General features: G+C 42.1%; 2 protein-coding genes across 2 annotated transcripts; both read right to left on the bottom strand.

Annotated features, from left to right (window-relative positions):
* Window positions 1-2,317: 2,317 nt before the first annotated feature.
* LOC306644895 (sperm motility kinase 2B-like) lies at window positions 2,318-3,874 on the bottom strand (the record flags this gene model as incomplete). Its single annotated transcript, XM_079112153.1, has 1 exon — window positions 2,318-3,874. The coding sequence occupies one exon, from the start codon at window positions 3,872-3,874 to the stop codon at window positions 2,318-2,320; it is 1,557 nt and encodes a 518-aa protein (XP_078968279.1).
* Window positions 3,875-44,200: 40,326 nt separating this feature from the next.
* TLR4 (toll like receptor 4) lies at window positions 44,201-57,365 on the bottom strand. The gene is made up of 4 exons (XM_079112382.1): window positions 57,228-57,365; window positions 56,873-57,091; window positions 50,621-50,787; window positions 44,201-47,238 (listed from the first exon to the last, which is right to left on the bottom strand). The coding sequence occupies exons 2-4, from the start codon at window positions 56,963-56,965 to the stop codon at window positions 45,000-45,002; spliced, it is 2,499 nt and encodes an 832-aa protein (XP_078968508.1). The 5' UTR covers window positions 56,966-57,091; window positions 57,228-57,365; the 3' UTR covers window positions 44,201-44,999.
* Window positions 57,366-72,089: the final 14,724 nt, after the last annotated feature.

Here is a 72,089-nt window from a genome sequence, read left to right as displayed (position 1 = left end):
GGTGAAAGCCCATTGCTCACATCTCCTGGGATTGAGATCAGTCCTAAAGGAACCATTTATATTAAGGGAATTTGCAAACACTATTCATACAGGACTCCTAATTCCTCCGTCATTATTTACCAGCTCACTGCTGCAGAATACCTTATTTTAGAACAATGATTCTGTCAGGGAAGCACCTTGGAAGGAGAATCAATTGAATTGGATTAGAGAAGGCTTTTTAAAAGAGATGGAATTGGGGCTGATGATAACAATGAGCTAACGTCCAATTCAGCAGTTTGGAACATCGCATCCAGAAAGCAAGTCGATAGCCAAAAAGGTGGGAACACATGAAACTCAAACTCAGAGATGATGTGGAAAGAAGTATCTGCTTAGTTATTAGAAAAAGCACTAGGGTATTCAAAAAGCAGTCAGTATTAGGCAAACCTGGTAAGCAGTTCTAACTAACCAATCAGCAGTCTCATGTTCCAGAGAAGGAATGATTGACAAAAGGAGACAGACTCTGAGACACCAAGCAAGGCTCAGCCCTATGGTAATGTCAAGATGGAAAGAATATTTAGAACCCAGGGATGCTATCTCAGGCCCAGTGATGGTCTTTCTCTTAAAAAAAATGTGAGAGCCCCATCGCTAGATCATGAGGGAACAATGTATAAATTAAACGTTGAATGCCTCTACTCTTCTGCATCTCCTTACTTTGTGATGTATCAAGTAGGTTGGGGCTGAGGCTGTACAAGAGCCTCCACTTTCCCCAGGTGTGTGCAAAAGACTGGCCAAAGCAAGAGCAGGATGGGATAGAGAGTTGTGTGGCAAGGCATGACTGGGTGAGCATCTCCCTGAACTCAGGGATGGGTGAGGAAATAAACAGAGCAGTTCCACCTGAAGAAGAATTGTGGTTCGAGGAGATAACATTGGAAAGGCTAACTAGGGTCAAGATGCTAAGTACCTTAAATACTTGGCTAAGATGCTTTAACTTTATCCAGCAGGCAACACAGAGCCGTGCGGAGCATCTGAGCAGGGCTGGTAGTGATGTGTCTGGACCACACTGGAGACTAATCTGGTGCTGATTTGCATAACTGGGACTGTCAGGAGAGAAGCTGGGACCATGTAGTCCTACAGAACTCAAAGAGCAAACACTAACAGAGCACTCTTCCAAAACCAGTGGCGAGGACCTGGCACTGGAGTTTGGTGTACACTATTCCTACTTGGAACCCTTGTCCACTCTTCATGTACCTTTCCTCTTTCACAATCTGCCCTCACCATTTACTGAATTTCTTATCTCTTTCGAGAGAGATTGTCTAAGGAGAGACTAATGCCCCTGAAGTTTGACTGCCTTAAAGTTTTCCTTAAAATTTTCCATATGCCGTTTTCTGTTTCCCTGTCTTAAACTGAGACAAACTGGTAGAAATGAGATTCTGCACTTTCCTATTCCTTCTAAACTGCTGCATGGAATGTACTATTACAACTTTACTAAAGTAACCCGTAAGGAGCTTGATCTCAAAACCCCATCCCTGGCAAATTTATATGCCAATACTGTAAGTACTCATAAGATTTAGTGATGAGAATAGTTATGTTTCTGCTTTGAGTCAGAATTTCTGAACTTAAATTTTGGCCCTGTAACTTTGCAGTTGTATGATTTCAGACAAATTACTCACTTGGAGTCTGTTTCTCCCTCTGTAAAATGGGAATAATCATGTCTTGTCTTAGAGGATTAGTTTGAGGACCCAATAAGATAATGCACAAGAAAGCTTTTCCCTACCACCTTTTAATGTAAAACACTGTTCTAATGAAAAGGAGCAATTCCACCATTAGTGGATTTTTTGCTTTGGGGATCTGCATGTACTTCCAAACCCCAGTGGGAGCGAACCCCATTGGGAGCCCCACACCTCACAGGGCAGGTTTATGCTCTTTGGAATGGTCTGTGAACCTTCTCAATGACTACAGAAAACCATAATTGTTCCCTCCTTTTTTTTTTTTTTTCCTTTGGAACATCAATTTTATTATACAGTTTGTGAGGAAGAGAAATTCATTCAGAAGCATGTTTGCTATCCCAGAAGCCAGGGAGGAAGGCCAGGGAAGAGCAGGGCAGGGGGAAGTGTCCAAGGGCAGAGAGTCTCTAATGTGTGTGGCAGGTGGGGGCAGAGGAGAGTCCTGGTGGATCCAGATGTGCTGTGGGTTGGTATCCCAGAATGGGGAAGCCGGGGCCAGGTGGCACGCCTCACTGCTGAAGCTGTTTGAGTGAATCCCTGACAGGTGCCGGTCCACCATGTCAGGATGCTTAGAGCTGGGGGTCTTCTGGCCGGCCATCGGTCTGTCTGTCTGCTCAGGGCAGGTTCCCTGGAGCCACTGTGGTTTGGAGCCTAGGGCGCCTGCGGGCTCCTTGCATGGGTGCCACTCTTCTTCTGGAAGTGGGCTCCCCAAAGCAGGGCACACAGCAGCACAGCTGCCGGATGCAGGTGGCGATCCTCCTAGTGACCGCTCTCCAGCCCCTGTGGCCATCAACTGATTGGCCTGAGGAGGGACCCTGGGAGGATGAGCTGGGGCCTTGTGCTACCCTGCTGAGGAGCCTCCAGGGCCTGGGCCTGGGGTGGTCAGCCCTGCGGGGCACAGGGTCTGGCCTGGAGGCTGGGCTGGGAGGGGGTGTGTCCCCATGGAAGAAGCGCAGAGGAATCGCGGGCACACTGGCACTTGCGGTGCCCTTGTGCCCCGATGACTTGGCCTCCTCCGGCTGCTGCTGCTCACAGGGCCGGGGAAGGGCAGGTTCGCTAGCACACTTGTTAGGATGCATGCTGGGGGGATCCGCGGGGCCTGGGCGAGGCCCGACCACCGGACGGCGCACAGGCCTCGCCTGGAGCTCACAGCCCGCCCCCTGGCTTCGCTGGTGCAGGAGGATAAGATAGGTCCCCATGGCCTCATCGAACTTCCGCTGGTCCAGGGACACCCAGGCTTTGTAGGGGTCGAAGCCCATGTCAAACATGATGGTCATGATGGCGGGGTCGGGGCGTGTGGGCAGTGGCTGGCCACAAGGACCAGGCGGAGCTTCCTCGCCCTGGCTTAGCCACGGGTGCCCCATTACCTGCTCAAGGGTGGGCCTCTGGGCGGGATCCACCGTCAGCATCTGCTGGATGAGGCTGCGGGCCTCCTGGGACAGGTGCGCGGGGAGCTCGTAGCTGGCCTGCACGATGAGCCTCTGCAGGCCCTTGGCCGTGCTCGCCTTAAACGGGCGCCTCCCTGTGAGCATAAGAAAGAGGGTGACCCCCAGGCTCCACACGTCCGCCGGGGGACCCTCATATTCTTGCTTCAGTACGATTTCAGGGGCACGATACGGCAGAGTGCCCCAGAAGTTGTTGAGCTTCTGCCCAGGCCGGACCCTGGCGCTCAAGCCAAAGTCTATGAGTTTGACCTTGCCGCCCCTGTTGTCCACCACGAAGTTCTCGGACTTGAGGTCGAGGTGCGCGATGCCCTGGTCGTGGCAGTGGCGCACCGCACACACCATCTGCCTGAAGGTCCTGCGGGCCGTGTCCTCCTTCAGCCCACCTGCCGCCGGGATGCAGCACCGGAGCTCTCCCCCACCTGCGTGCTCCATGACCATGTAGATGTTGCTCTGGGTCTCAATGACCTGGAACAGCTGGATCACGTATGGGTGCTCCAGGGCCTTCAACCACTGCGGTTCCAGTAGGACGGGCTGGGTCCCCTCTGTCTTGGGCACGACTTTCACCACCACCTCTGCCCCGGTGAGGAGATGGCGGACTAGAAGCACCTGGCTGAATCCCCCCTGGCCAAGCTCCCTCACGACCTGGTAGTGGTCCGTGAGGGCCGCCTCGTAGCAGGAGCTGGGCCCCTGTGGCCCTACACTAGTCTGACTGCACTGACTGCACATCCTAAAGCCGGAACGACAACTAAGGATGCTAGCTTAAAAAAAAATAACAAACTCAAACAAAAGACCCAAACCAACAACCAAAAGACAAAACAAACAAAAGCCCAAATCAAAAAAACAACGGCAAAACACCACCACCCCCAACCACCAACCACCAGCCACCAACCACCAGCCACCAGCCACCAACCACCAACCACCAGCCACCAACCACCAAAAACGCTCACTATCTGGGAGTCCGACAGGTCACCACCAAGAGCTTCCTGTACTTATGGACAAAAAACCCAGCCGCAGCCACCCTCTTATATGGCCAGTGGCTGGACTCCCATCACAGTGGCTCCCTTGTGAGGTCACAGCAAGCAATGACCCGGTCACGCCCGGCCAGAACCCCCAGTGGTCATCTCACTTTGGGGTCTCCAGGACCTGTCCAACTCTCATAAGAAGAATAAGAAAGGACCCACACGCTTTTTGTTGCAGGGGGTGTGGACACTGAGAGTTACACATTCAGAGATTCAAATTTGTCAGATCCTTCAGGGCTCTTCTCACTTGGAGTCTGATGAAAATCCCTACTCACTTTGGACTTTACAGGCCTCATCATATCTACACTCCAAGAATTCAATTCCTACTTCTTCTCTCAGAATGATTGGTGTCAAAGGGAGGAAGCACTTCACTCACACGGTGATGCTCCCACCAAATGCGCTGCCCCTAGGATGCTCTAGAGCTTGGCACAAACACCTATGGCGCTGAGAGGGAGGGAGCATTCCTCAGCCTTTCCCCACAAAGTTCTCATCAGATTTTGCTCTAGAAACCCTGGATGGCCAAAGGCCCAGGGTTGATACTTTCAAAGTGATAAAGGATAAAATACGGAAGCCAAGATCCTAGAACCAGCAAAGGTGTCGTAACAGATGCCTGGGTCCCTTCCTGCCCCTGTAACCTCAGTACCTTAGACTGGGTAACTTATTAACGATAGCAGTCCACTTCCCACAGTTCTGGAAAGTGGCAAGTTCTAGGTCAAAGCACCTTGTTGCTGTCTCCTCCCATGATCCCATGATGGAGTGTCAGAAGAGTTGAACTCATTTTCTCAAGCACTTCCTCTTTGTTTGGTTATTTTGTTTCTTCTTTTTTTTTTTTTTTTTTTTTTTTCCTTTCTACTTACAGGCCATTGAAGCCAGGGCCTGGGGCATGAGGCAAGTGCTCTCTACAACTCGTGTACTTCCACAGAATTTTTTTTTTTTTTTTTTTTTTTTTTTTGAGACAGAGTGCGAGTCGCTCAGGTCGGACTTGCATGTGTGATCCTCCTGCCTCCATGTCCCGAGTAGAGAGGATTAGAGCCTGTCATCCTTTGGATGTGGGATGCCCCCCGACCCCACAGGCTCCTCTGCTAGTGCAAGGTAGTCAGAGGTGACATGATTGGATTGGGGGAGCCGTAACCTTCAGTCCATCCTAGGTTGAATGGACTGACTTGCTGGTTACCATAGGCAGGTGGAATGTGGCTGGTTAATCTAGGCAGCGGGTCACTGGGGTCATGTCCTGAAAGGGATTTTCATCCCTGTAACCATTGCCCCACGTTCCTTCTCTCCCTGCTTCTTGGCTGCCCTGAGAAAGAAGCTTTCCTCTGCTGGGCCCTTCCCCATGATGGGCTGCCTCACCTTGGCCCAGAGCAATAGAGTCAGAGAGTCAGTAATTGATGGAAGGAGACCATGAAACCTTGAGCCCTCTGTGAATAGTTCCTCCTCCAAGTTTTGCTTACTGGGTGAATGGGCCACAGCACTGATAAATTTAATTAATATACAGCCATAGGCCATTGTTCCCAACTTGAAAAATGTACTCCTGTGTGTGTGTGTGTGTGTGCCTGTGTGTGCATGGGTGTGCACATTGCTGGGAAGTGAACCACTTCCTTGGGCAGCTGGAGAAGCATTTTTTTTTAAATTTATTTTTATTGTAAACAAATGGGATACATGTTGTTTCTGTTGGTACATGGAGTAACAGCATACCATTTGCGTAATCATACATTTACATTGGGTAATGATGTTTGATTCATTCTGTTATTTTTTTCTCCCCCCCACCCCTCCCACCCCTTTTCCCTCTATACAGTCCCTCCTTCCTCCATTCTTACCCCCCTCCCACCTCCCATTATGTGTCATCATCCACTTGTCAGTGAGATCATTCACCCTTTGGATTTTTGAGATTGGCTTATCTCACTTAGCATGATATTCTCCAATTTCATCCATTTGCCTGCAAATGCCATACTTTTATTATTCTTTAGAGCTGAGTAATATTCCATTGTGCATATATATATATATATATATATATATATATATATCACAGTTTCTTTATCCATTCATCAATTGAAAGACATATAGGTTGGTTCCACAATCTGGCTATTGTGAATTGAGCAGTTATGAACATTGATGTGGCTGTATCTCTGTAGTATGCTGATTTTAAGTCCTTTGGGTATAGGCCAAGGAGTCGGGGATAGCTGGGTCAAATGGTGGGTCCATTCCAAGGTTTCTAAGGAATCTCCACACTGCTTTCCAGAGTGACTGCACTAATTTGCAGCCCCACCAGCAATGTATGAGTGTACCTTGTTCCCTACATCCTCGCCGACACCTATTGTTGCTTGTATTCTTGATAATCACCATTCTAATTGGGGTGAGATGGAATCTTAGTGTAGTTTTGATTTGCATTTCTCTTATTACTAAAGATGGTGAACATTTTCTCATATGTTTGTTGATTGCTTGTAGATCTTTTTCTGTGAAGCATCTATTCATATCCTTAGCTCATTTGTTGATTGGATTATTTGTATTCTTGGGGTAGAGTTTTTTGAGTTCTTTACATATTCTGGAAATTAGTGCTCTATCTGAAGTATGAGTGGCAAAGGTTTTTTTCCCACTCTGTAGGCTCTCTCTTCGCATTGCTGATAGTTTCCTTTGCTGAGAGAAAGCTTTTTAGTTTGAATCTATACCAGTTATTATTCTTGCTTTTATTTCTTGGGCTATGGGAGTCCTGTTAAGGAAGTCGGATCCTAAGCCAACAAGTTGAAGATTTGGACCTACTTTTTCTTCTTTAAGATGCAGGGTCTCTGGTCTGCTTTCAAGGTCCTTGGTCCATTGTGAGTTGATTTTTGTGCATGGTGAGAGATAGGGGTTTAATTTCTTTCTGTTGCACATGGATTTCCAGTTTTCCCAGCACCATTTGTTGAAGAGGCTATCTTTTCTCGATTGCATATTTTTGGCCCCTTTGTCTAGTATGAAAAAATTGTATTTATTTGGGTTTGTGTCCATGTCCTCTATTCTGTACCATTGATCTACCTGTCTATTTTGATGCCAATACCATGCCATTTTGTTACTATTGCTTTGTAATATAGTTGAAGTTCTAGTATTGTGATACCCCCTGTTTCATTCTTCCTGCTAAGGATTGCTTTAGCTATTCTGTGTTTCTTATTCTTCCAGATGAATTTCATGATTGCTTGCTCTATTTCTGTAAGATACATCATTGGGATTTTAATTGGACTTGCATTGAATCTGTATAGCACTTTTGGTAGTATGACCATTTTGACAATATTGATTCTGCCTATCCAAGAACATGGGAGATTGTTCCATCTTCTAAGGTCTTCCTCGATTTCTTTCTTCAATGTTTTGTAGTTTTCATTGTAGAGATTGTTTACCTCTTTGGTTAGATTGATTCCCAAGTATTTTATTTATTTTTTTTTTGAGGCTATTGCAAATGGAGTTGTTTTCCTCATTTCCCTTTCAGCTGTTTCGTCACTTGTGTATAAAAATGCTTTAGATTTATGAGTGTTGATTTTATAGCCTGCTATTTTGCTGAATTCATTGATGAGGTCTAGAAGTTTTATGGAAGAGGTTTTTGCATCCTTTAAATATAGAATCAGGTCATCAGCAAATAGTGACAGCTTAAGTTCCTCTTTTCTTATTCATATCCCTTTAATTTCTTTGGTCTGCCTAATTGCTCTGGCTAGAGTGTCAAGGACAATGTTGAATAGAAGTGGTGAAAGAGGACATCCCTGTCTTGTTCCCATTTTTAAAGTGAATGGTTTCAGATTTTCTCCATTAAGAATGATGTTGGCCATGGGCTTAGCATAAATAGCCTTTACAACATTCAGGTATGTTTCTACTATTCCTATTTTTTCTAATGTTTTGAGCATGAAGGGGTGTTGTATTTTGTCGAACGCTTTTTTTTTTTTTTGCATCAATTGAAATAACCATATGATTCTTATCCTTAAGTCTATTGACATGACGGATTATGTTTATTGATTTACAGATGCTAAACCATCCTTGCATTCCAGGGATGAACCCCACTTGATCGTGGTGCATAATTTTCTTAATATGTTTTTGGATACGGTTTGCCAATATTTTGTTAAGGATCTTTGCATCTATATTCATCAAGGATATTGGTCTAAAATTCTCTTTCCTTGAAGTGTCTTTGCCTGATGTGTTGTTCCCTCCTTCTGCATAGACACTTTTCTTCTTTGAAACACAGGTGACAAAGATGAGATTGGGAAAGTTCATCAGATAAGGCCTTGCTTCCCTTATCCCCCGGTTGAGTGACTAAGAGGGAGATTGCTTCTGTTCTAGAATTTCCTGCACAGCCTTATCCTTGAAGTCTGGGGGAGAGAAAAAGATACAGCCCCCAGATTCTGCTTTCCTGTTGAATCTAGGAGGGATATTGTAATCTATTCTTCCAAGGTGACGCAGCTGTACCAGAAGATCTGAGGGGGACTTTATCTTACAGACACAAGTACAAATCTGTTTGCCCTGGGTGAAGATTATGGGATAATAAGCAGGAAGAAAAAGGGAACTAGTCATTTTAACAGGCAGGAATCATATGCTTGGGGTCATGCCCCACTCATGTTTGAAGAAGACAACTGATACAATGTCTTTTTAAGTGCAGGAGACACATAAAGGAAGGAGAATTCAAAGACCTGAATTCAAGTTTCAGTTTGTTCCCTTCTCAGCTGGATGCTGAAATCACATTCCTGTGCCTCAGTTTCCTTATCCATAAAACGGGAATGCTAATGCAGTGATGGTAGTGTCCTGATGTCATGGGACTGTCTGACAATTCAGTAAGATAAGAGGTAAGACAGTGTGCACCCAGATGCCTTCCCTAAGCCCCCTTCATCCCATACCCCTGATTGTACCCCTCTCCCTCTATCAAAACTAACTCCTATGTGCCAATCCTTACTGGCAAGTATGTTGGCACAATTTGTTCATACTTTAACCTTCTGATGAAACAGGGTGGCCTTCATTGTCGGCAGCCTTCTAATGTCTTTTGGTTCTTTAATTCCTATACTGAAGAGATGCTTCAGAATCCCTGCAAAGCTATATAGGATGAGAGGGCAGGTTTGGGGAGACTGAATGAGCAAGATTCATGAGCACAGCCTCAACTCCACCCCAAACAGGCTGCTCGTCCCTTTTATGTATTGTGTTTCTTAACAGAATGTCTCCTGAACAGAGAACCGTTGCTATGGGGAAGAAAAGGTAATAAAGAGGTTATAATATTTTTCAAATTATCTTAGAAATGCAATGTAGAAAAGGAACAACTTAAGGTAAGCCTCTCTCCAGGCCTCCAGTAGCTTGTCCTAAACTTGGAAGATCAAACATAAATATAGTACAATAGATGTTTGTATAGATGTCATATTTTTAACAAGAGTCTAATAACTTATTACACATTTCATCCCCTCTGACCCAATCAATTAAAGACTGAAAATGGGGCAAATGAATGAGTGAATGATTGGAGAAATGCATGGAGAAATGAATGAAGGATAAATTAATTGAATGAATGCTTGCATGAATGCAAGAGGCATACTGCCAAACGCCAAAATCCTGCTCAGTGAATCAGTCAAAATGGGGTCCAGGGCAGGTCCACGAGAATTATACAAGCGGGGGAGGGCAGTGCTAAAAAAAAAAAAAAAGAAAAAGAAAAAGAAAAGAAAAAGGAGACACTCTCACCAAGTATTTGAAGGCTGAGGACACAGACCTGAATTATAGGACAGGGAGACGAATGCAGAGATCAGGACTGGGCTGCTTCACATACGTCCCAGAGATAAACATACGCAGGCAGAACTTTCAGTCCTGGTGACGAGGAAGGGAGGGTGGCAGCTACAGCATCCTGCTTGGAGCCTTTGGCAGAGGTCTCACTGTGGGCTTTGCTCCAAACCGTGTCATCAGGAACAGGATGCAGGTGATGAGAGAACCACAGGGCCCAGGAAGATCAAGGCACACGCTTTTATGCCTCAATTAAAGTTCTGCTTGTAAGGCTTTCAAACACAATTTAGCCTTTCTCTGCTGGGCTGGGCCAGACACAAAGACACGCACTGGGTCTGTTGGAACACGGAGCCCATGAGTGTCTATAATTAACAGTTCCCTCCTGCTGGAGGGAATAGGATTTTGGTATACAACATGGCGTGTGTGTGAGAATGGAAACTGTACTATTCACAGGGTACCAAGTGGGCTGCCTGCCCAAGACTGCCTGTCACAGCCTGATAAGGCTTCAGGACACAAAAGTTTGAGGTACAGAATTAAGAGATAGAGTTCTAACCAGAAGAGAGAGGAAAGAGGACAGAAATGGAGGACAGTAATATCCATATGTGTGGTGTAGTGGAAAGAGCATCCCTTGAAGTCAGAAAATCTGCATTTTCTTGAATTCTGGTTTCCCCACATTCTATGTTGACTGTGAATTCATACAGATCTTTAAGTCTTATTTTCATATAAGAAGAAGCCAAAACATCCCTCGAGGCTGTTGTATTGACTCTATATTCCCTTTCTGGGAAGTTTTATTTCAATTTGTTCTTTTGGGCTCATATTGATTCATTGACAACCTTCCTAGGGAACCCTGAATAAGTAATGATCCTTCCAAACAAATCATCCTAGAACAGAGTACTTACATTTTCTTTCTAACTCAGTACCATCTTCTGAATGGCTTTGCATGCCCTATGGGTAGTACTATGCTTCTAAAATAGAAGCTGGGGGTACCCCGTAGGACAGGGATGACTTAGAAGAAGTTGGGTTTTAAAAAGTATAGGTAAGACTGCTCAGGCGATTATACCAAAAAAGGCCATCGCAGTTGGGATTCAGTGTTAAGGGAATCAGGGGAGATGTGTGTACTGTCAGACCCTCAAATTTGGTGCCAGGAAAGACTGACCCAAACAGAAGTCAGAGGTTTGGTTCCCTTAGCAAGATGCCCTCCAGGTTCCTCACTGAGGATATTGTACACTTGAAATATGTCAAGACAGTAAAATCAATGTTAAATGTTCTTGCCACAAATAATAGTAATATTCATAAAGTAGGTGGGAGGAGAAGACTTTGGGAGGTGATAAACAGGTGTATGGCCTTGAAGGTGGTGATGATTTTGTGGGTGTTTATCTATCCCCAAACTCACCACGGTGTATATATGAAACACTAGTAGCCTTTTTATGCCAAGTCCGCCTCAATAAAGAGATGGAGAATAAAATGAGCCTGAAGAAGCCCAAGCACATTTAAGGCAAAAGTCTGCCCTCTGCTGATGCACTGTTGAGGCAAAGAAGGGGTGGCTACCACGTGTCAGGCACCCTCACAATGGTAAGTGACTTGCAGAAAATGCAGAACCCAACCGTCTGATTGTAGGTCAGGTATTCCCGCCACCTCCTTTCCTGTGGCTTGGAAATGCTGACCAGGCAACCAGGGGCCAAAAGGCGCGCGCGTGGAAAAACAGGAGAAAAAGCGGGGGCAGGGGCAGGGGCAGGGGTGGCAGCTACTCCCCTCCTCTGTCCTCTGACTAACAGACACTGGATTTCCCCGCCTGGAACAAGGTTTGAAACATCCCGTTTAATTTTAGATGCATATCTGTATGCTTTTACCCTCCCACATTGAATCCCTAAGTAAAACAATGTCACCGCGTTTTGAGGGCGAAGGAGGGGGGACTATCCCAAAGAAAAATTTTCCATGTTTTCACTTCAAATACTCCATTCATCCCGATGGCCGGTGAGAACTCCGGGAGTCCAGGCTTCCTCGGTAAATACACGAATGCAAAACCCGGCGCACCAACAGCCACCCGACTGTCCTCTTCCTTTTATTCTCGAGGAAAAGCAGGCGACCGCCACCGAGGGAGGCCGATTCTCCCTGAAAAGCGGCGCCTCGTCTCCCAGTGCAGAGTCCCCAGAGCCCGCCCTTTCAAAGACCCGTTTTGAAATCAGCCGGCGGCTTGAAAGGCGGCCCAGAAGTCATTGGCTGGGCCTCGCGGGCTGCAGGATCGGCGCCGTGCACCGGGTCCCCCCGGGCTGCACAGACCTGGGAACTGCTCTGCAGCTCCGCCGCGCGTCCAGCCCTCTGCCTGTCCAGCCTGTGGCTGTCCCGGGCCAGGGCGCGGGGTGAGTAGAGAGGCGAGCAGGGAGGCCCCGGCCTGGGTCCACCACCAGCAGCGGTGTAGCAAGGCTACCTGCCCACGGGACCACCAGGCATCTGGCTGAGCTTTCAGTCTTCTTTTAAGTTCACTGACTTCAAAGTTTTCTATTTGAAGCCGCTGAGAGAGCCTGATAGATGATGCAAGAGAAGAAAAGAGCTCTTAGAAAAAGGAAAACACTTCCAGACAAAAAGAAGCGCTTTACTACTCACATACCTGACCCCCCACATTCTCACTACAGGAAGAGCTGCTTAGGTGAAAGGTGAAGGTCTGGGTCTGACCAGGAACTGAGGTAAACCAAACCAAGGGCTTTGAGAGGAAAATCACTTACAGGAACTGCAGTGGTTTCTTAGAGTAAACCACCTTTCCCCCTTAGTAGCTTTTCAGGTTGACAAGTAAAAGTGAAAATTACTAACCCTGGAAGAAAGCTCTCTAGATAATTCACTTCACCAATATCACAGCTGAATCCCCCAAAGCAGGTTTAACTTTAGGTCACAGATGGCAAAACCAAAGCCCAGAGAGGTTAGGTCATTTACTAGGTGAACACAGCCACTCTACCTGGAAATAAATAAGTAAATGCATAAACAAACAAATGAAATATAGAAAGACAAAGGGAAACCTGGCTATGACAGGTCTCTAAAGGTTTGGAGCCCCAATGCAGATCCGCAGACTGCTGTCTATATAGCATGGCCCTTTTGAGTAAATGAAATCATTATACTAGGCATCGACCCACCCAACACAGAAACAGCATCTGTCAAAGGCAAAGCCTCTGCAAGGTTCTATGGCAAAAGTCCTAAAAAATCAAACAGAGTCCTAGAAACTCAGCTCAGGCAATTCATCGTGCAGTAGAGAAGTAGTAGGTACAGTCACATGCTTAGCAGAGGTAGAAAGCGAGGAAAGAATAGAAACCAGCCTTTGCTGGGAGAAAAGTGGGAGTTACAGTAAGACACAAACGCTGGCCACTGCTTGTGACATGAGAGCAGTGCCTCAGAAATCTGGTGCCAGCATCTCCTCACCAAGTGACCTTGGGCACATCAGTTAACCACTCAGTTCCTCAGTATCATGTTCAGCAATAAAGTTAGCGTGCGGATTAAAATAAATGCGTGTAAAATGCATAGGACAGTAATTCGAACATTTTACCTGCTGAATAAATGTCTGCTCTTCCTTTTAAAGTTCTGCTATGTTTTGTATTTGTGACCTCATTGAGTTCTGGAGAGTGTTTTGGGGAAACTGAGGCATGGAGAGTTTATGCCATCTGCTCAAGTTCATTCATGTAGAAATCAAGGAACTAAGGTCTAGACCCAGGGCAGTCTAATTCAGGCTCATTCTCTTTATTACTTTACATCACCTCCCAGGACACTCATCAGAATGCAAGTTTTAATTTGACTCAATGCGTACAAACACATCATTAATACTTCCCTGTGCAAGTATCTGCTAGATATTGTGAATGCAAATAAAAAGAAACAGAGAATCTAGCACTGGATTCATATGTGTTATATATATATGTTCATATATTTTTTTTCACATTAGTGTGACAACTAAAAATTTTTTAAAGTATTCTAGTGTTAGCTTCCATAGCTCTCTAATACATGCCCCCCCCCTTTTTTTCAAACAAATTCTAAACTTAAAACTCAATTCTCCCTCTGTCACCACTTTTTCAATATTGCCTTTGAAGTAAGTCAGAGGCATTAGAAAGCAAAGACCCTAAGAAAGGGAAGTTAGCTATCCAAGATCATTTAAATAAACCTCCCCTCCAATCCAAAGATTTACTTATAACATCTCCAATGGTTCTTGCATACTGACAGAGATAAGTCTAACTCCATTTCAGCAAGTAGCTCTTTCCATAAGTCCACCTTCAAGATATTGTGAAATTGTAATATTCCACAGACAATTCTACTTCAGTCAATTGTGAGATACAAAACATGTTGATCTCTTTAATTGACCTTTTAAAAATTGCATCCTCTACTTTCAATTTTTCTTCTTGCAAATCTCTCTCTTATACCAGATCTTTCATAGAATATGATTTTACACACGTTCCAATCATTCTGTTAATGAGGTTTCAAGTGTGCCTGTGTCCATCTTAAAAATGCCAGACAGATACAAAACTTTTGCTCTCACCAGTGTCTGATAGCTGAACTGTATCGGTATTCCACCCTCATGAATGTTGTCTGAGTTTGCATTAGCTCTGCTCTACCTTGGGAAGGGAGAATTTGGTGCCAGCAGCAATATTGTTAGTTCATCTGCATCTCTGTTGGGGACAGGAGAAGCAGGTAATTAATTGTTTCTCTTCTGTGGTAGGCAGTCGGCTTTCTTTGGAAAAGTTGAGCATTCCTCATCCAGCAATGGTTTCTGCAATTAAAGCTATCCTCAGCCAGGAGTTTGATTAATAGCTAGGAGGTTTCTCCTTTGCTGACAAATGAGAAAAAGAGAAATCAGATAGAGAGAAGCTGAATGCATTTGCTTAGCACAGGTCCCAGCTAATGTTCTTTCCAAAGAAAGAACCACAGTAATTTCCTAGGGACTGAGAGGGGGAAAAATCTCATAAAAGTTTGCAAAGTAATGGATCCAAAAACCAGATGTGCCTGCTCTTCAGGAGCAGAGCAAGAAGGCCTGGCGCTCTTTGGAGTGGGAGAGCATTATTATTCACGCAGCGCTGATGGAAAAATAAGGCGCAGAAAGGGACCTGGCTTTCCCAAGGTCACATCACCTGCCAAGAGGATCAAGAGCAACTGCAGTCAAATTTTACAGTTCACAAAGTCATAAAGACACTTTGCTCAAGGCAGAAGGGAGAAACAGAAGAGTTGGGCCCAACTGTTAAAATGGAAGAAACTAAAGTCCTGGGAAAAGACTGAAGTCCCAGGATGGGTCTGCCCCATCTAACCTTGTCTCCACAGCATCACAGCTGCCTGCAGCAGAACGCATATTTAGTGACCTAGAATAATATCTGTAAGACACAAATCAGCCACTTTATAAATTCTGTTCATGATTCCTAGTTTTTCTCTCTGCGACTGTCCTGAATAATTAACATCTCTTGCTTCCTTCGAGATTGGAAGACAGTTATCTTCCTCCCCAGCATTGGGACATTCTTCTCTCCTGACTAAGCATCCCAAGTTCCCAGAGCCTCTCCTCAAAAGGACTGAAGAGGATGGAGGTGGGACATGAGGACTGAGAATAGCAGGCCAATGATGGAAGTCTGAGCACCAAGGGGCTCAGCTGTCAGCATCAAGGCAACACAGCAAGGAAAGGAGCAGGCAGAGGCTGCAAAGGTACCAGAGGCAGGTGAGAATGTTAAGGGCTCTTTCAGACACATAGCAGAGTCGGGAGATGGTGAATATGACTATAATGTCACTTAGTCCAAGGCAAAAGACAAACCAGGGACTTGGACCAGCAGGGGTTACCAGGAGGCTCAGGAGCTAGGATATTATAAGTCTGCTCCCACTGAATTCTCCTGGCCTCCAGCTCATTGCACTCAATGCAATAGGAAAGTTCTTGAAAGACCTGGGCTCTGTTCCCACAGGTGGAACTGTTCTGTTTCATGACTTGGACCTCTGAGAGTAAGGTTTCACAGCTTGGTGGTTGCTGAGACTCCTGGGTCTGAGGCTGGCTGGTCAGTGAGAAGAAAAGTTGTAACGCATCTGTAAATGTCAGCCTGTGCATCTCAATCTCTGAGTTTTGTTTTTCTCATTTACAAAGTGAGTTTTGGTAATGACTAAATATGATGATATACATAGAACTTAGGATAATTCTTGATAGAGTCAATAATAAAATTTATAGCCAATAATGACAGCAGTATCTAATGCCACTAATACAACAAATGTAGTACTAATGATTAATTAATAGGTAATAAATTCATAGCAAAACCTACCTGTGTGGTATGTGCAATTGATGGCATAGAGGAACAAGAAATTCCAAATTATAGTCTATGGGTCAACCCAGCTTACCACCTGTTTTTATACAATCCTTGAACTAAGCATATGTTTTACATTTTTAAATGGCTGGAAAAAATACGGCGTGTGAAGCATATTCTAAATTCAGATATTAGCATCCATAAATAAAATGTTACTGGGGCACGACCTGCCCAGTTATTTACATTATGTCTGTGACTACTTTTGTGTGGCAACAGGGCAAGTAGTGGTGACAGAGACCACATGACCCTCAAAACTTTCCATGTTTAGTTTGTCCCTTAATAGAGAAAGTTTACTGGCCCCTGGATTAGATCCTCCTCTCTTGCCTCCCACCTGCTATCTCTTTTAAGCTCAGTGCAGCCCTGGCCTCCTGGCCTTACTGGCTGTGCAAAGGAGTTCTGCTAGCTCTGGATGTACACTGCACCCACAGAGTACCTGTCTTCATCCTCTGACACAGGGACAGTGATGATTCTCCATGTGGATGTGGAATGATAGACAACCATGTCCAACTCCCCACAGGGAGCTGAAATCACTATTTTTCCCCAGAGTGCATCTTCCTCCTCCCCTGTGCAAACGCACGTGCTGTTTGCAAAGTCCTAACAATTCAAGTCATAATGGAAGGGAATCTCACCCATTTTATTGCCATAGTTACCGAGATTGCAAGTTTAGATGCTGTATTAGCAGTAAGTGCACGGTAATAATAGAAGTCAGGGAGGAGGGGACTAGAAGGATTCTGGCTCCTGTTTCTCCCTACAGCATCCTTCAGGGCAAATATACCAGAGACAGTTTGCATTAAATTGCAAAGTTGGCGATTTTCTTTAAAAGAAAAAATCCAAATAATTGCTTTAAAATCTGCTGTCTTTCCCTGACTGGTTAACCCTCATGGAGCCCACCTTATCCTGAAACAATGAAAAGGAGGTTAAAAGAAAAATAAGTGGCCAGGGTTACCATGGAAACCAAAGTGGAAGGCAAGTGAAAGTCAATCTAAGGTTTAAATGCATATGAAGCAGATGTATGTGTGCGGACATATTTGCATATAGATATCTATCTGTCCTCTCTACTATCTATAGTGTGTTCTTCCTTTGGGGCCCACTTTGGTACCCTCTCCCTCCAGTGAGGTTGTCCTGACAATTTCAAGCCCCAGTAATCTCTCCCTTCTAGAACTCCATTTGAACTTCAGTCTGGACACAAGAATTGACCTCCTAATACACCTCACCCTGATAAGAATTCATTAAAACCTCTGCAGCCTCTGAGTAAATATTCTGTCTCGTCTCTGTTCTTTCGCTCTTGCTCTGTCTGCCACCTGCAGTGTCCTGCTCACTCCCTTCTTCTAGTTTATCTCCTGTTAAGTGCCAAATCTTCCTGTGAACAGCAGTTCCTCTGCAGGACTTCCTGCATCTTTTTGGGTTTCTCCTGTCTCCCCATACTGGCTTAAGGACACCTCTTCATTGCGCCAGTAGCCCACATACTTCTACCACACTGAGCTGTAATACCCGCTTCCAGGACTACACACCCCACTCCAGACCCTGAAACATAGACAGGCGGGGGCCTTGCTTTACTTTGTGTATCCTCATTGCTAATGAATGAATACTAGAATAAATAATTCAAATCACACAACCCAGGTCAAAACACCCATTTCCATATGCCAAGAACAGTTGCTAAATGTTATTATTATTGTTTCTAATTATTATGATTATCTTTAAATGCACATTGTATAATTCCCCCTGTTGACTCTTAGAGGAGTCTGCATGTTTTTAGCAGGTGCAGAAAGAGGAGAGAGAAGGGGCTGGGATAGGAGAAAACATACCATATGAAAAAAAAAAAAAAAAAAAAAAAGAATATGGGACCCTATAACTTCTGGCTCAGATAAGATGTTTTAAAAATGTATTTCCCCAAAATCACTTCTGAGAAGAGTCTTGGGACAGAACATTTTCTGCAGGGCAGGGGCAAAAATAAAAGTTATGCAGGAGTGTTGTTTCCTAAGCAAAGACATGCAGAGCTTTATAGCTGCTCAGTATTAGAAAAGGTTGCTGTGTGAGAGTGAGTCCTGCAGCCCAGGAGGCATCCAAGTGAGCACTGTGTGAGCGGGCACCCCAGGACGTGAGGGAATGAAAGGCACAGTGCATGTTTAAAATATGGCAAAGAGGAAACTGGAGCTTGAGGTGGTGATTGCCAGAGGTGATAAGGAATGTTCAGGATCAAGTGAGAGAAGCTAAAAACGTAGCTTACAGACTGAGCACAGGTATCAGTTGTTTTGCTTTTGCAGTTTTTCTGCAGGAATGAAAGGCATGGAAGGGTTTGATGTAGAAAATGACATGATCATTGATACCGTGTTTTGAGGATCACTCTATTGACTCTGAATACAATGGAATAAGCGGGACGAGTCCCAAACACATTTTGCAGCTGTTACAATAGCCGAGTGATGGAGTTGTGAAAAAGGCAGAGGCAGCAGGGGTGACGGAGAGCAGGGGTCTTAGAGACACAGTATCAAAGCAGAAGAGACGTGCTGCATCAACGGGGCCTTCCAGGCAGGTCCCACTCACCCGTCGGCTGCCCCTCTGTCTGCCCTCCTAGCAAACAAGCCAGCCTTCCCTGTTTGCAAGAGCAGGCTGATCCTGTCGGCAGGCTGCGAAGGTTGCAGTCACCTTGGGTGGATTCTCCACACAGCTCAGTGAGAAGCAGAGCCTTTCCTCTGCTGCTCTGTCAGCTCCACTTTGCATCAAAACTGCTTTGTATGTCACCAAGTTATTAAAGTTGCGGATTGCAGTGCTGTGTCAGGCGATGTTGGGCTGAAACTAGGTCAGCGAGGGCTGCCTCTCAGGCAAGACAGGGGCTCCTGGTGTCCCCACTGGCCAGCCCTGGTTGCAAGATACCTTGGCTGCCTCTCCCAGGCGGCTTGGAGAGGAGGACATCATGACCCCATCTCCTGGCCTTTCTATTCAGCAGCTCTGGTGGTAGATAATTCCCTACATAAAGATTTGAAAGGGGCTCCTCTGTTCTCTTGGTCACTCTTTGTGCTCACAGGGACTGCAAGGTCTGGCTTTTTCAAGTCTCTTTTGAATCCTTCATTTTTGCAGATAGAACAGCTCTAAGAAGTGAGAAGTCAGCTGTTTGAAATCTTGGGTATTCCGGTCTCCCTTCTGCTGCTCCAGGCAGTCCAGGGACAAAGGGGAAACAGATGGGGGTACAAACAGAAATATGGCCAGGCAGAGTGAGGAAGAGACAAAAAAAAAAACCTCACGGAACTCTCCTGTAGAACGGATGGTTACACAGCAAGGGAGGCACAGATGCAAATTTGGGGTCAAAAGAAGGAAGAAGTTCCTCACTAGTATGTTCAAACACAGAAAGGGCAGCTCTGATTCAATTCTGTTCAACTCAATCCAATGCATATTTACTGAACACCTACTACAGGGCAGTTGGGATATAGTCAGGAACAAAACAGAAAACATAAGGATCCCTGTCCTCATGGAGTTTATACTCCAACAGGGGAAGAAAGGCAAGAAAATAATTAAATAGTTTAAATTATATGCACTTATTATAATCTATGGAAAAAATCCACAGTTGAAAATCGATAGAATACCTGTGGGGGGAGAGAGAGAGATAAGAGACAGATACACAGAAGGCGAGAGAGAAGTGGGGAGAGAAGTGGCAGGTTTTATAAAGGATGGTTAGGGTAGCCCTCATTAAGGTGATGCAATTCAAACCAAGAAAACAAAGAAGGTAAGAGAGGTAGCAAGTGGATTAGCTGAGCAAAGCATGTTGCACAGAGTGAAGGAATATTTCCAAGTTCCCAATGGGCCATAATGTGTTCATCATGTCCAGGACAGAGCCAGGGCGACACTGAGGTTGGACCCACATTGGTAATAGGAAGAAGAGTGAGAATTGAAGATGGGAGAGGTAGGAGGAGTCTTATAGTTCCACTAAGGTCTCTAGTTTCACCCAGAGTGATATGTGCTATTAAAAGACCATGAACCGTTAGAAGTAGAACAACATATAGAAAGAATATTCTAGAATAGCAGTTCTCAATTGGTGATGATTTATATCTTCCAGGGGACACTTAACAATGTCTGGGACATTTTTGGTTGTTATGACTGGGACAGGTGTGCCACTAGTCCTTTGTGAATAGAGTCCAGAGATTCTCTACAGTGAACAGGAGAGCCAAGAATTATTCAAATACCAATAGCACTGAGTCTGAGAAACCCTGCTCCAGCAGAAAGTCAAGCTTCAGTGACTGGCAATCCACATGTTCTGTGAACAAAACTTACCACCACTTTTAGGACATGCCAGCAAGCCACCTTATCCATCAGTTACAGGAGGCATAGTGCCTGTGGTCTACAATGCTTTTGGAGAATCACGACAAGTTTTAACGTTTCTTTATGTCAAAAGAAAAAAATAGTTGATACTGCATTGTATTCCCCTTTATACCAATGCAGTAATAAAATATAGTTTTGTTTGTCTTTTAATGGAGGAAGAAACCCAGGAAGTAAAATGTGCTTAGGGCTCCAGAATTCTTAGTGTGACCCAGGACCCCAGCAGCCAGGTTGACTTTTGGTGAGCAGAGTTAGAAACATAACTTACTAGTAAGTTCAGACAAATGGTAGTCATTGTCATGAAATCACAGAACACTATAGAAGCTGGAGGAGAATTCAAAGCTCATCTGCTCCAACCACTTCATTTTTAAGAAAATTTTTTTAGTTGCTGAGAATAAAACCCAGTGCCTCGCACCTGCTAAGCAAGTGCTCTACCACTGAGCCACAACCCAGCCCTTCATTTTTTAAGATGAGGGAAATTAAGAACGAAAGAGGGGTGAACTGCATTGTACCAGAGTCAGAATTTGGAGGATCATCTTCGGGCTCCTTTTACCAGCTTCGTTCTTGAATCCCACATTTGATTTATACCAATTTCCTCAAAATGCAGCCCATGGTAAGTGATGGGAAAATAAATTGAAGCCCTTCATGTCATTCTTTGTAATTTTGTAACACTCTTCTGTTTTCAAAGCTCTTTAATACATGATTTCTCTTAACCTTTAAAACCATACTGTGAGACAGAGAGAAGGCAACTCTTATCATATTGATTTCTTGTATGCAAAAACGGAGACTCAAGGGGTCCACATGACTTACTACAGAGCTAATAAACGATAGAGCCACAGAACAGAAGTCCAAGCCCTTGACTTCTCTTTCAGGACTGTCTCTCAAGCCATCACTTTTTATTATTCTCAATATGTCACATAGTACCTAGTGCATACTTGGCATTCAATAAATGCTTATTGAATGAATAGTTGAACCATTCTGTTTCTTAGATTAAATTATGTTCTTAGAAACGACAACCCATGTGATAAAAGCCTGATACATCTTAGTCAGACAGTGTCGGTCTTATCTGCAGAAGTGTCAGCAAAGAATCAGGAATGGAGAGGCCTTGCAATTTTATGTTCACTTTCAAAAAATCCCATTATACTTTATTTTTTCCCCAGTGTCATTTTCATAAGTATGAAAAAATAAGTAGAAGTATAAGGAAATAAAATGAAAGATGATACAGTGTCAAGACTCCAATTGTCCAGGAATTACTGCTTGAGAGAGCCAAATAAACCAGATTACTCTGCTGACTTGTCTGCCTTTCTGTACTTGCTTTCATATTCCAGGCTAGAGCCATTTAACCCTGTGCTCACACTTGGGAATAAGTCTGGTGTCCCATGTGCAGATATGTGATAGGTCCCAATCAGCAGCCCTGGGCCTCTGTAGTAAGTCCCTCAGGATGTGGGGCCCAGTCTGAGGCCCCAGTGGGGTCCTACTCTGTGGGTTTCTGGCTGATGTCCTGTGCTTATGCCCTTGCCTTATAGTCTGATTATAGGAATTGGTTTCTTTCCTCATTAATTTACTCATTACAAATGTAGAATGATCAACTACCATTGTTCTCATCACTTCTTCCATATAGTAGCAAATATATATTGAGCATCTATTTTTTGTTGGGTATTTTGTCTATTGATGAGAAATTGAGGAGGAAAAAAAGAGATACATCTACTTTTCTACAAGTTCAAAGATTAGACTGATGTCCAAGAAATATACTGTTAAATACACGTATCTACAAAATAAGGAGACTAGCCCTCCAAAGAGAACCCAGGCAAAGTCACAGAGGACAGACAATGGGGAAGGATCAGTGCTGTTTGGAAGCAATGGGGTGATTGGAGAAGGCTTTACAAAACTGGCCAAGAGTGAGTCAGGGAAGTCCCTTGAGGAGGTAGAGAGAATAGCATGAGCAAAGTGACATGTGTCAGGGCCCATGTCACTTCTCAGAAAGATAGGAAAATCCAATAATAAATCCCAGCTGTGTGTGCTTGCGACGGGTGAGGCCGCCGGTTAGGTATTGTACACATGCCATCTCACCAAATCCTCCCTTCAGCTGTGAGATTACCTGGTTACTTAAAAGAATAAGCTCTTGTTATTGAGAGGCGAGTGGCTTAGTTTGCACACCTAGTAAGATGAGCTAGTAATTGAACTCTGTCCATCCTGAAGCCCAGTTCTCAGACTCCATTGTGCTGCCTCTAATTTTACTGAGGGAGAGAATGAGGCTTGAGGGCTAATTCCCTTGCCCCCAAATCACAGGGCTGTGACTGATGATCTGAAACTAGATCCAGGTCCATGCACTTTCCACTGCCCCACACTCTCTTTCTGTACAGGGACTCGTGAAAGAGACTTCGGATAGAGACAGAAGTGCTTTTCTTTGTTTTATTTTCGTTTTTCCACAAGTTAGTGAACAAGAAGTGAGCTCTGCAGCCTCGCAAAAGAATGTTACCCTTATGGTGTGAATAGATATATCAATACAAATTGCCTCTGAGTCTTTTGCATCTTGAAAGGGAAAATGTGCTCAGCCGGAGGAGTTTCAGGGGAAAATGAAAGGGAAAGAAAAATAATGGGCTGATGGAAAAGGATGCAGCAGTCCTTTGGGATTGACATGGGAAAATAAAGGTAGTGGATTTCAGGTTGAGGCAGAGCAAGCCCAAGAGAGGAGGAGACGGTATGCAGAAGCAAGGGGTGTACAAGATGCTAGAAATAAAGAAGGCAGCAAAGGCTGCTCTTGTATAGAGAAGCAAACAGAACACACATCAGTGAAGAGAGCTTTGTCTGAAACCCACAGAGGAGAAGTGGGGAGGGGTATTGCAGGAAATTAATGGAGGGAAAAGCAAAGAGTTGAGACTAAACGTCCCACTGGTGATGGAGCGCACGTCCCAGAAGAAGGAGAAATGCATGACTGAGGAAGTTACAGCCTGAGAAAAAAAAACCAGGAACACAGAGAAGAAAAGCCAACAGGCTTAGAAAGGAAGCCTTGAAGGATGAAAATAGAATCACAGGAACACAGAGAAATCACAAGTCAGAGTCGGGAGCATCCAACACAAGCAGGAAAAGAAGGATGGGGTCTCTGAGCGAATAGCAGGTGGAGACAACTTTTATATGGAAGAAGGACTGTGAATGGAGAAAATGTAAATGATTTGTGAAGGAACTTGGGGTTGATGGCTACAGTTGTTGAACATCTGGAACATGTCATATTTTACCTATGGTCTATTATTCAATTCTCCTAAGTCTCCTGTGTGGTCAGCATGTTTAGACATTATTCCAGATCCATGAGAAGGAACATGTCTTTATTAAAGTCCCACCTCTAATAGATCTGGGGCTTAGACAAGGATGGACATGTGCCTAAGTCCAGAGCCCTTGCTGACCCTGATTTCAACCTGCCTCTCCCAACATAGTGAGCTATACGCCAGTCACGGGAGAAGAGCAACAGGAGTTTGGAAATTCTGTTTACCATACTCTCTGATGTTAGGGGACAACAGGTGGTAATGTCAAACTCTCTCACATCATTTGCACAGTGCCTCTGGAATAGAGATCACTCTCTGAACATTGGTTTTGGTGATTACATGTAAGCAGAAATTGGACCCGGAAAATTGATGTGATTTCTGTGAGCAAGAATAGAGGTTTCAGAAGACTGAAGAAAAGATGCTATAATTTCTGATCATTTGGCTACTGAGAGTTGATTGTAAGCATCTTTTGCCAATTCCACCTTCATTGACATCATGCTGGAACTTTAAAATTAACCACAGCGGAAATATCCACACCACAGAACTCAGCAAACGCTGTTTGTAGTTTTCTACTACAGTAGTTTTCTACCGCCCCTATCTCATCCCAGGATAGGTGATGGTTAAACATTCAGTAGAGTTACCCCATCTGGGTAGAAAATGTCTGATCTCACTAATATAATGAAAAAGGGCAAACACCATGTTTTTTAAAATGAATTTAGCTTTCCCCAAAACACACAAGCACACACAGAGTTATAGCTGTAGAAACACTTTCTTGTAACAATACAAATGATTTATTTAGAACTGTCTTAGAGAAAAGTAAGATGTTGGAAAATGGCTGTGTGACCTATGAAGCTACGTGTCCAAACGTGACAACAAACAACAACAAATACTCAGCCACTTATATCAAAATTTGGAATTTGTGAGAACAGGTTCTGGAACAAGTACATCAGGGTTTAAATTCTAGCTTTACCCCTTACAAGGAACTTAGTTCAGTTAATTAACTTCTCTGTTGCAATTTCATCTGTAAAAAGAGAATCATAGCAAAGTTTCTCAGAGGAATTTAGGGGACTCTGTGAAACAATGCAGGTTGAGCGGTGTGCGCAGTACCTGGGAAACAGAGATTATTCAGTGCATACCGGCTGCTATAACTATACCTAGCTAGGAGCTGGGTCTGCGGGATGTGCATGAACAGAGAAGGGAAGCATTAGAGGAAGTAATGCCCTCTTTTCTGATTATTCAAGGGTAACAGCTAGAATGAACCCTGCGAATGCTGAATCATTTGACTCTAACATATATGATCTCTCCTTTTAGAACAGAAGCAGGCTGCCAAAGCAGTATGGAGATCTTGGTTTTCTTCCCATGGAATAAGGTGGATGGGTTCTTCTCAAATCTACTTAATTATTAAGTCACTGGGAAACTTCAAAAAAATAGGTACTTCCCGTTCTCAGGAAAGTTTTATTCAGTTCCTATGGGTTGGGGGTCCATGAATCTTTATCTTTTCCAAAGCAACCCTTTCCTTGAGATTTTGGTGACCACCTCCAAAGTTGGATGACTACCAAATTAAATTTCAATTCTGTACCTTCCCAAACTCAGATTATTTTGCACCCAACTGCAGGCCCAGCCCAACTCTCGGATGTGTCTTTTGAGCCAGACCCTGCGCCAGATTTTGGGATCAGTGATAACCAAGTTAGTTTGGGACATCAGTGCCTGGCAGGGAGGTTCATTCCAACTCTGGTCAGATTCAGTGCCCATGACATGTGGGACCTGTCCCCTGGAAGGAGGCTTATGGGGCATTCTGTCAGGAGGCAGACAGGTAGAACAGGCCACTCGGGGGCTCTGCCCTGTCCCCTCGAAGGCAGCCAACATGGTGAGTGCCTTTCAGGTCTCTCGGGGACTAGGGCCCCACACCCCGTATCCTGTGCTTTGTGAACAGGATGTTCTGTGGTCGGTAAAATAGCTCTTCTGTGGTTTGTGAGTCTGTTTTCTCCTGGGTTCGCAGAATTGCTTGTTACTTTCTGTTATCGACCGATAATCTGCCAAATAGGCTAGTAACTGCTTAGGCAAGGCTCGACCTTTAAGATGTATGGCCAGCTTAACTGCAAGCATAAAAAAGACAGTGTTATAACACAATAGAGACAGAAGTAGCTTGCTGTGTGACAAGTGCTCCATCTCTCCCGGATACAGCTCCTCTCCTCAGACCTGGGTGCACAGAGACTGAGTTCCTTTGCCATGTTTTTCCCCAGGGGTAGGCACTCGGAGAGTGTAACCCACTGACCAGATCATCATCTACCTCATCATTGCAACCACGTGCAACAATGAGATCGCTGGTTTATGCAGATTCCACATCCACTTGACCTTCCATAATGTCCATCCATCACTGTTAGCTCAACTCTCAGGGTCAAGCAGAGCCCATGTAGACCATAATTCAGGACAGCACCTAGCAATCTGGAAGTGCTTGGAACACATCCAAGGGAGCCTTAGAAGCCAGAAATCCTACTGGAGTTCAGTGTCCCGGCAAACATCGGTTGCTTCTCTGGTCAGAGAAGTCCCTGGGAGAAGGGAAAGTCTGCTCTACCTCAAAAGGCTGTAAGATTTTAAGGAGATGTGTATTTGGAAATGTTGGGAACAAGGTCAGAAATTAGGTGTAGATCATCAGACTCTCATGGTGTGGCAGATGGGTTAAAGGGACAACACTGGAGCCACCGCTTCAAAGGCTTTGCAAACAGGAAGGAGCCCATGGGCATGGCATGGTAACAGAATTTTAAGGCCATGAGGGCAACAGGGAGCATTTGGTCACTGAGAGGGGATATAGCATGTATAAATCCAGAACAAACTGAGTATTAGAAAAATCCTTTGACTTCCTCAAGGCCACCTGCACAGAAAACAGGAACGATCAGAATTTGGACACAGATGGGCCTGTCTCTGTATCTCAGGAGTTTTGAGGCAGTTGATTAAACCTCAGGGGGGAAAAAAAAAAAAGTCTACATAGCAGTCCCTGCAGAAGAAACAGAAAATATGTGGATAAAAGATGGGGGCACAGAAACACAGAAAGGAGTGGGCACTGGTGGCCCTTATTGCAATCCAAGCCAGCCTGTCCTGGAGCCCCCTGGCTAATATATTCTGGGGAGAGTTCTGGGGATACAGGAGAGAATGACTTGTCAGCTCACAGGAAGAGAACAGAACTTGAGAATTACTGATAAGCCCACTTTCCTCTTTGCATCCGCCAAGGGACGAAGAGGCAGGTTTTTTATTTTTATTTTATTCTTTTCCAAAAATGGTTTCTTTCATAACTACTGGCCTAGATTGTGTCTTTTTTCCCTCTGGTGTTTGGCCAAATGCAACCAAAGACGTGACAAGATAAGCCTTTGCTGGGGGATATAAAAATAATTTTTAAAAAAACCAAGTCGTGCATGTGAGGCATTCCCCAAGTCTCTCCCACTTGGGGCCTTTGCTCAAATTAAATTACCTTCTGTCGGTTGTCACCACGGTTCTATATATATCTAGGGCTTGAACTATTGAGATAAATGAGTAGAGCCCACGTTGTTGGGTCAGGCCACAGGAGACATCCCTGTTGCTACCTCCTCCCAGAAAGAACAGATTGTGTTTCTGGCCCTGAAGTTCCCCTGCTATGCTCGATGGACAGAGCTAAACAAGGCTAAGGTTTCTCTGACTCTTGATCTTTGAATTCCTTCTGTATCAGGACCAGAAGTCTCTGACAGTCAGAACAGTTGTGGATGCACTCTGCATTCCACCGACTGGTCCCTTGGCACCAGTCTTTCCCCACTTTGCTCTTTCCACCATACCGTCTCTTAAGTGACACTTATAAAACTCATTTTTTTTTTTTTTTTTTTTTTGTCCCTTTCTAGCTGTGTTAGTCAGCTTTCCATTACTTTAACAAAAATACTTCAGGTAATTGCCTTATAAATAATAAAGGTTTGTTTGGGTCCCACAGTTCTGAAAGTTTATGTCCAAAAGCAAATGACCTGATGGTTTGGGACCTCTGTTGAACACGGAGCATTATGGTAGGAGGGTTTGGAAGAACAAAATGTTCATCTCATGAGCTGGGAAACAGGAGAAGAGGAAGAGTCCAAGGTCGGACAACTTCTTTCAAGGGTATACCTCCAATGACTTATTAGATTAGTTAACACTCGGTATCGCCACCTAAAAATTCATCACATTCTGATAGTACCACCATGGGGCTGACCTTTACAATGTGGGTCTTCAGGGGGCATTCAACATCCAAACTATAGCACCAGCACAAGGAGCTTCACCATTTCCCAACACCTGAAGAGACACTGGAGGCCTTTTGGATCTGGCCTCTTGATGGTTCTGATATTTTTCCCTCTTTATCTCATCCATATTTTCATTATTAAAATAACTGTGCTATGTGGGTATTGCAAGTTATGTGACAGTGTGCCAATTAGTTTTTATTCAATATATTTGTTTTATCCAAATATAATTCACTGAGACTATGAATTCATTTTACCAGACAAGATGATACAACTTAGGAACAGAGGGGATAAGTAACCTTCCCTAGGTCACATAGCTTGTAAGTGAAGGATAAGAGAGTTAGGTCTGTCTGTCACCAATCCTTATTTGTTTATTTATTTTTTTAATGTGATAGTGGGTATTGAACCCAGGAACACTAAACAACTTACTGTATCTCCAGTCTTTTTATTTTTCATTTTAAAACAGGGTCTCACTAAGTTACCCAGCCTGGCCTGTAACCTGAGATCCTCCTCCGTCAGCCTCTCAAGTCATTGGAATGATAGGCATGCACCACCCTCTCTGACTGTCTCTCACTAAATCCTAAATCACTAAACTTTATTTTGCTTATATCACAGCATAATGTAGTCATGTGTTCACATATCTGTCTCTCTACCTCAGTCATCAGTTTCAGAGCTTTTTCTCTTTTTCATCTTTAGCTGGAACAGGGCCATGGTAATCACCCAAGAAATGTTTATCAAATGATGGTATATTATTACCTATTCCTGAAAGCAAACAGAGATACACGATAAGTGTTAAGTCCAGCTCCAGATTAATTCAAATAATGCATCTGCAACCCCTGGATCTGTAACAACCCAGGGCTAAATTCTTAGCTGCTCCATGCCTTGGTTTCCCATCTTGTAATGCAGTAAATGAGCTCACTCATATTAAACACTTTATAAACTGCTGGGCATGGAGGAAACTTTCCACAGATGTAGATGATGGACAATTGCCTACCTGATGGTCCAGAATATTTGCACATACTTCTAGGGATATACTCCTTGTAGAACTTTTCTGTTTGCTTGGCATGACCTTGACCCTCCTAAACACGGTGGAAGGTCATGCTATATTTAGGCTCTTGTTGTGCTTTCCCCAGGGACAGGAAGATAGTGCAGTCAAGCTTTCAAAATGAGTAGGCCCAGTGATCTGCATTGTGCCTATTCTGCCATCCAGGTTAGAGGGTCAAGAAGGCTACCAGGTAGAGACTCAGTTGCCTCTCTAGTGTCTGCGCTATCAGGAGGACATTTCATCGCTTCCAATGCCTCATTCAACACTCACTTGTGGCAACTTATTACAACTGACTACACCTTGGAATGGTGAGGGGCCCCCGTGCCAAGCACCTGGCTGTGTGCTACACAGCAGCCTGTTTCATGGAAGCACGTCATATTAGAGCATCCCACTGTACGGGGGACGCTTCCTCATGGAGCTCCCAGAGGAAGGAACACACCTGTGTATTCATGTAGCATTTCCTGCCTGCAGGGGTGGGAGTGTGCCAAGGGTTCCCGTACTGAGAGTGCAACAGCCAGGCTGGAAAAGGGAGCGACCATCGCCAGGCATGGTAGAGCACACCTGCAATCCCAGGGACTCAGGTGCAGGGGAGCTGAAGCAGGAGGATCACAAGTTCAAAACCAGCCTCAGTGACTTGGTGAAATCCTATCTCAAACTTCTAAAAATAAATAAATATAAAGGCCTGGGCTGGGGATATGGCTCAGTGATTAAGAGCTCCTGGGTTCAATCCCCAGTACCAAAAGGAAAAAAAAAAAGGAGGAAGAAAAGAAAAGGGAGTAACTCTGCAAGGAACTTTTCCCAACAGATGAGTTGTATCCCTATCCCAGGACAAAAGTGTTCTGCTCCAGGTGAGCCAGAAATTCTTGATGAGCGAAGGGCAGGGTCAAGATTTAGCAGCTTTCAGGACAGGCCCGTGTTTCACACCCAAGCCTAGTATATGTAAACTGAAGACTCTCATATCTTATTCCATGTCACAGGTGAAACCGACGGGCCAACTCTAACGCACTGGGAGACTCATTTAAGCTCACGTCTAACACCTCTATCTATATGTCTGTCAACAGAGTTACCAAACAATAAAACAACAACATGAGACCCTTGAGGAAATAAACCTCATTACTGGATTTTTTTTTTTTTTTAATTAGTGTGGTCTGACACTTCATGATAGGATGTAAGAGCCCCACCTTTGATATCAGGCAATAGAGGCTCTATTCTTATGTTCTTCAGACCACAAGTGCTAAACACTTCAGAAGCTCAAGACATGGAACAGGCTTGAGTAGAATACTCCAGATGACTCCTGGCCCGCTTCCTCTTTAATCCATCTCCCTGATTTTCTGTTATTATTATCAGTAGTAGCAACATCCGTCACACTTTACTCCTGCTTCTGTCTTCGCCATGACTACTACCCTGGAGCCCCCTTCAAACAGAGTCAGCATTGCCAGGTGGGAACAGGCAGATCTGGCTCAAGCCCAGGCCACACCTCTCACCGCCTTTGTGACACCAGGCAGACAGGAAGCTAATTGAGAGAGGCAGAAGGCACCTGAGCCTGGGGTACCAATCTGGCCTGTCATACAGAATGCCCTGCAATACTTGATTTTCTAGTGTTTTTCTTTGTTGGGTTTTTTGTTTACTTGTTTTGGTACTAGGGATTGAATCCAGGGATGCTTAACCACTGGGCCATATCCCCAGCCCTTTTTTAAAACAAATTGAGACAGGGCCTCACTAAGTTGCTTAGGGCCTTGCTAGGTTGCTGAGGTTGGCTTTAAACTTGCCATCCTCCTGCCTCAGCCTCCCAAGCCGCTGGGATTACAGGGGTGTGTCCCCTCGTGTGGCTCGATTTTCCGGTGTTTTTCATTATTTCCACACATCATGTGGCATCTCCAGAAGAGTGGGAAGCAGGGGTCTCTTCTTTTTGTCCCTTCTTCCCAAACGATGTAACACTTTGTGTTCAAGGAATAATCTCTGCTTGCTGGTTCAGTGTGTTCTGTTCAACTGGACTGTCTACTCTGGGGAAACAAAGCTGCCATGTCATGGGATCTTTGATATTTTGGCCTAAAAAAGGGAAGGAGAATTTCATAACTCTTTTATGCAACTAACAATGATTTTACAGCCAATGAGGCGCTTGATTTACAACACTGTTCTCCAACCTGATGTTGTAACATTCCAGGATGTGTGACTAGTTCTTGAAAGGGTGGAGTTACCCCAATTCCCAGAAAGCATTTAAAGAAAAACAAACAGCAAGTTACATTACTTCAAGTCTGAGTTATAAATTCCCCTAGGACACACAGCAAGTTGGCATCAACAACAGGATGAGAATTTGAGCCTCCTCAACCCCAGGCCTCAAAACATGGCAGACTCAGTGCTAAGAAATTACCTGGGCTTTCATTCTGGTTGCATCTTCTTTATCTCATAACAAAATGACATCGAAAAACTTAGTATTTTTGCCAGGTGTGATGGCACATGCCTGCAATCCCAATGCCTTGGGAGGCTGAGGGAATAGGATCATAAGTTCAAGGCCAGCCTCAGCAACTTAGCGAGGCCCTAAGCAACTTAGTGAGACCCTGTCTCAAAATAAAAATATAGAAAAGGCCTGAGGAAGTGGCTTGGTGGTTAAATACCACCGGGTTCAATCACTGGTGCCATAAAAAAAAAAAAAAAAAATAGTATTTTTGAGTGATTTGTTAGTGCTTTGCACTGTACTAATCACTTTGTTTGTGTAAGTACTCACATAATGCAGTGCCCTTAACAGAGATATGAGCAAATTAAGATGAAGTTGTGATAAATGCCTTGGCTGGGGTCAATTGATGCCAGTTAAGTATACACAATGAACTATACTGTCCCTTTCCTATACTCTGTAATGGACAGGACTTTAGACTGCTATTTCCCAGATTTCTCCTTTTTATTCATGCTATTCTCAGGGCTAAGGCTACCCTCTCCCCATCCTCCACCATGGTCCAGCTGCAAAGCTATCCTTTCATAATTCCCAGCTCAACAGCTCCTCCTCTGCAGAGCCTTCTCGGTTTGCTCCCCATCATACATGTTGGCATGATATGTGTGTGTGTGTGTGTGTGTGTGTGTGTGTGTGTGTGTGTGTCTGTGTGCATGTGTGTGTGTGAGTGCATACGTGCACCATCCTGTCTGTCTGCCAGCATGAATCTGAACTTCACAACAACTTCAAGGGCATGTTTTGTCATTTGTCTCTGTCACTTCATGTACCTTGCAATGTGCTAGCAACAGAGCAGCTTTTCCGTAGATGTTGATGGCAGGATGAACGAAATGAAGACAACTTTCTAAGAGAAAAGAGAAAGAGAATTTTATTGAACTGAACTGCCAACAAATCTGAGAGGTCTACGTTATCACCCCCATTTTACGGCTGAGTCAAATGAGACACATACTGCACTACCTAGAATCAGAATGCAGATCTGTCTGATTCTGGAAGCGGGTGCTCGCCCCAGTACTTCAGAGGGAAGGCACGTTCCTTGTCAGGTGCAGAAGCTGTTAATGGGTTTCACGGATAAGAAGGGAAGGAAAAGCACGGAGAGAATGAACACCCCCAACATAAGGAACTTGGAATCTTGACAGTTCGAAGCAGAGAAAGAGACAAAAGTTAGTAGTCAAGAACCAACTCAGTGCCCAAGGAAGAAAGGGTAGAGAAAGAAAGACTTGAGAAACGTGCAGACATGTTAGAAGGGTGACAGAATGGAGTTGCAGAGATTTGGAAGAGCTTTCTTCAGGACTGTGTGGGAGCCAGAGCAGGGGGAGGAGCTGAGACAGCGAATTCAGCGGGTGAAGAAGGAAGAGTTATTTAGAGGCAGATGCCAGAGCTCAGGAAGGGAGCTGCTTGACCCTGCTGCTTGAGAAGGGAAGTGCCTGTGACTTCTGGCAGCCCAGCCCTCCAGTGCACCCTTGGTGGCTGTTTGCAGTGGCATATGGATGAGGGATGATAGCAGCCCTTTAGTGATAGGAGGGACAATCATGGATGGCATTTAAAAAAAAAAAAGAAAGCAGGAAGGAAGGAGGAGCTAGAGGTCTCCGCTATTACCAATCTCCAATTGTGAAATTTATGCAGAGTTTACTCTCAGTTGACAAGAATTCACAGATGGTGAGAGGCACGAGGGGTCGGGTGGCGCCTGCATAGCTAGCAGTGGAAGAACCTGCAAGTTATCACTTTAAATGTCAAGCGTGGGGAAGAAGAAGGATAATTGCGAACATTAGTCCAAAAAGTGCTTGGATTTAGACAAGCTGCATTTTTCTCCTTAAGATCATTCAAAGTGGCCAAGTATACAAATTGCTAAACTATAGGAGAATCTTTTAAAGATGACATGTAGATTCATTTAAAAGCTTTTTAAATACATATGCAAGATGGAAGAAATCCTAGGGATTACGCACTTGGGCAAAAGAGGGCCTCTTCCCTGGGGGGTTTTCAATTCCATCACTTAATAATTCCTTGCATTTTTATAGCACCCCCTAAACTTCTTGAATCCTGCATCTCACTGGACTCTCAAGGCTGTCAGAGAAAAGGCTCATCAATGCTGTCATCCCTTAGACAAAAAAATCAGGCTATGAGACAAGGAGATCCAGGGACTTGCCTTCTTATATACCTCAGGGGTGGCAGCAATTTACCCTCAGATCGACTTGGCCTCTGCTTCCATGGTCTTTCCCTGGCCAATTCCCCAAACACTCCACTGAATTGTCAGATGAATCCCTTCTATAAATTGGGGAGAGGGGGGAAAACTATTAATAGACCAGTAAACTACCACCCCATTAAGGAGTCTGGTATTGTCACATAGTATCATGCATTTAAAATACCAGACCCTGTGTTAAAGATCTGGATGGAGCTACTCGCCTAATCATAGAGCAGAAGTCCTGGGAAGGACAGTTACTCTATCCTTTGCATTTGATAGCTAAGGAAGCAGTCCTGGAGAGGTGACTGTACTAGAATGTCAAGGAGGTGACCTGATTCTCAGAGGTCATCCAGTTTATTCTTTTGTGTTTGGCAATCTTTCTCATGGCACCCTCAATTTTTTATCAACATCCACCCATCTCTGATATAATTCATTTTGTTCTCTGGGATTTTTTTTTTCCTTTAATAGGTTCATGTTGTACATTTAAATATATTTTAAAAAGGTCACTGATTATTAACAATTTATAAAACTTACCATAAATAAAAAAGAACTGAAAATAATCATATAACAATTAAAGATAATAATCCCTCAACCACACAAAATCTTATCATCTACCAACCTAACACACTCAGGGAAACAGCAATCTCACTTCAGAATCCCATTGTACAGGTGAGATAAATGATCCCAGAAAGGGGCTCCCAATGACAAACCTGAACACAGAGTTCCACAACTTCCAAGACCTCTGGAGACTCCCCTGATCTCAGCAGTTAATATTTCAGTAACTGGCACAGATGTTTCCTGCACTTGGGGATGCTGGGCTCTCAGGCCTTGACAAGAAACTGAGACTGCAACCAGCAGTCAAAGAAGATGTGCAGAAAAAACTCAGCAGGACCCAGCAGTGAGCTGAACACAGCGCTTAGCCAGCAAGCTAATCCTGTCGCCAATTTCAAAAGTGCTCTTTGCAAGTGGGAAGTCTCTCCAGCAGGTGTTTCCCGCTGGGGAGCCATAGACTCCTCCAGAACACTTGGGGGATCACACTTAAAGGCCAAAACTACTGAATTTTGTCTGTTCACTGCATCACCTCCTCCAACAATAATAAAATGGGTTCCCAGGAAGCCTGAGGATTGTGCTGCAAGACTTTGCTCAGGAGATCCCAGCACTTCCCAAAGTCATTTTTCTGAATCTTTATAGTCAATGACAAACTGAATACTCGGTTTGCAAACTGGAGCTAAGTTATTTACTTTGGATTGAAATATCAGAAAAATAAAAGTGGTAGCAGATGCCTCAGAACATTCAGGGAAGGCTTTGATGCTCTTATGGTACAGATTTGGCTGGGTCTCTGTTACTCAGGGCTTGATGAGAAATTGGCAATCTACTAGGTAGAAGCTTGGAAAACTAAACAATTGCAACTTATCTGTATAAAGGTAGTAAACTCAGATCACACAGATCAGACTCTTCCCAATGAGTCTGATCTGGTGGGATTGGGGGGAATCAACTGGTCACTGTAAAAGAAAAAAAAAAAAATTATCTGATTCGAGATGCCTGCTTTCCTTTAAGAAGGATGATGACATATTCCATACTGTTGCCTTTACCTTGCCGTGAATCATAGCAGTAAGTCCCAAGGACAAAACCCACAATTAAAACATGCTGTGTTATGCTACATTTTCTGTAAGGAAAACCCCACGAAACCACGCAGAACACAGGAAATCACATAAGGGAGTTTATTAAGCAAACAGAGTGTCTCCCTGCAGGGTAAGAGAGAAAATGAGAGGAAAAGAGAAAGGAAAGAGAAAGGGCATGTGCTAGAGAGAGTGGAAAGCTAGGAGGAGGGAAAGCAAGTGTGGAGGAGAGAGAAGCAAGAGAGAGAAAAGATGGCGGTTGAATTCACCAGGCTAACAGGACCAATATCAGAGAAGGATACTTGCAAGCTGACTGATGAACCAATAGCTAGCTAGGATGTTCACAAACTGACAAGTGGTTGGGAGGCGGGGAAAATGACTGCAACAGAATGGGCCGGGGAATAGCTTTATACATTACATTTTCTATTAAAACAGTCATCCCCAGATCTCTTTGCTTGAAAATTAATTGAAGAATATTTTAAAAATAGCAGATTTCTTGATCCTAAACTCAGATTCTGAATCAAAATGTCTAGCTATAAATACCATAAAGATAGATTGGTAGGTAGGTAGCTGACTGACCAATACATAGAATCAGAATTTTTGAGTGATTCTTAAGCCAAGTTTTAGTTTAAAAGTCACAATTTTCCTTAGCTCCACTGTTCTCCCTTCTATTTTTCATGTGATTCCCCCCATTTTTCCCCTTATTTTGGTCTACCTTCCATATAAGAAAGAAAGTGCCTTTGTGTAAGCACTAATTTAAAAAAAAAAAAATCTATAATGAGATTAGGAGGAAGACCAGTGAAGCACAAGAAGAAGAGTGGATGGGAAGAGGAGCGGGAAAAAGGAAGTACTGGGGACTGAAGTGGAACAAATTATAGTCTGTGCATGTATGATTATGTCAAAACGAACCCCAATATTATGTATAACTAAAATGCAGCAGTAGAAACATCAAAAATGAAAAATAAAAATATTAAAAGTCAGAGTTTTCAGAAAACGAAGAGTTGAATGTTTTCTCTCATATATTGATATTGGAGAGGTAAAAGGAAAAAAGGGTGGAAGGATCTCATGAAGATAGAAGGCAGACTAGCAAAGAAAAGGAAGGGGACCAGGCGGAGGGAGGAGGGGAGGGAAAATGAAGGAACTGAGGAATGAGATTGGCCACATCATGTCAGGTGCCTGTGTACATATGTTCCACAGTTACATATAATTATAATGTGCCAATAAAAATCAATTAATAAGAAGTCAGAGTTTGCAGCCTGGTAAGCCCTATCATCTTGCCCTATTTCCATTTTTAACAGTTCTATTGGAAGGATCTGGGTTGTATGCTGCCTGAAGTCCTTGGTGAACAGAATACAAACACAGAAGATACAGAACAGACAGAATGAGTGACTGAGGGACACAAGAAAACAGCTAAGATTAAGTAGCTTCGTCTACCTCCAGGATCTTGCAACAGAAAAAACTTTTCTGTTGCAAAGGAGGAACTTGTCAGAAATGAAGTCAGAGAAGCGTCTCAAATTTTTGTTTCATTTTTTTTTTTTTTTTTTTTTTTTTTTTTTACTGATGGCTCTATGGTACCTCCTCAGAAATCCCCGACACAGAAAGTGTTCATTCTTTTCTACGGAGGTGGGCAGACCTCCAAGGAACAGTCTACCGAGAAGGCAGAGTCCCAGGAAGTAGATGAGTCATGCAATAGAATCCCACACCTTGGCTTTGGGGAGACAGAGAGACGAGGGCTGGGCAGTCCATGGGTAGGAGGGGCTGGGTTACTTCAGGTCAGTCCTGCCTTGCTTCGCTCAGGGGAGTGGCGTGTTTGTGTGAGACAAGACCTCAGATTGGCCACTGACTGGTTTTGATTTAATTACATGGAGAGATGGTTTCTTAGGAGCCAACAACACGATTCTTTCTCCTAAAAGTGGGTTTAATTTTCTACAAAACACTTCTCCCATAAACACCATGTTGTTTCTAAACCCTTATTGTCATTCCCAGAACGGCTTGCAGCCTTTCAGAAACCCATTATTTTATAATTATAATCCAGACTATTAGGACAGGACAATTTGTGCCAAAAAGCACATTTACCCTCAGAGTCATCACTTAGCACTGTCCAGGAGGGATCATCTCTAATTCTGCAAAAATCGAGGAAAGTTGCAGACCTTGCCTGTTAAACTTTCAAATTCTGGATGGTATGGGAGTTACTGACCTTGTCCAAATTATTCTCCTGTCACTTCTCTCACTACCCCTGGCAGAAGAGCCCAGAACTCCACAGTAAGCCCTTACATGATGGAAAGAACATAGCCCGGGACTCAGGCCAATTTAGATTCTGCCCCTTCCAATTGTGCAGTTCACTCTTTGCCTCTCTCTGTTTCTTCGTCCATGGGAGGCGAAGCTACCAATACTCACATCAGAGGGTCATCTAGACAATCAGATGAATTAACACACCAATTAGAAGGGTCCCTGCGTGTACTGAAAGCTTAGCAAATGCTCATTATTATTGTGATTAATATGTTGTAAGCTGTGTGAAGTAAGAGGCTCATCCACTCTGGAAATCTCTTTCCTCACTGCTAAAATGAGGAGAGTGGACCCCGATTTGCAGTGCAGCAGCAGCAATCAGAGGAGCTCACTTTGTGCTCGGCGTATTTGGTGTCTTTTCATCAAGCACTTACTCCACAGAGTTCGCTTTGAGCTGAGCAGTTCAGTGACTTCCACAGTGCAACCCAGAATGTGCGATCCCATTCCAACCATCTAGAATGTCCACAGCTTTTACAGCTTCCCCTGCAACCTCTGTTCTTAATCAAAAGTCTGTGCTGCCCCTCAGGAAGTCAGCCCAACTAGAGACATCATAGATTCACCTGAGTGTTTTTTAAAGAAAGGCCTACGTCGAGTCAGGCTGACTTGCCCATCATTAAAGATCTTTAACCACATGCATCTTTGATTACTTTTTCCCCAGACTTTTATGGCTATAATATTAATAAGTAACAATGGTCATAATTCTCTTTGACATTAGGATGGTGAATAGAGGAGGTTTCATGCATTTCTGTGGGAGCGGGACAATCTTGGCATTGTACAGTAACTTGTAGGTCCTGGCACTGAAGTAGAGTGGACAGACACCCCATGATCACAGGGGACAAAAAGTCTGTCTCCTCCCCTGTAACTTGGAAATCGTTAGTATCTTCCTGGTTCATTGATGTGACAAAGTAAATAAGATGGGACATAAAAGAAAAAACCCTTGCACAAAATGATTAAGTGTAACTACTGTTATTATCAGTATTGCAGCCAGAAGAGGTATCATTACCCCCATTTTATGTGTTAAAACCTACACCTCAAGGCATGTTGGTGATCTCTGAAGGCAGTGGAGGACCCGGACTGGAACTTGGTTTCCACACTAGGAAGCAATTCCATTGCACCAGAATTCTGCTCACAATCAGTGAACAAGGTGTGAGTTTTGTACTTTGTAAAAGCAGCATCTTATGATTCAGGATGGATTTCAGAGCTGGGATTCTACTTTGTGTTTCCTGCCTGAGAGTTGATTCCCTGAGTTTGACTCAGCGTACGAGACCTCCCGCCTTGGAGGGTTCCACAGTTTCAGGCCTGGGATTGTTCCTGTTCTTAGACAGCCCCTTCAAGCAGGTAGATTTGGAATTATACTATGTCTCCCCACCATTCTCCATTTTATCTTTACAGTAGACCTATAGAGCAGAAAACAATGGCCCTTACTCTGGAGGTAGGTAAATTGAAGTTAAATGAGGAAAATTGTCCAAAATTGTATTTTAAAGACATGGTAGCACCAGAATTGAAAGCCAAGTTCTCTATAAACATGTGATAGACTGGTTGTCATAAAAATCAAGTCCCTATAACATTTTAAAAAGTCTGTACCCTCATATTTGGTAGCAGCAAAAAGAATAATCTGTGATAGAAATATAAAAGTCAAGCTTTCTGGTTGCTCCTGATTTTCAAAGCATCTGTATTCTTCAATTTGCAAAACAGATAATTAGCATTCTAGGTAGTAGACTGAAATTTTAAATCTCAAACACTAAGTTATTTAGATCCTCCAATATAGCCAAGCTGAAAGAAGAGACAGTACTGGAGTCAGGAGGAAACTCAGGCTAAAAGACATACTATCCTGCTTCTGTTTCAGACAGTCCAACTTAAATCCAGAATCAAGTTCCATTGTTAAAGTTGATATGCTTAGACTGTATAGGCTTAACCTTCTCATTGAGTTGGCTTCTAATGACACCTCCCTGTCATTTAATGCAGGCACTGAAAGAGCATCCTTACTTAAAACCAGTGATTCAGGTGGTTGAGGCATGAGGATTGCAATTTGAAAGTCTGCCCCACAAACTTAGTGAGGCCCTAAGTAACTTAGCAAGACAGTGCCTCCAAAAAGAAGAAAAAAGGCTGGGTTTGGGGTGGCTGGGAATGTGGTTAAGTGCCTCTGGATTCAAGTCCTTGGTACCACAAAATAAAATCATGTGGTAGAATAAGTCTCGGGGTAAAGATGTTGGGAAATTTCTCTTAATACAGAAAACTTGGTCCATCTTGAAGGCATTTGCTCTGAACAAATCATTTTTTTATTTTAATTTTTTATCTTTTTTTTTTTTAACGTTAAGTGCCCTGGGGTGGGGGGGGGGCGTCTCATGGAAAAGAATACTCCATCAGCAATGAGAATTGAAATGGTTGAGGCTTAGTCTGTTATCGTCAGAGGGAATGATTGATTTCAGGTATTGCCTGCTGTCTTACACAGCTCACAGCCCAATGCCCATCTCTTCATTCAACCTTCATTTCTGCATCTTAGTGTTGAGCCTGGCCATAGCAAAGAAAAAATAAAAATAAAGAACAATAACACTCAAATCTCTGTTCAAAATAGGAAGCTAGGATTGGCAAAACCATCAGGCATACATGACTTTTTTTAAAGTTTATGTACATAACTGCATAAATGGACTGGGAAGATTCTATGAACACCAGGAAGGTATATGGGTTGTGGGTATATCATGGCATTATATACTTTTTTATTTTTAGTGCATTGTAGTTATATGTAAGAGTAGAGTTCACTTTCACATATTCCTAAATCATAAAACATTTTGATCCCCTTCTCTCCTGTCCTCTCTCCCAGGTCATCTTCTTCGACTCTATTGGCCTTCCTTCTATTTATTTTTTTTATTTTAAATCAGAGCATTATAGTTATATATAAACTTGGAATGAAATGTGGGGCATCCATACATGCACAGGGCATAATTTGGTCAACATTTTACCCCAGTTCTTCCCTTTGCCTCTGCTTCTTGCTCACCCTTGGTCCTCTGCTTCTACTCTCTACTTCTCCCTTTAATTTTCATGAAATCCCCACTTTTATTATGTCTTTTTTCTTTCTAGTTTTCACATATGAGAGTAAACATTTGACCCTTGACTTTCTGAGTCTATCTTATTTCACTTAGCATGATGTTTTCCATTTCATCCATTTACCAGCAACGGCCACAATTTCATTCTTCTTTGTGACTGTGTAGAGCTCCACTGTGTGTATACACTCAACATCAGAGAGACTGGATTTAAATCCAAACTCTGCCATTTAATACCTGTATCACTTCATATATATTACTGAAAATCCTGGAGCTTCAGTTTTCAAATATGTGATGATGCTGACATAACCAATGTCCATCAGATAGATATGGCATACAAATGATGATATGAGATGTCATTCATAGAGCAGGATGTGAAAATAGATACTAAGGATAACTATTGTAAGAAAGTCTTCTCTGCACGTCTACAAAAGAACTTTTAGAATACCTGGAGTCAGGAATCAAGTGGAGACCATGGTTGAGAACAGCCATGTAGATAAAAGGACCAAGGAACAGGCATGGATGTTTAGTCTTAGAAGCTGCACGGGCAATAGAGAACTGTGACCTGGGACTTAGGAGACTTAACCGGGAGGTATGGAAGGAAACATCACACACAGAGACGGTGCTTTGCTTACTTATCCTTTTGTCAAAGGATCAGGTGCTGCCTGTCTACTGTGTTTCAAGCATGGTGCTTAGGACTGGAGAAGCAAGGCTAAAAAGACATGCCCTCCCAGGGAGGTTATGAGTGCTCTTAGGAGTTCACAGGTGACTCTCTAGGAACCTGCTGGTGATTTCTAGAAAGGGTATGGTGTCCAGAGGAGGCTGGGTTCTGCCAACCCAGGAGTGGAGGAAACTCAAAAAGAAACTGCCTAATTACAGTTACAGTTATTCCTATGTTTCCACAGCTTGTTGCTAGAAAGAAAAACCACTCAATGCTTCTCCCTGTGTCCTCTTTCTAAAACATCAGAGGAATATTCACCCATAAGAGTAGTGTCCCATAATATTATTCTTCTTTATGACTGAATAATATTCCATTGTGTATATTATGACATTTGCAGATAAATGGATGGAATTGGAGAATACTGTGCTAGGTAAAATAAGCCAATCCCATAATACAAAGGCCTAATGTTTTCCCTGATAAGTGGATGATGATATATAATGGGGGTGGGGACTCAGGGGGTAAGAGAAGAATGGAGAACTTTAGATTACGTAGAGGGAAATGAGAGGGAGGGGGGGTATGAAAAATGGTGGAATGAGACAGACATCATTACCCTATGTACATGTGATTATATGAATGGTGTGAATCTACATCATGCACAACCATAGAAATGAAATGATGTACTCCATTTGTGTACAATGAATCAAAATGCAGTCTGTAAAAATAAAAAAAATAAAAATAAAAAGTAATAAAGAACAGTGTCCCTTGTGTTGAACACATATTATTTTAAATTTTTGCAATAGCTTACAAAGTAACATTCTTACCCTTGTTTTACATTTAAATTAACTAGATCTCCCTGGGCCCTGTGGTGGACACCTATAATTTCAGCGGCTTGGGAGGCTGAGGCATGGAGGATCACAAGTTCAAAAGCAGCCTCAGTAAATTAGCAAGGCCCTAAGCAACTTAACATGACTCTTTCCCAAAATTAAAAATTAAAAAAAAAAAATTTAAAATAGGCTGGAAATATTGTTCAGTGGTTAAGCACCACTGATTCAGCCCTGATTTAAAAAAAAAAAAAAAAAAAATTAACTAGACTCTCAGAAGTGAAACCCAAGACAAAAAGCTACTAAGTAGAGAAACCGAGTTTTGAATTTCTCCAAAAGCCACACTATCCAAAATACCAGAGGCTCTCTCTGGAGTTAGAACTAGAGAACACTAGCTTAAATTTATTTTTTGTCTTTCCTTTCTCATTTTTTTTCTTTTTCCAGAATCTCTACTTCTAATGAAGTAGCTGGATTGTTCATATACACTTTGAAGCTTCCTCTAGTCCTTTATGAAAGCAGACGTGTTACAGAATCACTTGTTATATAATATAAACACGCATATGTATTTGCTCAGTGATTCATGGTTTCAGTTGAAGGCCCCTTGACTAATGCCAACTGCACAGAGAACTACAGGGTTTCACTTCTAGTTTTGCCAGCACTAGGTATGAAGCAATGGGGTGTGTGGAAAGTGCTCCCCAGTGGGCAGGAGGCCCAGGTGTAGGCTTTGGTGCTGCTTCCTCTGTGATCTACTGACCATACCTTTATTTCATTGAAATACAGGCTTCACGTTAATGAAATGGAGAAATTCATTCTTCATCTGCTGTCTTATCTGGCTAATAGGAGATTATAATTATGTGAATATGTTCCAAGTTATAGAGCATTACACAAATTTAAGGCATTCTAATTAATATTAATTTATCACTATTCCATTTCTCTTTCATCCACAGGAGTTAAATGACTGCACAGTCCTACCTAGGCCTGACTTTCTGATCTTTTTACCTTCTATTTTTGCACATGTCAATTCTTTCTCTTCATGTTCACTTCATCTGCAATTTCCAGAATTCCCATTCCTTCTGAAACTGGCTTGTTTCACTCAGATAAGGACCTCCAGTTTTATCCATATTGTCACACATGAGAGGATTTCCTTCTTCTTAAGGCTGAGAAATCCTCCATTGCATGTATATATCACCTTTTCTTTATCTGTTTATCTAGCAAGGGATACTTGGGATGGTGTCATAACTTGGCTATTGTGAATATGGCTGCAATAAATATGGGAATACAGTTATATTTTGGGATCCTGATTTCAATTATCTTGGATATACATCCAGAAGTGGGATTGCTGGATCATACATAGTTTTATTATCATTTTTTTTATTTTCTGGAGGAATCTCCGTACAGTTATACATAATGACTGCATCACGTATATTCCCACCATGTAAAAGGACTCCAACTTCTCCTTCCCCTTGACAACACTTACCTTTTACATATAATAGCCATTATATATCCCATGTGGAATAACCATTCTAATAGGCATAAAGTGATATGTCATTGTGGCTTGATTTGCTTTTCCCTAATGATGTCCTCATTTCTCTTTCTTTGGATGTATCAGTTCTAGGGAAGTAGGGTAAATGTGCTTTACTGGGAACTCCCCTTACCATGAGCCCCATTAACTGTGAGCACATTGTTTTCTCAATGATAACCTACTCTTTGCCAAACATGGTCAGGAAGTGACACTCCACTGGAAGCAGCAGCATGCAGTCCCTGCCTTGAATCATTTCACGAGCAGGTCTGGCCACAGGGAAAGTGCAGGGGAGGGAATTCCAGCTTCCTTCTCCCTGATAGTATGCAACATTCCTTCCAACCACATTCATCCAGAGAAGAAACTTGTGAGGCCACACATTTCATGGGGTCACTCCAACTGTTTTGGTCCACATGTTTTTCGAATCATCAGGAACAGGTGACCTACGGAGGTCATCCCACTTCTCTTTCTACATCCAACTCAAATTGCTCTTTGTAAGTCCAATAAGTCAGACTTTTCTCCCCCTGTTAACAAAATGTCTCTTTTGGCCAAATTATTTTAATACAGCCTCCTTGACAGGCATAACTCAGTGGTAATAATTTAAGAATGACATTCAGTGCCAAAGAGACAGAGTGTATTTTATATACTTGCTTGAAAAATAGTGGTTAAGTATGGATAATTCCAGCATGTCTCTAATATTCTTATTTATGATGTAGATTTATAGACAATTCATGAAAAATGAGAACTGACTTATAAAAATAAAAATATATCAGGAATTTATACTTAACAAATAGTGCTTGCTAAGGAATGACCAGGATGTTGATGAGTGTATATTAATCAGCTTTCCTTAGGAATTAGTTGCAAGACTAAGGAAACCGACATAAAATGGAAGGGGAATTTTGAATCAGGATCAACCTGAGTAATCAAGCAGAATTTAAATTGTATTCAAAAGAAAAAGGGAAAAGTAAACAAACATCCATTTCCCTTGGCACTTCCAAAACTCTTCCAAGATAGCTAAAGCATCATGCATGAGGTGGCTTCCTCTCAAAAGGTGCAAGAGAAGAACAATGTTGCTATCTGCTCACACTGGGATCCTGTCTCCCAGTTCTTGTTCAGTTGTGGTGAAGAAGTAGTTGAATCGACTTTCCCAGTCATGACTCTGGTTGTGTTGGTTGAAATACACACCTGGAATTTCTGGACTTTAGCACAGTATTGATTTCCTCTGCATCATAAGCTCCATGTGATCAGGAGTCCTGTGTCTCTCGTGCCCCACTGAATCACTTGTACAGAGACAAATGCCTGGCAGACTGTAACATTAATGTTAGCTCACAACACATCCGACCCTAGTGGGTGGGATCCCACTAGGCAAGAGGTGCCTCGAGTTTTTCCTTCTCAGGTACACGTTGTTGCTTCTTGCTAGTTGTTTCCTTCATCTGCTGTTGCTTCCGGACTCCACGGCTTTCCATCCATCAGGGCTTTTCTGAGTCGCCTCCAGAAGATGTGCCGCCCCAGGACGCTGTCCTCCCACTCCAGGTAAGTGTTCCTGCTGAGCAGGCGGTACAGCTCCACCTGCTGCCTGAGCAGGGACTTCTCCACTTTCTGAAGGACGATGAATATGATGCCAGCGTGGCTGCCCAGAAACTGCCAGGTCTGAGCAATCTCATATTCAAAGATACACCAGCGGCTCTGGACAAAGTGCTGAGACACCACCACTATCACCTTCCGGCTTTTATGGAAACCCTCCTGGATGATGTTGGCCGCAATCGCCACACCAGGAATAAAGTCTCTGTAGTGGAGGCAGAGCTGAAAGCGGGGCACTCCTTCTTCTAAATTCTTTACCAACTCATTCCTCACCCAGTCCTCATCCTGGCTTGAGTAGATTACAAAAGCATCATAGGTACTCTCACCTCTGCCATACCTTCTGCAGCCAGCAAGAAGCATCAAGTGAAAATAGAACTTGTAGACCAGAAACACTGTAATGGACACCACCAGCACACTCAGTACTGACACACTAATAATGATCTTGCTTATTTGACAGGTGTCATTCCTAAAACTCAGAGCTGGCATGCCCTGCAGATCTGAAGGGGTTGCGCACACCAGTTTTTCAGCTTCCACCAAGAGCCTCCTCTGGTCCTTCATCCACTGCAGGAAACTCTGGTGTTCACAAGTACAAGCAAATGCATTCTGAGTAAGATTTATGGTTAGATTACTTGGAAAATGCTGTAGTTCTTGCACGCGGGAAGATTTTATGCTATTGAAACTGCAGTCCAGAATCTGGAGGGAGTAGAGAGGTTTATAAGCAAATTCATCCAACAAAAAGAGGTTATTGCGACTCATATTTAGGAACTTAAGTTGAGGGAGAGTGTCAAATGCTTTTTCAGACACCCGTTCCAATTGACACTCAGAAAGGTCCAGGTAGGTCAAGTTATTCATGCCTGTGAAGATATCTGGAAGGAGGTTATCTTCAAAAGAATTGCCTGACATTTTCAATAATTGAAGACTGACCAAGCCTTGGAAGATGCCAAAGAAGGCCACGTGGATCTGCGTGTAAGAAATATCAAGGTAACGAAGTTTGCTGAGTGACAAGAATACTGAAAACTCATTGGTCTTTTTCAAAGTGGAATACTGAAAATCCAGATACTCCAGTTGTTCTAAACCCATGAAATTTACAGTCATTGTAATAACCCCATTGAAGCTCATATCTAAGTACTTCAGTCTGTTTGTCCCAAATTGTGTATGAGAACAGCAACTCTTGAAGTTCAAGCTATTTCCACTGAGATCCAGATGTTCAAGGCTTGGTACTTCAAGTTCTTCAAAACTAGTTAAACCTTTGTTGGCAATGAAAGTAAACCTTTTGAGTGTTGGGAGCATCACTTTAGGAAATTGTTTAAATTGACACTTCACCAATTCTAAAGATTGCCAGTTGAAGCCTCTAGAAATTTCTCTTACGCTTTTCATATTCAGGCTCATCAGAGACATTGCAGAAACATTTGCCAGACAATTCAATAAGTCAATAACATCTCCTGACAAATAATCTATAAATACTAACCGAAATTCCTCAATGGTCAAATTGCATAGTTCTTCCAGGACAGATTTGTCAACCATGTCCACATTCCTTTCATTTTTAAATTCTCCCAGAACCAAGCGATGAATTTTCAAACCAGCCAGACCTTGAATACAAGTTTTCATTACATTTTTACTATGAAAATTGCTTCTTAGCTTCAGTTCGTGAAGCCTAATTTCTTTAAAGGCGCCAGGTTGGATGAAATCTATTGGGTTCAGAGACAGGTCTAAAGAGAGATTGAGTAAGGGCAATTTGTGTAGAGCCTGCAAGTCCTTCTGGTAAATATTTTGAATCTTATTGCTGGAAAGGTCCAAGTTCTTCAGGTTTGGCAGGTTAGAAAAATATTCGGGTAATGTGAAGGAATGAATAAGATTGTGAGCCACATTAAGGTTTTCCAATGTTGTGAGATGTTCAATAGGGAAATTTCCTAGAGAGGCCAGTTTTGTCTCCACAGCCACCAATGTCTTTAAACTTGAGAGTCCATGAAAGGCTCCTGGGCCTAAGCGCTGGATAGGATTTCCTGTCAATATCAAAGTAGAGAGCTTGTGTAAGCCCTCATATGCATCATCTTCAATAGTCTGAATTTCACACCTACACAGGGAGAAGAGACACAGTGTATGTAATATTTCTGCTGAATGAAAATTGAAGATAGAATAATAATCTCAGTCACCCAGTGCTTCCTACAGATGCGATCAGAGTCATGATTTTGCAGAGGCACAGGCATGAAGTAAGGTCCCTCACGATGGCCTGAGAAACCAAGAAGCTCCACAGCTTCAGTATCACCACATTGACTACCATCAGGAACTCTTTTTATTACTCTAAGCACACGTGCTAAGCAGAGACAGCAAATCGATCAGAAGGAAATCAATTAAAGATCAATATTTGGGGCACAAGAAGGTGGTATGCATCATAGAGTATGTAATAATCATCTTAGATGAGGTTTAGCCATTTCCTGCCCCACACAATTGTGAGTATACATTTGATTGATAAGAAGGATATGAGTAGCGTTTAATTATTAGCCATGATAAATGACTGGTGAATGTCAATTTCAAAAATATAAATAGTTACACCTAAGTGTCCTGATACTTTTAATGTTTATAAAATTTTCTGCACATATGACAGCTAGATATATGAAAGGTGTCATCTTCACAGGTAAATATTAATAACAGAGGGTAGGAGTGAGTGAGTTTTGTGGAAGGAAAGGAAAGTGTGCTAGGAGAATCCACATCAAGGGACTGACCTAGACAAGAGGAATCAAAGCAGGCTTCTCTAAGAACACAAAAGCTGAAATTTGATGAATAACAGTTCATTGGGAAAAAATGGCGATGTGCACACCAGATCTAAAAATCTGAGAAACAAATTTCTCCATGAGAAATAGAATATGTGGCTGCAATGCAGAGGAGGTGAGGTAAAATGGGGTTGTGGGGAAAGGGGTTTTCAGATAAGGCAGGGACTGAAGAGCCCGGTAAAGGGTTTTGAATTTTATCCTGAGAGAGATGGAAGCTATTCTACATAGAATCCTCATCCAGCTGTCCCAGAGACAGGTCTCCTATGCAGCCAAAACACAGCAGCCATGCAGGCACCCGCCAGTCACAGCTAACAAGCTAGTCCTTTCCTGAGTACCTTTACAGTGTCCCCACCTCTCCTAAGGTTCATAAGTCATAAAAAACATTTCAGTCCCAGCTTTTGCTACTTACTGGTAACTGGATAGAGGGTGCTGGGTGTGGTGGAAAAAATGCAGGAAGAGGAGGCAAGACAGCAGAATTTTGGTGACCTGATGTCCTCTCTTACTGCATGAACTTGAGAACCCCCTTTTCTCTCTGCGTTCCATCATCACATTTATAATTGAGTCATCTAAACCTGATTATTTATCATGTCACTTCTCTCAGTTATATGATTCCGTGGTTCATACTCTTATGTATATTGTGCTGTCTACATCAGGCAAGAGGGAAAGGCCTTGCTGTGTTCTATCTCATCACACATGGCTCATTGCTGGGCAGAAGTGGTGTTTAGAGGGAAAGAGCACTTGAATAGAAGAGATGTGAACCTGAACTTCTGTTATGTGGAAACAAGGGATGTGAATGTAAGAACGTCACTTAAACTCTTCAAATCTCATCTATAAAAGGAAGGAAATATATGTATATTTTCTTAGAAGAAACTTTGAGTTGCTAGATGTAAACACTGTATAAAAAGAGGCAATGAACATCTGTTGTATATTGTCTGTCCTTCGGTCCATTCATAATTTCCAAGGACTGACCAGAGAGGAAGTTGGTCCCTTTCCAAGTACATATTTAAGTGTTCTGAGAAAAGTTCCTTGGATGTGTGTTGGATCGAAGATGAACTATAAGGAACACTTATAATGAAAAACTGCTTCTTCTTATCAAAAAAGAAGGAGCTGTTAGGTGTACCTCCATACAAAATTCTCACCTGAAAAATCAAAAGGTAGAGTCTAATGAGATGATGTAATAATGACATTTTATACTTTAAAAATATACTGTAAGGCTTTAAATGTACATACAGCATGCTGATATTCATTATCACATATAATCCAGCAGGGTAAGTTTCAGCAATTCCATTTAATGGCTATGTATGCTGAAGCTCAGAACAAGGAAGTGACATACCTCAGGTCACACGGTTTAAGTTGGAGCTGGACGTGACCCAGGTCTTCCTACCCCCATGGGGCTCTGTGCTCTATGCCACTGACTTTAAAACGCTCCATTCTTCCTTTGTTCTGCTCTCCCAATACCTAAGTTAGAGCACAAAACCACGAGTTCCTCACTTTTCTACGGAAATGTCTTCTCTGGTAGGGATTTCTCATACCATGACCTCAGTCTTTCTCAGGAACTTAGATAATAATCTTTAAAAAATGAAATATTTTGTTTTTACAGAGACCATTATAGGGAATATGGTACTTTACCAATTGTAAATTTTGAATGAGTTCCCTGATGAAGAGAACCCTTTGAAGAGGCAGTTTCCTGGAGGGGGGGTGAGAATAACAACTTCACTTGTCCCCCCAAAATGGTATACTTGTGTGCCTCAGAGGAGGAAATCTCGGTCACTGTTTCTCCATCTACAGCAAACATTTTCCTTTGTCCTTGACATCTTTCTCCTGAGTTACTTGTTTCTTCCTAATCCTCTACCCTGTACTACACTTTCAATATTTCTAACATTATCTGAATCCCATTCAGTTCACAAAATCTCTCTTGACTACCCACCACAGAGAAGACCCTGTTCTGGCAATTCCATTTGCTACCCATATTTGCATACAATGTATTATCTGTTTTCATAGACCATCATCCTTATCTCAGCTTCAAAATCTAAAAAAGTCAGAATTAGGAAACATTCATTGAATGTCTATTAAATGCTCAGCAACTCAACCAGGACTTCAACATGTTGTCCTTTTTTAAGAGGATGTGCTCTGTTTAATTACAGGTTGTATGTTATATATCCACCAATAATAGTTTCCTAGCAGAGGGTAGGACATATAGCCAATGGTCAAAATATAAGTGCTGATGAAAGAGTCTGAGTTAACTTTCTCTCCTGACTTAGAAAAAAATACAAAGGTAGAACTAACTGGCCTTCTCCTATGTTCATGTATGAAGATACGATCAGTGAAACCCTACATCACTTACAACCACAAGAATGGTAAGTTATCCTAATTAGAATAAGTTATACTCCATGTTTGTATAATATGTCAAAATACACTTTTCTGTCATGCATATAAAAAAAGAACAAATAAAAAAGAAACAAAGTTGAAAGAAAACTATTTTGTACAACTAACAGCCCATTTCACAGATGAGGAAACAGACACCTGGAGAATGGAGGTGGCTTGTTCAAGCTTCTACAGTAAGATATCTGTTGAAAGAATGAATAAGTGAATAAAGCTGAGACTTCACCAACCAGGCTTCCTGGTTCAAGAATGAAATGACAGAACACTTCACCTTCCACAGTACAGAAAAATCTCATTCATTACCTGGATAAATCCAGCACCTCGAGTTCTGGGAAATTGAAGAAGCTGTGACTTCCTATACACTTCAAGGGGTTGAAACTCAGGTCCAGGTTCTTGACTGAGGAGGGGATGCTATTGGGGATGTTGGAGAGATTCAGCTCCATGCATTGGTATGTAATATTAGGCTCCACCTGCAAGATCACACATTAGATGCAGTGTCTTACTAAATGTACTCCAAACTGCCCTCTCCTAAAAGAACAGGACCCAGTCAGATCACTTTCATTCACTCATTTATCCACTCACTTCATACTTAAGACTTCCTCTAGGTCAGGAAGAGTTCCTTCTATGTACTCCATGTTCTAGACTCTTCTATAACAGTGGAAACTTTAAGTGAGAAGCAGTGGAATCAGTGGTGAAGGCTCTGAGGTTCAGAAGCCCTAGGTTTCATACCATACTCTACCATATGGTTTGAAGCAAGGTCTTAATATTGTCAAAATGGCCATACTACCAAAAGTGCTATACAGATTCAATGCAAGTCCAATTAAAATCATAATGATGTACCTTACAGAAATAGAGCAAGCAGTCATGAAATTCATCTGGAAGAATAAGAAACCCAGAATAGCTAAAGCAATCCTTAGCAGGAAGAGTGAAGCAGGGGGTATCACAATATCAGAACTTCAACTATATTATAAAGCAATAGTAACAAAAACGGCATAGTATTGGCATCAAAATAGACAGGTAGATCAATGGTACAGAATAGAGGACACGGACACAAACCCAAATAAATACAATTTTCTCATACTAGACAAAGGGACCAAAAATTTGCAATGGAAAAAAGATAGCCTCTTCAACAAATGGTGCTGGGAAAACTGGAAATCCATATGCAACAGAATGAAACTAAACCCCTATCTCTCACCCTGCACAAAAATCAAATCAAAATGAATCAAGGACCTTGGAATCAGACCAGAGATCCTGCATCTTATAGAAGAAAAAGTAGGTCCAAATCTTTAACATGTGGGCTTAGGATCAGACTTTCTTAACAGGACTCCCATAGCATAAGAAATAAAAGCAAGAATCAATAACTGGTATAGATTCAAACTAAAAAGCTTTCTCTCAGCAAAGGAAACTATCAGCAATGTGAAGAGAGAACCTACAGAGTGGGAGAAAAATCTTTGCCACTCATACTTCAGATAGAGCACTAATTTCCAGAATATGTAAAGAACTCAAAAAACTCTACACCAAGAATACAAATAACCCAATCAACAAATGGGCTAAGGAAATAAACAGACACTTCACAGAAGAAGATCTACAAGCAATCAACAGATATATGAAAAAGTGTTCAACATCTTTAGTAATAAGAGAAATGCAAATCAAAACTACCCTAAGATTCCATTTCACCCCAATTAGAATGGCAATTATCAAGAATACAAGCAACAATAGGTATTGGCGAGGATGTGGGGAAAAAGGTACACTCGTACATTGCTGGTGTGGCTGCAAATTAGTGCAGCCACTCTGGAAAGCAATATGGAGATTCCTTAGAAAACTTGGAATGGAACCACCATTTGACCCAGCTATCCCACTCCTTGGCCTATACCCAAAGGACTTAAAATCAGCATACTACAGAGATACAACCACACAATGTTCATAGCTGCTCAATTCACAATAGCCAGACTGTGGAACCAACCTAGATGCCCTTCAGTTGATGAATGGATAAAGAAACTGTGGCATTTATATACAATGGAATATTACTCCGCCATAAAGAATGATAAAATTATGCATTTGCAAGCAAATGGATGAAATTGGAGAATATCATGCTAAGTGAGATACGCGAATCTCAAAAAAACCGAAGGATGAATGATCTCGCTGATAAGCAGATGATGACACATAATGGGAGGTGGGAGGGGTGCAAGAATGGAGGAAGGAGGGACTGTATAGTGGGAAAAGCGGGGTGGGAGGGATGGGGGAAGGAAAAAAATAACAGAATGAATCAAAAATTATTACCCTAGGTAAAGGTATAATTACACAAATGGTATTCCTCTACTTCATGTACAAACAGAAAAAACATGTATCCCATTTGTTTACAATAAAAATAAATTAAAAAAAAAGAATTTCACCATTAAAAAAACAAAAAACTGGTGAACCTCACTTATTATATTTAAAATTCAGGCATTGAAATACCTTGTATCAGTCTATGACCTCCTCTGTAAACAACTGTGAGGAGACTGCCAATCAAGATGTCCAGATGTCCTCTGACTCTCACCAGTTTTGACAATGGCATTCTATCTATCCCTTAGTTCTTTGATGTATAGCAGAGTGATGCAGAAATTACGGAACATGTTGATGTGCATGGATTACAGTGGAGAACCTAATAAATAAGGTCCAGTGCTTTTTTCCTGTTGTTATTCCTAAGCTGGTTTCTATCCAACTTTTCCACATTCTTTATAAGTCTTATTCTCTAACTTCCTAATTTCAGAATTCCGATTTTCTCCAACAAAATTCTCTGCTTACGCCGGCCAGTTCTGGTGTTCTGTTTTCAAAACCAGTAGAAGCTGGATTAAATGAGATAAGGTATTTACAAAGCTTATCTCAAAGCCTACTACAATGTAATTGATCAATAGATGATAGCATTAATTATTATTAGCTATCACTAAGCCCTTACTATAAGTGATCATTCTCCTTATATGTTATATACTTGATCTCAACCATCCAAGAAAACTATTAAAGATGAAAAAACAGAAATTCAGACAGATGAAATAATATGGGTACAGTTGCAGAGTTTATACAAGCAGGTTCTCACTTTATTCCTGTAATGTAATGTATAAAGCTGCTCCCCAGCCCTTTCTGTTGCAGCCTTTTCTCCGCCTCTCAACTACTGTCAGTCTATGAACATCCTAACTAGCTATTGGTTCATCAGTCAGCTTGCAAGTATCCTTCTCTGTTATTGGTCCCCTGTTAGCCCAGCGGGATTAAACTGCTTAAGGATAGCTTCCCCGCCATCTTTTCTCATCTTTCCACTCTCTCTAGCGTGATCCCTTTCTCCTTTCCTTTATTTTCCCCTCATTTTCTCTCTTACCCTGCAGGTAGACACTCTGTTTGCTTAATAAACTCCCTTATGTGATTTCCCGTGTCTGGCGTGGTTTTTGGGGGTTTTCTTACAATTCCCATCTGATTAAATTTCACCCAGCACCGGAGCCCTGAAGATGGAACTCTCTATCAGAGGACAAGGCTAGGAATTTCACCCCTCACCCTTTTTTATTTTGCTTTAGTTTGCACCATCAGTCCACATCATCTTTCCTGTGCAACTGCTTCCTTAACCTTGTTCATTGTATGTGCTAGACTGTAAGCTTTGATGGTTGTTGTGGTTTGGAGGTGAGGCGTCCCCCAAAAGCTCACGTGTGGGGCAATGCAAGAAGGTTCAGAGGAGAAATGATTGAGTCGTGAGAGTCTCAACCCGATCAGTGAATTGATCCCCTGATAGGGATTAACTGGGTGGTCACTGAAGTGGTAGGTGTGACTGGAGGAGGTGGGAATTTGGTGTGGCTTTGGGGTAAATATTTTGTATCTGGAGAGTGGAGTCTCTCTCCACTTCCTGATTTTGAGGTGAGCCTCTTGCCTCCACCACACTCTTCCGTCATGATGTTCAGTCTCACCTTGAGCCCAGACCAATGAAGCCAGCCTTCTATGGACTAAGACCTCTGAAACCACGAGTCCTCAGATATTAACTTTTCCTCCTCTGTAGCTGTTCTGGTTGAGACTAAGTCACAGCATTGAAAGAGTTGACTAAACAATGGTTTTGCTTGCTCCTTGCTCTCCAGGTCCCAGAATGGTGCCTGGCAAATGGTGTATGCTCCATAAAGATCTGTGGAATAAGAATGTGAAGACTCTGAATAACTGAATGAAGGTTGGCTTAAGCCCCAAAGACAGGCATTTCTGCTAACTACTGTGGGCAATGCAGAGGCACACATGGCATGGCTCTAGACTTTAACAAACTCACAGTCTAAAGTGAACATTAAGATAGGAGCAAAAATAACACTGTCTTCAGGAGCCATAACAAAGGCTCAAAAAATGTGTGCTCTGGTTCAAAGAAAGGAAGATCAATTCTAGACCTGGAGAAGTCTTTCTAGAATGGGTCTTGAAAAATGCAGAAGATTTGGATGTGTGAAAAGAGAAGAAGGATATTTCATAAGGAGAGAACAGGTTGAGCAAGGAGGGGTGGAGATTAGCTGACGAGGGGCAAGAGTAGTGAGTCCTAACCCCCAGAGAAGCCACAGCCGAATCAGGAGGACTTAAAACTTTGTTCTATAGCAATTCTTTCAATCATTTAACACATATCAACTGAGGAGCTACTATGTGTTAGGCACTGGAAATAAATAAAATAAATAAAACCAACATTAATTCTACCTTCTAATCGACTCCACTCCAAAGGGAAAGTCAAGGAGCAAATTAACAAAAACATACAGTGATATGCTCTAGAAAAAGAAAAAAATAGGGCAGTATAAATGAGAGTATAGACAAAAGAGGGAAGGTGGCAATCTCCATGAGGCCATCAAGGAAGACCACACTGAAATCTCCTCCTGAGGAGGAGACACTTAAGCAGAAATCAGAATGAGTGAGTGAATCATGAAGTGACAGAGATGCACTTTCAATATGGCAGCCATGAGCCACACACAGCTACCGGGCACAAGAAATATGGACAGTATAAATTGAAATGTGTGGTAAATGTGAGATGTATACTAAATTTCCAAGACATCACACTAAAGAAGGAATGTAAACTACCATTTTAATAGTTAAATCTACAATAAATTTTCAGTACTATTTTGAATATATTCAGCTAAATGAAAGTATCATCAAACCAAAATTTACTCATCTTATTATACTTTTATTCATGTGGCTACTAGAAAATTTAAAACTCCCTATGGGAGTTTTGCATAATATTGCCATTGGACAGCACTGATCCAAGGGAAAAGGATTCCAGTGGAGAGAGGAGTACAAAGGTCCTGTGGTAGGAAACTGCCCTCATAGCAGTGAAAAGTTATTGAAGGTTCGTGAGGGAAGTAATTTGTTAGATCCAAGCCTCCAGAACAATAATAACAATAAACAACAAACAAAAGTGTGCAGAATGGGTTAAGGAAAGGGGCATATGAGTTCAGGAGACAATTCACCACCCAGTAATCAACGCCAAGGGAGCTGAGGCCTGGCCTTGGGGTTGCAGTGGGACATGAGAAGGGACAGTGGTTTGGGGGCTGCCAGAATATAGTACATGGGGAAAGAGGAATAGTCTAGGGTGTTTGGGAGTTTATCGCAGGGTGACCCTGATTGTAGGCTCTATCCTCCCTAATGTAACAGCAGGAGGGACACTGAGAGGAGGATAATGAGTAGAACTGTGCGCAGGAAGGGAGGACACTGAGATAGCAAGTTTGTCTTTGTTGCATATTAAAGTAGACCACTTTCCCCCACATCCTCACCCTCTGGCCTCCAGCTGGCCATGCTGCTCCTGAATTTCTGACCAGGCCTCACCCTAAATCATTTTTGTGGTTTTCGGATCGACTGTGGGCTTTTAAATCTTCAATGTAGTTGGTGCACGGGAAACAGAGATGAATGGAAATAACTCACCAACTGGTTGGGACTTCATGGAGAAAGAAATCATCGCATAAACTGACAGTTTATATCATTCCCCCCTCCCTCTCTCTCTCTCTCTCTCTCTCTCTTCTATTTTTTTCCATTCTCTGTAATGAACTGAATGCAAAAATCTGAAACCCACTTAAGAAAGTTCTTTCTCTTAAGAGGCCAGGAAAAAAAAAAAAAAAAAAAAAAAACATACAGTGATATTGTCCCTTTGAGTTGAAAGGGACAGAATGACTGCTTGAAGTTGAGTGTGCAAACCAGCAGCAGAAAGGCAGAAGGCCAAACATCCTTTAAACTCTTACTGAAGTATTATTACAATATTCTTAAAATTATGAAATGAGTCTCAGAAAGTTTAGGAACTTCTTCAAGGTCACACAGCCTGGAGATGACAGAACAGTGAGTTTAAGCCAGTCTTACCTAAAGTCCCTATAGCACTCAAAAGTCCTAAATGGGACAAGACTCCATTGGCAGCCTGCTCATGCCCTGCTAACTATGAGTCATTTGGTCCCTGTAGCTTTTCAAGTCTTTAGTTAATTTAACTCTGTTTTGCTAAATAAACCAACCAGAACACACAGCAGGAAGTTCCAGGCAGGGAGCAGTTTTTAGAAGCAAAGGAAACTCCCAGGAGATGAGCTGACCCCAACCACATACCTCCATGCAGGGCTCCCAGCTCTCAGGTCTCAGGCAGGAGAAGAAGGCCATGACTGGGATCAAAGTCCCAGCCAGGCTCCGGGGAGGGATCATCCTGGCATTTTCTGAGACCAACAGCGGCCCCGTGAAAGCATGATGAGCTGTCACTGCAGGATAGACCTGGCAGCGTCTCTGTGGCACTGACGTCTTCTCTTCCTGGTGGGTGCCCCAAGGCTATTACTGTATTCAAAACAGTTAGGGGAGAGAGGAAGTGAGAGTGGCAACCTTAGCATTCCGGACTTTAGTTTTTCTAGTACTTAACTCCTCCGACACAAGAAGGGAAGTTAGAAGAAGAAAATGAAGAAGCTTTGCAGACCTGTGGCTAAAGGAACAGCAAGAGGAAGCTGGCTCTCATCCCAGGAAGTCATCTGATCTCCAGGCTTGGTGAACTTAGGAAAATAACCAGACATTGTTCAAATAGTTGGCAAAACTACCTGGGGCTCCAGGGGTTTTCCAGTTTGATTTTAGTTGTGGAAACTTACTGCTCATACTAACAAAGTACCACATACTTGAGTGGGTTGAAGTACAGAAATTAATTTTCTCCTACTTCTGGAAGCTAAAAAGCCAAGAGATCAGCAGGTATGTCTGTGACCTGATCTCCTTTTCTTAAAAAGACACTACTTTTATTGTTACTTAATAGTAGTAATAGAAATTCCTATTGATGAAAGTTACAAACAACACAAGCCTTCATTTTCTGGTCTTTAGAATGAGGATAATTACATTTGTCTTGCATGATGGAATTAAGGCACCTTATCAATAACGCCTAGTCTAGTGGATGGCTTATCATTCCATTCCACTAATGGACAGCTATGATAATTGAACATGTGGATAAATGAGGATAATAATCTTACCCAAAAGTTGACCATTGGATTAAATGAACTGACAGGTTTTCAGGTTTTCGGACAGTGTCTGGAAAGAGACAAGTATAATACAAGTCTCTGTAAAGACATTCTAAGTTTGGATATTACTGGAAGAGCATCCTGGATAGTTTCAGCAAGGGTTAATGCAGGCATCTCAGATCCAGCCTGTGTAAAACCAGGCTACATCAGGAGCCTCTTGCCGGCTCCTTCAACACCTTTAAAATGAAGCCCCAAATAGTCCTGCTGTAAAAACTTTGCTTGAAAGATGATTTGAGACAATTCATGCACCATTCTTAGAGTAAGGCCTCGCACAGAGTAGGTGCACAACAAGATTTAGTCCCCTGGAAAGTCAGTGGTGCTCCATTTCCTCAGAGTCATCCCAAATGAGTCACTTTGATTCCACACCTCCGATTTCCTCGCTCCTCACACTAGACCTGTATAAACACTACTCTCCCATTTTCTGTAGCAGTGTTCCTCCACTTGCGATTGGACTACAATCTGAAAACCCATCAGAAGTTGAAAGTATGCTGAATCCAAATTGCATGTAGTACACCCGACCTATAGACACCATTGCTCAGCCAAAAGGGGCAATGCCAATCCTGGGTTCTTGGCCCTCACGACTGCATAGCTGAATTGGAGCTGCACCTGCCTGCCAGTTTGGTGTAGCAAGAATGCATATTGCTAGCCTGTGACACAATCAAAATTTGGTTTCTAGAGAGTGTGTATTGCTTAGCATCACTGTAAAGTAAAAAAAATATATCCTAAGTAAAGCAATCATAAGTTGAGGACATGCTGGTATTGGGTCCTTACTGATTGGTCAGCTCCCAGAGCTCCCAGAGCTGGTCAGCTGGGGAGATCATCAATGACTCATCCTGGAGCACATCTTTCATATACAAATTTGCCACTCCAGAGCCCACTCTGAGCCACTCCTCTATCTGATTGTTAAACACAAAGAGACAAAACTTGTGCACTAATCAACACAGGGCCAGAGACAGTCCCTGGCCCTGAGGGCCTGCTAAAATGACTCAAATTACCCAGTCCTTGCATTGCTTTTTCCCCAGAAACCACAGAAATGGCTTGTGCCAATGTCCCCTGCTCTTTCTGCCACCTGACTGACCCTGGTGCTTCCCCATGTGGTTCTGCACGGTGTAGCATGCCTCCCCACACCCCCAGCCTTGAGAACTCTGAGTAAAAATCCATGCTGTCATATGTAATCATCTCCTGATCTTCTGATCTCTTGTTCTCACCAACCATTAAAAAAAATAAAATAAAATTCTGTTAAGTTCTAGAAACAGCAAGTATAAATAAATTCTAAAATATCAATCCTCCTTTCCATTGGGATCACTCTTGAATATATCCTATGGCCGAGTCTAGTGCATTACATTTTTCATGGGTCTTCCAGTGTCCAGACTCATATCTTCCAAAGTCTCAACTTCCAATTCAACCTTCATCTTACAGTCAAAGCCATCTTCCTCGGAAACAAACAGGAATGCTTCATGCCATGTTAATCAAGTACTGAGGCTGTCTATGGTTTAGACCTCAGGCCTTCTAGCCTGATCCTCCAACACACACACATACACACCATGAAAGAAGGAAAAATAACATGTGTACTATTGCAGGCAAGATATAAATACACCCCAGAACTAGAACACAAGGAGTGACTGATTAGAGTAATAGGAGTAGGTGAAAAAAGAAATGGTCATTCTCTCCATCTTTGGAAAGGAAACTCTTTGATGGTCAAAATGAGGACTGAGAGAAAGGGTCCCAGGAGACCCTCTCGACTGTGCTTTGTGAGATGTTAGCACATGTGTCTCACAGGACTCTTCCTGGAAAGGTTTCTTATGGTGTCTGGAGAATTCCTGATAGTGCCTTGTGAAGATGGTTCCTTCTGATGAGAAGTTAATGAAATCAATGTACTGTGGCGTACTGAGGCACACTAACCTTAATCAAAGGTACCTCTGTTATGTGTGCCTCTCCCAGTGGGCAGCCCACGTGTCAAATACAAAAGACAGACTTCAAGCCTGCTGGCTATAACACCTTATTTGCTTACCTTGACAGACTTATAACTACAGTGTTATAACAACATAAGACAGTGGTGATTAATTATCATTGCAGACCCATGATTTCCAGTAGAGTAGAGTAATAATTATCCCCTCAACACAGATGTGTGGAAAGGCGCTTGGTTTTCTACACACTTCTTATGCAACAATTTCAGCTCAAAACCATAATCATTTAGTCAATGGAGGAATTCCATGTTTGTCAGGGACCTAGAAGAATATTTGGTACTAATTAGCAGAAATTAAATATTCAGTAAGAAGTCAAAATAGAACACAACTGACCAATGTTAGATTTAGTTAATTTCTATATCCACCTCCAAACTTCAGTGACTTAACACAATAAAAATTGATTTCTTGCTCATGAAATGCTCAGTGAATATATTTGTGATCAGAAGCAGACTAGGAATGATCCACCAATCCAGGTTTCTTTTATTTCATTATTTGCCACATTCAATGGACAGCTCCCAAGTTGACTGCAGTGCAGCAAAGATCAGGGAAGATACCCAGATACTTGACTCCCTCTGTTTTATCATCTCTGACATGCATCATCTCCCATTCCATTGACCAGAGCTAGTTCCAAGACCACATCAACTGCAGTGCCTCTCTGGTCTGCTAAGTTTTAACCTCCTGAGTCACTGTGGGCTCCAATTCATGGCACAAATGCTATGGTATGGACAAGAATACACTTTATTTATCACTGGGATATCTAATCCACAATCTTACAACTTATAATGCCCAGTCCTTGCAAGTAAAAGAAAATAAGAAGAGTAGCAATCACAACATAGTCTGATTCAGAGAGAGATGCTTGGCATATGTAGAACCTAATCTGATTCCATCCAACTTTCTAGCATTTTTAAGTTCCAATTTTTTTCATATACTGACTCCTCTCAAATCTGAATGTGGGACTGGAGTTGTGGCTCAGTGGTAGAGTGCTTGCCTAGCATGAATGAGGCACTGGGTTCGATTCTCTACCCACAAATAAACAAATAGATAAATAAATAAATATCCACTGACAACTAAAAAATACTTTTAAAAAATGTGAATGCGTCTCATAATTGATAATGTATTACCTTATTTATTTCAGGTAAATAAATTAATGGTCTATATTATAATCAGCGCATATTATATTCAGTGAAAAATAGTTTGTCTATGAGGGAAAAAAAAAAAACTCTGCTCAAGTAAATAAAGGAAATAAATTGTTAAACAGAGAAAAAAAGAAACTTGTTTCTTAAAGACTCTTTAGAAAATTTACTAAAGTAATAGGGATTTTGCATCTACTAAAGCAGATAGAGTATCAACGTTACCCATTTGGACCCATGCAACTCTTTTATTCTTGGGCACTTGTTTCCAGTTCAGTATTTGCTAATGTGCTGTGATTCAATGCTTCTGTGGTTTATTAGTCCTTACATTAAGACTCTGACTCTTATTAACACATGCCCAGCCTCCCCAGAGAGCTCTGTCACTCGCTCCTCAGCATTCACACGGCAACCATCTGTCATGCTCAAGGGGGACGGATTGTTGTCCTTTCCCACTAGGCTTCAGCTCCTTGATGACAGCAGACAACTCTGGTCTGTCTCTACGCACCCCATGCCTGTCACAGTGTCCCGTACCTGGGAGGAATTCAGTGCACACTAGGTTTATCAGTGATCATGATAATAACTTTTGAAAATAAGTTAATAATATCCATTGACTAGTGTCTCATTGCAGAGAGAGGCTAATAAGATACAAGAGAAGACAGATTGTGCCTGTTACCTTCATACTCCTATCCCTAATGTGTATTTGTTACCCACATGTAAGAATGCTCAAAAAGCTTCGAAAGAATGAGTAAATTATATGAAATCGTCCCTTGTCTTGATTGACAGCTAAATTTCTCCCATTTTATCAACTGCCCCCAAGAAAGGAGAAACGTGAACAGTTTTCCTGCGCCTTCCCACTTTTGTTTTCTAGAAGGCAATCAATGTCAAAGTACTTTGAGCAGGTAGGTGTCTGATACAGTCCCGCGCATATCACAAAGTGTTACTGTGGACAGCACATACTTGTGTAACCCAGGGTTCTTTGACACGTATCTTTGGAAGGAAGTGAACAATGACATGGGTACATTGCATTATTTGTCAGGTAGCTGGTCAGTTGCACAAGTGGCTTCCCTTTCCTGCCACCTTTCACATGGGAGGAATCTAGGAAACTGGAGGTGACTAGGCTGGAAATGATGGAAAGATATCCAAGCTGCGAAATAAGAGGTGGAACATGAAAAAGGATCACGTGGAGGCTTTCCTTGAGGTACAAGAGACATCATTCAACCCACAGAGTCCAAACATGAGTCAGAATTGAGAGCAGCAGCCCTAATGCAATTACCTTATTTCCTGGACCTTGTACAGGTCCAGCTTTACCTTAGCCATTGTGAGAGTCCTACTTCTAAGCCAGCACTTTAATTACAAATATTGTGTGAACTCTGCGTTGGTCCATTTTCTGTTGTTCATGACACAATCCCACATACTAGGTCAGTTATAAAGAAAACAAGTTTTTTTATAACTCACAGTTCTGAAGGTCCAAAATTAAGGGGCTACATCTGGTGACAGTCCCCAGTGGCACAGTCAACACTTGCCAGGACTGGGAGTGTGTGTGTGTGTGTGTGTGTGTGTGTGTGTGTGTGTGTGTGTGAGACTCTTCAGATCTCTCTCCCTCTTCTTATAGAACCATCAAGATTCACTCATGCCAGCTCCACCCTGAATAGTATGATCTAATACTAATTGCCTGTCAAAGTTCCACCTCTGAACATCATAGCAGGATTATGATTTCATCCTCTCAATGTTTCACATTGGGGATTCGATTTCAACACAGAAGACCTTGAGGGACACACCCACACCACAGCCAAGCCAAACAGCACCCTCTGAACCCTGTTCCTCCTGTGTTCTCTCCTTCACCCCTAGGGAACCCTCAGTCTTTATGTTTTTCTTTTTCTTTTCTTTTTTTTTTTTTTTTTTTTTTGTTTGTACCAGGAATTGAACCCAGGGGTGCTTAACCACTGGGCCCCATCCCCAGTCCTTTATTTATTTATTTATTATTATTATTATTTTTTGGTATGTTATTTAGAGATAGAGTCTCACTGAATTGCTTAGGGCCTCGCTAAGTTGCTGAGGCTGGCTTTTGAACTCACAATCCTCCTGCCTCAGCCTCCGGGCCCACTGGAATTTCAGGTGTGCACCACCACGCCCAGCATGCTTTTCTTTTTAAAGTCCAAGCATGGTATTAGCCACAGGGTTCAGCATGCATTCCCTGCTTAGCTTGGAGTTGTTGTTGGGTAGGGAAAAGGGAAGTATACAAATCTTAAAAGAAGGTGACACAAAGAGGCCACTTTGACAGAATAGCCACCAGGAGGGGAAAAAGAATAATAATAAAAGCAAACCAGCAGGTGGGCACTTGGTGAAGGTGAAATTCTTTTCAACCAAGTATTTTACATTTTATGCTGATGTAAGTGCCTGCCTCCTTTCTTGTTTTGAGTCAAATAGATCTTAGAAGTTCGAGGAGCAGGAAAAGAGAGAGAAATAAAGTAAAAGTTTGGATGTGCGTGGTGGAAAGGATTACACTCAGGGTAACATGAAAATATGTTTCAAACACTGAACATAAATGCACTTCCATCTTGACTCTGCCTTTTTGAACCTCATCAAAGTGATGGTGTCTTTTTCATCTAGCTCCTCTGAGATCAGGACAGGGAACTGATCCGAATAAATGTCTCCTGAATGCCTCAGTAAAGGAAAGACTCGACGACATATGTGGAGCTGTAGCCGAAGGGCACGGACTCTGGGCGAGACTAGGAGTCCTTGCTTCTTGCACCTGCTCTCTCACCTCCTGACCGTGTGACTTCAGACAAGCCAGTCAACTCTGGAAGCCTTCATTTCCCTCTCTGTATTAACTTGCTGCAGGACAATAATGATCAATGGAGGCTAAGACTACGAGGATTTGACAGGCATGATTTCAGCCTCCATTAATGCCTCACACAGGTTTCTTATTGTTTGTGTAAGAGTATCACCCAGTGATCCTTTCTGAGCACAGTTTACTCTAGATTTGTGTCCTACTGTCTTCCATCTCTTAGTTAGTTGGCTGACAATGCAGAGCAAACGGCAGGTGGGATTCCTGTTACTTCCTGGGTTGGAGTTTAATTCCTATAATTGGTTTTAGAAATGATATGAGCACATGCCACCATAAGCAGGGCTACTGGTATTGAATATGGGAAGAGGATGATGACTTAGGATGTTCTGGGAAAACAAACAAACAAATAATTAAACTTGTCCTCTAAGTTTCCCACCTCCACTTGAAGTATCTCCTCCATGTCGTCTTCTCTGGTGACACATTAAACATCTGCTACTCCCAATTCCCCATAAGTGTCCACACCAGATCCAAGCGATCTTGCTCCACTTTAGAAATATTGCCCTGGTCCTATGCTGATTGGTCTGTTTTGAAAGGTATTTTATCTCCATTATGACTCTGCAAAATCAGGGGATACCACAATAGATAACACATCACCCTCTAGTAAAAAAAAAAATCAATTGATGAAAGAAAGGAAGGAGGAAGAAACCTTTTAAAATAGTGTTTTTTCTTTTTCTGTTTTTTTTTTTTTTTTTGCTTTTATGCAGTGCTGGGGATTGAACTCAGGATCTCATGTATGCTAAGCAAGTACTTGGCACTGAGCCACATCCCCAGCCCTAAAAGCAGATTTTAAAGGTAAATATTAGAAAACAATTCTTAATACAACTGCTCCAGACAAAATTAATTGATTTGACCCAATGATAAGGTATAACAGTAAGCTCAAAAGTGATGAGATTAAACACAAAAATAAGTTTTGTGTCTAAGACATAAAGTGGATACTCTATTTTCTTTTCCCAAGCTGCCCTGGGGCTCCACAGTCAGGGCTGCCCAAGGAAGGCCAGAGCCCCTGCTGCCTTGAGCCTCTGCATGGGTGTCTGCTTCCTTTTCACCAATCACGAGACTTTGCATCTGCTTTTTCCTCAACCCAGCTGGAGAACACACGCTAGGGGACAGGCACTCCGAAATCTCTCCTCTCCTCTTGGACACTGTTACCACGGAGGGAGCTCATTCCCATCTAAATCCCTCACCTCTGAATGTGCTGAAAAGTAACTTTGAATTTAGAAACGGAGCCATATGGCAAAGCTGAGGGGCAGCATATGGTCACAGATTGCTCAGCGCTGATCTACAGCATCTTTAAGCTCACCTTCCATTTCTCTTTACTCAGGAGGCAATGGTCAGGTTGGAGTTCTGTATTTTGAACCACTCTGTCTTTCTTGTGGGAAAATGAGTCTCCTAATCAGCATCCAGGATAGACTCATTTTAACTTTTATGGTCACAGTGGGTGTAGACTACAGGGAAATATTTGTATTTGTGATCAACGGGAAGTAAGTTGATGAGGAATACTTGACGTGTGATCTAGGTGACTATCTGATTAGCTCTCACCTGTAGATCCATGTCATGCCCATGAAGACTGCAGGTGGGGACAGATCAGTCCCCTGCAAACAGGGAGTGTACTGACACACAGGTGAGGAAAAATAAGAAGGCAAGTGGAAAGAGGAGTTCTACAGTCAAACCGTGAAAACTGAGTTCCATTAAGGAGCTAAAATGTTTGAAGAGAAGGTGGTACAAATGAAACTGGGAGATCAGACACATGGAAACAAAGAGCAAGAACAAGTGGGCAGAAGAACATGGGTCATTCAGGACTTATCTTTGAAACCACTGGCCCTTCCTTATCCTCTGCATTGTCAATACCATTGTTACTATCATGACAATGAACACTATGGAGTGTGTTAAACTCCAGAAAGCATGACTGGGACAACTGGTAATGGTGTGGGCACAATCTATCATTAGCTTCTTTCATGGAGTCATTCTGAGAAGAGGTGTTGATGTGTTGGGGGCTATGCCATGCGGACTACACCAAGATGGCACCTGGCAACCAGCCAGAAGTTTTGATCATATGGGTGGTGAGGCAGTCGGTTAACATAGACACACCCAAGTGCTTTATCATTGGCCATATTCAAATAAGTCCATGCACACAACATGTGCACATGTGTTCCCGAGTGCTCCTGCTGTGCCTGTTTAACCTTTACCATGATTGGACAGCTAGCTCCTCGCCTGATCTTGGCATAACTAGCGTGGGCCCTACCCTTCACCTCCTGGAGGGAATATAAGCTGGCTCTCCTCCAGCGCCGTTGTTCTGGGTTCCTGAATCACCAATAAACTGCTTCAAATTCAAGAGTCTTGTTGCCCGTTTGTCTCCCGTGCCAAATTGACTCCGCTGGACGGCGTCATTGATGAGCTGGGGCTCTGGAGCTCAGGTCGACACAGTGAATGGAAGGCTTCTCTCTGAGTGACATCCCCAATATAGTAGTTGAGTGTTCAGTGGATGAGGGTAGGAGTAGCCTCATGTCTTCTTATCTTGTCTATTTCAACAGGCACAACTGCCTTACCACCTGGGGTGGGATAGTCGGACTTTCAGTACTTAAGTGCCTGAGGTAACTCCTTCCTCCCATTCGTGGGGATGGGCAGAAACAGTAAGCCTCCATCTCTTGGAGGCACTCATCCAGAACTCAGGCTCACAACAGGCAGGTTAGAGCAACGTGAGAAATGCTGGCCTCCTGCCCTTCCTGGAAGATCACTCCTCTGCTAGGGGCTGGGGCCAGGACAGAGAGGATAAAAGCCTGTGTTCTTGGTAGCACCAGCCTAGAGTCCATTGTCTGTCTAATGGAGACGGTGGTGTGAAGTGTCTTGGTTCAGATGCTATAAACTCTCACTGTTCCCTCTTAGTTTTAGTACAATTTCTTGAACAAATGTTTATTCATTTGCTCTCTGCCCCTTGGACTATTTCCAGAGACTGTGAATACTTGCGTGGGTGTGTAAATAATTTTCACCAATTTTCATGAAGATTATATGGAGCACCTCATGCTGCCATGACAGAAGTAGCCTGTAGGCAAGTTTTACTCCAAAGCTAATATCTCAAATGTAAGGCCTATAATCATAACATAGACAATGAGCGAGAAGAGGAGGTAAAGGGGTACAAAAAAGAAAAGAAGAATGGCAATGAGAAAGGTGCATGAAAGAGGAAGACATGAGAGCAAATATATAGGGGGAAAATATTTTTAAAAAGAGCAAAATAGCCAAAATTGAATCAAGTTGGATCAGAAATAACTTGTGTGTTGGGCCAGTGACATAATGTGGACTTCACTCACACTGTCCTTTCATCAAACAGTCATTTGCCTTCCAATATTGACCACTTATTTCACTGTTCATTTGCTGAGTTTCTCGGAGGATATAATAAGTCCTTGGGTTGGGGGGAACCTTCTGCTTCAACATACATGAATCCTTTCTATTCTTAAAGTATTAGCTTCTATACCATTTCCTCCCAGAAAGCATCCCATACTTACCAAGACCTGCCTCAATTTCTCATGTTTTCTTATGTTTTTTTTTTCTGATTTATTTGTATCTCATTTCTCTATAACTTCTAGATTTCCTTGTCTCCTGCTTATTCTCAAGTCCAATCTTCTGTGATATCCTTGAAGATTCTTCCAATGTGTTTCTGTCATGTTAGTCACAATAAATATAATGTCAATAACCCTAATTAGGAGACAAATATAATTTTTAAGAATTTGCAGAGGAAGATTGGCACATAATGTGCTCATATTTTCCCATCCATCACAGGAATGAATAACATTAAATGAATGGATGAATGAATGCCAGAAATAATAAAAAGTGCAGATGAGCACTTTGGAAAACTAAGAAACGTAACTCAGTAACTTCAGAGGAGAAAAGAGTACAATCAGAAGAGCAAGCTGAGATCCACTCTTCTGGTCTATGCCACTACAACTTGCTCTGGGACCTTGAGCACATCATCTACATCTCCCATTTAATTACTCCCCTGTAATGGAAGGAGGTACACTTTTCTGCTCAGAGTCTCTGATATGTTATGCAAAGTGGTCTATAATAAAACAAAATGGGAAGTATAGCAAATCCCCAAGGAATTGAAAATTTAAGAAGACCACAATGCTTTTAACTGAATTTTAAAAATATATAAAGATGACTGCTGCTATAAGATGCTTCACTCCACTCCTGGTTCCAGAAAGATGTTTTCCTTCCCTTCCCTCCATTACATCATCAACTCAAACAAAGAGCCTATAACTTTGAAATACTTGTTTTTAACAAAGAGAGAATGCTGGACATAACATCACAGTTTGGAAAATCTTATCTCTCCAGAGTTTTCAAGCTAGATAATTGGATCAGCTTCATCTCACAAATACTGCTAGCTCCCAAGTCCATGGAGAAATTTGGTTTAAAATTGCCACTCAGAGCTGTGAGGGACCTTAACATCTCAATTAAATAGTTGACAAAGAACAAAAGGCAAATAAAATGAGAAGGTGGACTGACTAATTCTGGGAGGAAGGGAATTCAGTTCCTTCATTGCACAAAACATAATCTTCATTTAAGTTGAGGTTGTCAGAAGTTATCAACTCCAAATACAAACATATAAAAGTGCAATAACAAATAATTCAACAACAAAAGGTATCCAATTTCTACATGGGGGATTGAAAATTCAATATCTAATTATACAAGGGAAATTGGGGCCCTTTGGACTTCTTCCAGGTAGCAGAATGCATCACTCTGAGTTTATAATAAGGAATCCCCAAATTAGTCCAGACTTCTAGACAACAATTTGCCAGCAACCGGCTTTGTCAAATGCCAGTAAGGAATCAGAATCACACTGATATCAAGAAGAGAAGATGCCTCCCATAGATGTACTAGGAATATGGATTCATTATATCAAAAACTTGACCTTCAGAAAACATTTTCATCTGGAGTTTCTTCTGTATTCAGAATTCATGTGGCATTACTGAAGGAAAAACAAACTTCTAAGGAGAAGAGAAGGATGTTACAATCTTATCTTGAAAATAACTTCAATCCAAATCAGTTAATAAAGATTCTCTAAACCTTGGAAAAAGTTATGGTCAAATGTGGAAGCAATAAATGATGACGGCATGACAACCTTTCATGTCACCATCTTATTCTAACTTAGTGGAGTGGAATAGAATGAAAGAATGGTAGGATGGGAATTCCTTGGTGGATAGGAAATAGAGCATGTTTAAGAGACAGGTAAATTTGACTTTGAATCTCTTCTTCACGATTTGCCAATTGTGTAACTTTAGGCTACTGCTCTAGTCCCATCTATAAAAGTGGATAAAAGGACTTTTTTAAATGAGTTTTCCCAAAGGATTTTGGGAAATTTTTCTTTCCTTCATGTTACAACTTAAAGTTTTTAGGACCATGATTTTCTTCTCCTCTGGGTGTTATTGATAGGACCAGAGAAAACAATGACCATGACTGCAACTGAGATCACATGCTACACCTCACCATGCTCTGTATGGTATTTCCTTAGGTTTAGACGTATATTGGTCACGGGTAGGGTATTGAAGTTAGAGAGGTGAACTAGATGCACCATCAAGATACTTGATTGGTTCCCTAATGCATTCACAGTATAGCCTGAAGAACACCATTGACCTTTAAGGAACTTAAATTACGCCATCTCTAATAGGGGCTCATAATCTAAACTCTGTGCCCTGACCAGTCTGGATTATGAGATAACTAAAAGTGAGACTTCTTGGTGTGTTCATGAGTATGCTTGCAGAAATGATTGGCATATGTGACAGCAAACTGAGTGGGAGAGACCTGCCCTGAAAGTGGGTGGCACAGTCCAATAGGCTGGAATCATGGATGGAAGAAATGAGGGAAGAAGGAAGCCAACACAGATGCAAGCTCTATCCTTTTGAGGGGGTACTTAGATTGTGTCTGGGATTGCCTAAGGACATTGTAATATATCTCCTTCACTCTTCCAAAGCAGACTCTGATCAGTGTTTCTCCAGGGAGCTTCTGGGCCTTCAGTCTCAGACTGGAGCATGCTTGATTCTTCTTATTCTGGTCTTCAGATTCTTGGACTGTGTAGCTACTTGTTCCTCCAGCTCTTCTGTCTGCAGAAGGCCATTGTGGACCATCCAGATTTCACTCGTGTGAGCCAATCTAATGAATTCCCTTTTCATAATCATATACATATATATATCCTATTGGTTCTGTTTCTCTAGAGAACCTTGACTAATAAACTCTGTATTCTGCTATTTGGTATTTAAAAATCCTCACTAATCTGGATCTGCTCATCAAATTACTCACCTGCCTTACATGTAATTCCCAATACTTGTCTTAAATCTATATTCCATTTTACAATTAAGAATGTGCTTTCACATTCATCAACTCAAAATAAGCTCTAACAATTATTCTTAATTGTGGTATGAGAAATAAACTTCTCTTCTGCTTAAATCTTTTAAATTTTTTAAAATTTTTTTATTTGTTCTTTTCAGATATACCTGACAGTATATTTTTGACATACTATAACATACTAAATATATATATAACTATATATAACATGCTATATATATAACATACTATGTATATAACTATATATATAACATACTATATATATAGTATATACTCCATATTTATAGTATATACTCCATATATATATATATATGGAGTATAACTTATTCTAATTAGGATCCCATTTTTGTGGTTATACATGATGTGGAATTTCACTGATCATATATTCATATATGAACATAAGAAAGTTCTGTCTGATTCATTCCACTGCCTTTCCTACTCCCATCCCCCTTCATTTCCCTTTGTTAAGTCCAATGAACTTTTACTTCCCACCCCTTTATTGTGTATTAGCATCCAGATATCAGAGAGAACATTCATCCTTTGAAATCTATACTTTTAAAATATTTTTTTCACTGTACCTCTTAGTCTACTTCAGCAAAGTTATTTTAGAGAGAGGTTATCTTCCTTTTACTTACCTGACTGGTTTATTTGTAAATTAATTAATTACCCTTACCGGACCTTCAACAGGTTTATGGACAAACAAAATGAGGCAATGAACTATAGGATGGAGGACTCGCATGATAGCACAAAGCTTTGTCTTACAGGATGCTAACTCAAAAGTAAGTCAGAGAGCTCATGATACCTCCCTAACTTGGAATTCTTTCCAAAGTAGAATCCTGTTCTTTTATGTTGCATTTGCAAGAGTAAAAGTATATTAAGACCACATTAAATGAAAAAAGAGATACTCCTTGTTCCTGTAGACATATGCTTTTCATGAAAAGTTGATATGTATTTGTCAACTATATCCAACTCGAGTGAAGAAAGCAAATTTGAACATAAAGGGCTAATTTGCAATGTGATTTTCAGCCCATGATAGTAATAAAGCACCTGCTCTACAACTTCTGAGCCCATTCAAAACATCTCTCTCATCTCCTATAAAATGGATCAAATATAGACGTTTTGTCTAAGATGTTGAGACTTTCAAGAGAGAAAAACATACTAATTTTACCATTGGTTGACAAATATATGTTGTGAAGTGGTAGCTATACAAGGGAAGTTCCTAAGTCTTGATTCCAGTCTTGGCTCTGCTACTACTTAATGTGTGGATGAGAAAACCAGGTTTCCTCTTTTTCATTCTGCATTGATTTCTAAATCTCCTTACCTGCATTGTTCTATGATTCTCCTTTGCAATGTCTTTTAATTTGTAGCATTATTAAACACTTTTATCTTAAGTTTTACTCATGATATTTGTATTTTTGCTTTTCCACTTAACTTAGTGCTTTGGTTAAGTGAATAAAATTCCCTGTGCCTTAATTTCCCCTAGAGAGTGGGGAGAATAATAATAGTATTCCTAAAGGTTAGGTAGAAATTAAGAGATGACAAATCTGAAAATGTACTTAGAATCATTTGAGGCACACCATTACATAAATAAATGTAAGCCACAGCTGTTATATCTCAAATAAATTATGAGATCTTTGATAATTGGACCACACATGTAATGTCTCTAAGTGCATCTCTGCAAATCCTATAGTAGATAGGACAGGGCTGGATGTATAGAGATTCACCTAATAAATCAATACAACTTAATGGAAAATTTAGTGGTAGGTCTCTAGGAACCTTTTCAAACATCTTTAAAATATTCAGTAATAGAGGTCTTCATTAGTGAGGAAAAGAGAAATATTCTCCCAAAACAATAGGCAGGGCAAGTAATTGTGTGTGTGTGTGTGTGTGTGTGTGTGTGTGTGTGTGTGTGTGTGTTTATAGTAACACCATTTCCTCTAGGCAATGTCTAGATAACAAGAATTCACCACGTCTTCACAGCAGCATAAGATTCTGTGTTCT

Source organism: Sciurus vulgaris (genome assembly GCF_902686455.1).
Source record: "Sciurus vulgaris genome assembly, chromosome: 15".
In the NCBI taxonomy this organism is placed as follows: Eukaryota; Metazoa; Chordata; class Mammalia; order Rodentia; family Sciuridae; genus Sciurus; species Sciurus vulgaris.
The sequence above is the reverse complement of the archived record's forward strand: the minus strand, read 5'-3'. Positions and strand labels throughout refer to the sequence as shown.

Coding starts and splice junctions, on each gene's coding strand:
- TLR4 (XM_079112382.1), bottom strand. CDS start 56,965: ATGATCCCTCCCCGGAGCCTGGCTGGGACTTTGATCCCAGTCATGGCC. Junction 50,788..56,872: donor GCTGGGAGCCCTGCATGGAG/GTATGTGGTTGG, acceptor GTGATCTTGCAG/GTGGAGCCTAATATTACATA. Junction 47,239..50,620: donor GAGGTGCTGGATTTATCCAG/GTAATGAATGAG, acceptor CTCCCTGTGTAG/GTGTGAAATTCAGACTATTG.